This window comes from Rissa tridactyla, chromosome 8 (genome assembly GCF_028500815.1).
Source record: "Rissa tridactyla isolate bRisTri1 chromosome 8, bRisTri1.patW.cur.20221130, whole genome shotgun sequence".
Taxonomy (NCBI): Eukaryota; Metazoa; Chordata; class Aves; order Charadriiformes; family Laridae; genus Rissa; species Rissa tridactyla.
The window spans coordinates 45738585-45809080 of record NC_071473.1 but is presented as its reverse complement, the minus strand read 5'-3'; the positions used below and the strand labels follow the sequence as shown (position 1 = coordinate 45809080).

Sequence of the window (70496 nt, the reverse complement as noted above, 5' to 3'; positions counted from 1 at the left end):
TGATCAACTGGTGCAGGCCCCCATGCCAGACGCAGGGTCCAGTCGAGCATCCGTAGCCTGTATGGAGGGTCTTGGCACAGGAGGCACAGATGTGGCTGCAGCACGAGGAGGGGAAGCAGGACTCAGTGGCCCAGGGTAGTGCCCTGCGCTGCTGGGACTGCTCGTGCTTCCCTGGGCATGTGTGTGAGTGAGAGGGGTGATGTGGTGAGAAAGAGCCAGAGCCAGACCCCAGTGGTCCTCGGACCCAAAGGACCTCAGTGGGTGGTGGTTTCATGACATGGTAGGGTGAGGCGTGACATGTAGAAGTCCATCTGTGACTGCTAGCCACCACTACTGCTTGGCCATGTCTGGATGGGATGGCCACACACTGACACCTTGTGATGGACACAAAGAAGAGCAGCCCAGCTTCACCTCCCAGGAGCTGATTCTGCTGCTGGGTTCCTGTGAAAGCACAGTGGTGGGGTAGCCAAGAAGGGTACTTGTAGGTCCTGGCAGCTTGGTGATACCTTCCAGGCATCATTAGGTGCAGCATAGCTCAGCAGCTCCCATAGTTGCCAACGGCCATGAGATCTGGATGAGACCTTTAAAGGTCCCTTCCAACCCAGACAATTCTATGATTTATGCTAAATCTCTGTTCCCTGATGCGGAAGCTGCTTTTGGAGAACCCAGGACATAGCTGGAGGCGTCTCCCCTCTAATTCTCTCAGCTGCCAGCATGTCCATGAAGACTTGCTGGTAACTGATTCATAGGACAAGACGGTTTCTGGTTAACCTCAGGACAAAAGTGGTGGAAAGCCACTTGTCACCATCTGCCAGCGCTAGAGGTGGCTCATCTACAGCAGTATCTGAACCATAGATGCTGTCAGCCCTGGGAGTCTGAGATCCTTTTGATCTGCTGTTCACTGTCTGATCTTATTTCTTTCTCAGCTCCAACTGGGTTGGGGTTTGCTGCTTTCCTTCACTATCACTCTTCGCAGTTTGGCGATAAACTCTTGGTGGCTGGTCAGGTCTGATTCCTTCCTCGCTGCCTGCTTTGAGCAGAGGAGGCACTAGGCAAGTGGGACTCGTGACAAACTGGAGGCGACAAATGCATTGCTGTCTGACGGCTGAGATCCCGGCAGCGACTGCTCACCTCTGCTCCCAGGGAGACAGGCTGTTCAGAACAGGGTGTATTCCCCAGCCGGGGCCCAGCCATGTGCGCTCATCGGAAATTACTTACTGTGATGAATTTTTCTTTATTAAAAAAAAAAGTTTCTTGAATGGTTCTTCAAAGCTGGTCTGCAGGGGCCACCCTAACGGCATGTCTGAGTCCCCAGCTGGGTGATTACGGCTTTTATTTGCTCAGCAAATTCTCACTCAGCGCATAAAGCTCAAATGAAGCTGTTGATAAAGCACTGTGAACCTCCTGAGTGCAGGGAAACCTGGAGATTCTCTCTCTGATCCCTGCCCTTATCAGACTGCCAGGCAAAGAGAGATCTGCAGTCAAGGGTGCAGGGTAGAAGCAGATCTCCAGTACTGTCTCTAAGCTGCTGGCATGGGGACAACCTGGTAGTCCTTTGCCAGATGCAAGCACCTTTCCCAGAAATGGGAAAATGGGATCTGTTAGAGCTGGCAGTGAAGCAGGTCACGCTGAGGTCCCTGCTGTGGGGGCAGCCCTGTGGCTCAGCATCCTGGGGGTTATGCAGAGCAGCGGCCGTGATTCAGTCTCAAAACCACCTCTCGGTGTTCACGGAACGCTGAGCTGAGATACGTGTCCTCCTCCAAGTGGTGGCTGGGACATCCACCTGTGGCACGAGCACACGAGCTTCTGCCCTGCCCACCGCACCCACGCTGTGCACGAAGCAAAGCAAGACTGGGCTGGGCTGAAGGGGACGCTGGTTCACACCAAAGATCATTTTCTGTGACGAGTGCTGCGATACTGAACCCCGGGCATTGAAAACACAGGCTCCACGCGTGGTGTTGCGGGGACAGATCCTTCGTGTTTGCCACCCACGGAGGAGAGGGGCACGGCACCGCTGCTGGGAAACAAAACTGCCAGGAGCCTTTGGGAAAAACAGTTTAATTGCCTAGCCAGGCTGATGAGGAAGATTCAAAGATAAAACTACCATTTTTAATTTTTTTAGCAAAGAGATTTGCTGATGCTTTCCGCAGCACAAAATGTGTGAGCTAGCCATGGTTGAGTGGAGATTATCTGGAAAGATTTTTAAGAGGTTATGTGCTGCATTAGTAAGAAGCTAAGGGAGGAGGCTGGTAAACCGTTGGAAGGGATGTTTTTATTTTGTTCTTTGCAAATTTGCATTGAATTGCTCCGGGGAGAGGAAGAAGGCTCAGGAAAACAAATTCCAGTTGTTTCATTTTCCTCCTCTCAAAAAAACAAGCGTTCGGGCTTTCAAAGCCATGTTTCCTTTAGAGATTTACCCCAAGCTTGCTGACACTGACTGTATCACACCTCTGAGATTCTCAGTGTGATAGCAGCGCATTTAGACAAGGATGGAAATGTGGAGTATGAAATTGCGTCCTGGTGTGGGACAAGACTAAAAGTGTAGAGCAATGTGTGGTGCATCCCATTCTTGAACAACCTAGGAGGACATCTCAGGAGGGAGCATCTTACAGGTGCAATGAAATTACAACCTAAACATCATTAAGATGGGTAGTTTTCTTCCTGTTTTAATGAGACATTTGTCAATGAGACATTGAAAGAAGGATCAGGAAAACAGGTAGAAACCCCACCCGTTTCTGTTGATGCATCAGAAGTGATGTTTGAGGGTGTGTGGAGGAAGAAAAACAGTATGAACCATGCTTTTGATTCAGAGGACCAGGGAAGGTATTTTTTTCTGCTGGGAGGAGATTTAGTTTTGTTCATGGACCTGGGTAAATAGAATTTAACTTATGCTGTGCCTGCACAGGCTTGCAGGCAAAAGGCAGGGAGAGAGGGCAGAAGGATGCTCTGCCAGATTGCTCTGGGTAGAGCCAGATGTGGAGAGATGTGGTCTCCTCCACTGGATGAGAAATTTTCTCTCCTAGGGCAACTCCCCAAATGCTCAGACCGTGCCTGTGTGAAATTGCTCGCTGGGCAATGAAGAAGTACGTGGGGAGAGCTAGATGGCACATTGCCCTGGTGGAGCCGTCACTCTTGATATTACCCAAAGGAGTCCTTGCTCCTCATCCATGACTGCCTGTTAAGCATGACAGTGACATTTAAACGCTAGCTGGTTTTTTTTTGGAAATGGTCAAATGGCTTCCAACTTGCTTCTACTTTGCAGGTGTTCCCTTCCCCAAGCAGTTCCAGCAAGTTTGCACTAAGATCCTCACCCGCCTCTTCCGTGTCTTTGTCCATGTCTACATCCACCACTTTGACAGCATCATCAACATGGGGGCTGAGGCTCACGTCAACACCTGCTACAAGCACTTTTACTACTTCATCAGGGAGTTCAGCCTCGTTGACCATCGGGAGCTGGAGCCTTTGGTAAGGATGCCCCAGGGATGGGGAGGAAGAGGGGGTGAGAGTGGCATGGGCTGAACACAGCACGGGTAGAGTCAGGTTGGGGTTGGACTCTGAGCAGTGCAGTCACCCTCTCTGGATTCTTTCAGCCACCCTACCTCAGAAGCACACCCATGTTTTCTGTCCTGTAACCATCAGCCTTAGTGCTCTGAGCAAGAACTTCCCAGCAACACTGAGGCAACTGTTAACCCTTTGAAAACCCTCCTTAAACTTTGCCTCTGCTGCCATGTCTATGAATCACTCTTCAGTATCCTCAGGACCACCGTAACGTAGTGTCCCTCTATACTGTCTTGGTAGCTCTAATGCAATTTGCACATCAAAGTGTTTCCAGCCAGTTGTGTCCACGTGGCCTTCAGGGGTCAGATTTGAGCCCGAGTCTCCTCTCCACAGCCTTGAGTTTTCTTATTAATGGACAAAGGTCCCTGCTTGAGATCCTGGTGTGAATTACAATGAGGCTGCGGGAAGGCAAGCCCCAACAGGACACGCAGCTCCAGACAACAGCTACAGAGACTAAGCTGGAGAGGCCCCCCTGGAGCTCCAAGTTTCTCTGCAGCCTCCCTTGGGAAGCAATTAGCCAGGCAGAGAGTGAGAGTCCTTGAAAACAGCAGGACTGGTGGGAAGCAGAGGCCAGACAGCTCGGGCACATAAACTAGAAAATGCACAGAGTTAGTTTTGTAAGAGAAGCAAGTGTGTCACAGGCAAGGTTGAGTGTGGTCTGACCTAGGGAGGACACGTTGCAATGGGGGGAAGAATTAATAGGGAGCCCAGTAGTTAGCACACTGTGATAAGGGCTGGGTTACAGAAAAGGCCGTATGCAGCGGCAGAGAGCCAGGGAAGACTGAGAGGATCTAATCCCAGAGAGAGAAATAGCTGAGAAAAGTCCCAGCATGAGCTGCCTGCTTAGGAGTATCGGGGGGGAAGGATGGGGGTATATGCCCCTGCCCCTAAGTGCTAAGTTCTTTGCTCCTTCTCTGCTTTCATTTGTCTCAGTCAATTTTCTGCCTGTCTGCTCTGATAGTGATCTGGGGAGATGGAGAGATGATGATCTGATCAGGGGAGACTTGAATGACAGCAGCATCTACATTAATTATTTGGTAGAGTTTGATTGTGACCTATATTATCATAATGGCCCTCAGCTCCAGAAAATGGCAACTCAGCGTCACTCCGTCCTCTGTTAGTCTCCCTTACCACCGCTCCTCTTGACAAACTTCTTTAGCAGTGATATACAGCCCATAATGGTGTCACCTCCTTTGACTGATGCTTGCTAATGTAAATAATTAACACCTAATAGCCAAAGCAGAGGCTGACATTGCTAAATAGGCTTTCAATGCCAATGACTCACATGTAACATGGGATGATTTATGGGTCTGGATGAATCTCAGATGAACAGATTTTCCTGTGTGATGCAACCAGGGTTAAACTACAAGGAAATGAGACACATTTACCTCTAATTTCTTAGTGTGCCCATTACCCGGCATCCGAGCCCTACAGCACACGTAACCACATGTGAGACATCCTTCCCCAAGGTGATGACTTGCTGTAGGTGTGTGTGTGTGAGTGTCCTGCAACTAGAGGATGGCTGTGTCCAGGACGCAATGCTGAGCTGAGGAGGGAGGGAGAAGTTGCTGCAGCTTACGAACAACTTTCAAAAACTGAAAGTGGTCCTTCTGGCTGTGCTGTTCCCCCAGGGAGGCTGCAGCTTGGCACTGCCATCAGTCCGTAAGTCTGCATGGATCAGGATTGAGCCAGTAGCTTCCAACAGCATTTCTCTCTGCTGTAGGCACGGAAAGCAATAACGGGAAGTTTCTTCATGAGCATTCCAGGGGCTTTTCAATAAGCCCCCGGGACCTGGCGTGGCTCCAGTTCATTGTGCTGCGGAGCATATGGGGAGCCCGGTGTTCATGCTGTTCTGGCTTTGCTTCAGCAGCAGTTGTGAGGATGCACAAATAGTAACATCCAACCTCTTCAGCACTTTCCACTTGACCTCAGTCCACTTTCCTGTGGCTGATTACTGTCCCCAAACTAGGACAGAGCATCAGTGACTGGCTTTCCTCATTCCCCTTCTAACTGGGCCGCACTGTAGCTGTTTCCTGGCTCCTAAGTGTCTTTAAGTCCTGAAGGATTCATCAGCTGGGTTGACACTTAAGCAAGGACAGTGCATTGCATCTGCCTTCCTTTCAGCTAAGACTTTTTGCAAGTTCTCAAGGTTTGTGGAAAGGTAATAATCTCCCAATAGGGATGAGATGAGATGAGATGAACTGTCCTTGAGAGGTTCAGTCTCTCTTGACTGCCTCATAAGCCCAGACAACTGTCCTAACCTGGAATTTAGATGGCCAAAGTTAGTCCACATGAATCCTGTGACAGAGGAGACTCCTGCCTGCAGAGGTGCCTGTTCCATGCACGTGACTATGGAAGGCCACCAAGCATGTGGAGGGAGCACATCTGGAGCAGGGCAGCAGGTCTGAGTGCCATATTATGGTTGGAGCTTTCCAGATGTGGGTTTTCTACTTAGGATTCGAGTTTTCAGAGTGAGGAGTAGAAGAAAGAAAAAACAGCACCTCCTCAGCCAGAAAATATCCTGTTAGGCCCAAATATCTTAGAAAAATTACAGGGATTGTGGAATGAAGGAGTTCTTGGTTTCTAAGCCTGCCTTTGTCTGAATCTCCCTTTGCTGCTTTCCCTTTTGGCAAGCTTCTCTGGGACGTGATTTCTTAGCAGCAAATCTTGGGCACAGAGAACGAGATAAGTTCTTTCTACAGGCAGAACGAGCGAAAGGCAGTGATTCACTCTCTTAACAAATCAAGAAATATGGGGGCAGAGAGAAGCTGTGCACTTGCTTCCTTGACAAGGGCAGGTCATGGTGCTGGGCAGCAGCACTGGCAGAGGTCCATCTGGTTACGTACTAAACCAGAGCTGTGGGGATTTCCAGGGTGTGAAGAATGCCTTGGACATTTGGGGCCAGCCTGAGGAACTCGTGGGTGGCTTGGCAGTCCACTGGCCACCCCAACCCATCCTGTTCAAGGCTACTGTTGTGCGTGGTGCTGTGCTACGGGGGTGGGCTGGATGCTGTTGCAAGAAGATATTCACAGTCTTCTCACCCCCCCTCTTCTTTGTCCTTCCAAGATGTTTGCAAACACTTCCCGTTTGCAGTGTGATTTTGTAGCAGAGCATCGGCTTTTCATTTGACGGCAGGGTTCTGCGCTCGAGTGATTTTGCATGTTACTCCTACACAGAAGCCCTGTCTTTGCCACTCTCCCCCGATGGATTTTAAAAACAAAGCTCTCAGCACTGAGGAGCTGAGATTACAGCTTCTGTCCCCATTGATTATATCACTAAAGGGCCTTTTATAGGGTTACTCAAGAATCATACTACTTTTCTAGTTCTCCTTTTTTCAGAGTTTTGTCCTTCCTTCTCTGCAGACCAGTCCTACTTCAGATCTATTTTGGGAGTACATTGTGATGTGCAAACCTTTCTCTGGGGTGTGTGAGGGGGTCTGTGTGCACATGCAGATTCACAAGCCATGAACCTGATGAGCCAGAGGGAATCACAGAGTTTCCTCACTGCAGCAATGTATGTGATTTGCAAGCTATTAGTTGAGCTCCTCAAGGCAAGGACAAATACCATCTTCCACCAGCTGAAAGCTGGGCACCTTCCTAATGCAGCTGGCGTGACGCCATCCTGGCTAAAGAAAACATACTCTTACCCTAAACAGAGCTCGCTCTCGCAGGAGGTTTCCTGCAGCCCTCTGTTATTAGCACTCATTTGCATTGCAGTGTGACCATGGGATCCCTTGACAAAACCACAGGTCCTTTGGGTGAGCTGTTGTCACCTCCCAGAGCGAGAGCTGGGAGCAGCTCCGTGTCCCGTCTCCCTCTGCGGCTGCAAACGGAGGGTCTGAGAATGGCACTGGCTTGTCTGGCTGCTCCGTGGCTGAGTCAGCAGCATGGACCTGCATCTTTCAACATCTCAGCCAATGCTCTTTCCTTGGACTGCTCGCAAAGCTAGGGCATGGCCAAAATAACTTTGTGCCACGGAGACCAAGGAGGATGCCAGGAAGGAGCTGCTGAGGCAGAGCAGTTCCCAGGGGAGCTGGCATGGGAAACAGAGAAAGGCTTCCTGAGACTCCCACGGTTGCTTCCTTGGGTTGTTTTTGGACACTTACCAAACCTCGTGATATGTCACTCTAGTAAAACCTGTCTTTTTGCACTTACTGTTTCTTTTCTCTCCCGCTTCAATGCAGAAAGAAATGACAGAGCGAATTTGCCACTGAAGCATTTTGGCAGGCGAACTCAACTGGCTCATTCGGAGCCCGACAGGCCAAGACACCCTGTGGTGGGAGACCTCTTTCCAAGGACTTGCTCTGGGCATTTCAACTCAATGAACTATGAAGACTGCAGAAGAGCCTCTTCAGGCCAGGGCTGAATCCTAAGCTTGCCAAACATCTCTGGACAGATTTTTTTTTCAATAGATCCCAGTCTCTGTTGTGTGGCTTCTGTCTTAGAAAGCCACTGACTTACTGGAGAACGAGACAAGTTTGGTTGACTTTTGCACACTCTGGCTTCTAAGACTCAACCCCATGTCTGATAACATCCCTTCAGCTACCTTTCCTCTTGTTTTGTCCTCAGCTACACCCATCTCCAAATGTTTTATTAGTGATTCCTGCCCTGTGAGCAGGTGTGACCCTGCCTACCAAGTAATGCCTGTTACCTTTCCCACACACAGTGGGTTTGTGATAACGTCTGAGATCAACTCTGCAAAGCTGGTGACATTTGATCCCAACTGTCTCCAGGTGGTTAGTTGCCCATGTACCACTTTTAACCATGGCCTATGAATGTCTCTCCTTCTGCCCTAATTCATGCTTTACCAAAGAGACCATTTTTCCCCGCAAGGGATTTTTTTATGCTTGGCAGAGGGGACTTCATGATGTTCTAAGATGCATCCAGCATTGCTTGGACTAATGGCAAGGTGGCCTCATGAGAGAGAAGGAGAACTAGGCCACCATTTAGTGTGATCAGCACTGTCTACCTGAGAAAAAATCAGAAAGCGGTGGAAAGAAACTGTGGCCAGAAAACAACTTTTTCAACATTTCAGCATTTCCTGACATGTTGTCTTGGCTCAAGATCAGCAGATGCTGGCTGTAGAAATTGTTTTTCCATTATCCAACCCTACAGCATAGTAAATCAGGTAGAGAAGGACTTTAAGAAGCATCTAATCTACCCGTTCTTCCAAAAAGGCAAGATCAGTTCTTAAATCTTCTTGACTTTTTGAAAGCATACCATTGCTACCTGGTCTGTGACATTATTCCCCTGAAAGGTATTACATCTCAAAATTTCTTCCCCTCCTGCTTGCAATGCCTCGTAACTAGTGTTGTGTGCCCTGTGCCATTTTTCTTTTGACAAGAGCTGACGTCTTTTTTTTTTTGACTCTTTTTGGGGAGTTAAAATCAAATCGTCTGAGCCACAGCAGTGTTAGGTTTGTGTTTCCTGCCCTTTTTCTGGGAAAGTTTTGTATACCAGACACAGCTGATATTTATAATCTGGGGTTTGCCCATTTTTGGGGTAGGGAGGGGATGTGGCCAGAAAATGTAAATATTTAGGCCAACACTGAAGTGCACAAGTGAATTTTTAGTGCTTGAAGCACTTGTTTTGTTGTGAAAATCTATTTTTTTTAATCTTGTGTACCAGATGTATATTTTTACATGGAAATAAAACAGAGCAAAATGGACGCAAAACCACCTGATACATCATTCCAATATTTTCTGTGTAAATAATAGGTAGAAGTCCAAACATTTCTGTTCTGTTCCTAATTAAAGAAACGTTAATAAGCCTGGTGTACTTCATTCTTCCCTGATTCATTTGTAGTAAGACAGGCATCACGGAAAAGCACCCAGGATAACCTGAAGAGTGGATTTCCCCTGAGAGTTGTAGCACTGATGGATCTCAATGCCATGCTGAGACCTCAGCTTGCATCTTGGAAACCAGGTCTGCATCCTCCCTTTGCAGACTCTTCACCAGCATCCCACCTGAAGGTATTTGTCCAGCGATACGTGGTGGTGAGTTTTACTCACTACTTTTTGCAGACTGTATGTGGTTCCTGGGTCTTGGGATCCATGTTCCAGCCTTTTCATAGAAACCAGAACCGCAGGCACAAATTGCTGTGTGGTGCAGAGGCAGGAGATGACGACAGCTCTATTGGGAACCTTCTGCCTTCCTGAGGAGTGAGGCCTGCTTGGACTCAATACACGGGACCCTCTGGAAGCTGGTAAGGCTGGGACTTAGGGAGAAGCTGTCTCAACAGTGGGGTCTAAGGGATGAACTGATAGCAGCCTACAGCTACTTCAAGGTGAGGTACAAAGACAACAGAGTAAAACTCTTCCCAACAGTGGAAGACAGTGAGATAGTGACCAACAGCCACAATTTGCAGCTTGGGAGGTTTAAACTAGACAACAAAAAAAAACAGTCCAAGAGGGTGGTATGACCAGTGAACAGATACCCAGAGAAGCAGCACTAGCCATCCTCAGTTTAACAAGACTTGGTGTAAATAATCCCCATGCACAGAAGCCTACTTCTATTTTTGTCTTCCACGTTGTCCTGCGGCAAGGAGTTCCACCAGGTAATTATGCACTATGCATTACAAAAGGGGAGTGTGCTTTGTTTATTTTTTAACCCATCCCTGAGGATTTCAGCCCTCCTGCTTTGGGAGTGTTTCCTGTTTACCTCCTCCACACCATGGAGCTCCTATAGATTGCTGTGGAACAGAAAGCACTATTTCCAAAAGACCAACCCACAGGCTCATCTCAAGCAGCAATTTAAAAAAGCATTTCAAAGGTCTTTTTTTTTCTTCTTTTTTTTCCCCCCCTTTTCTTTTCAATCTGGTTTACCCAAGGAAACAAAGCTCATGGTAGTGCTGCAACAACTGCATCTTAAGTAACTCTGGAAGCAGTATAGGAAGGGGAGACGGGGAGGTCATTCACTGCCAGAAAGGTCTTTCTGTCTCTCTCCAAGACATGGAGCTATTCCCCTGGTCATCTTCCAGCTGAACGCCTCCCAGCCTGAAGTGTTTAATGCCGGAGCACAGCAGAGATGTTTATGAAACAGAAAGCACTAAGTATCTACGGCAACCTTCTCCTCCCTTCAGGAGGCTGAAGTGCGCCTATGAAGCTCCAACATCCCCACAGCTTCAACAAAAATCCCTGCGCAATTTGAAAGCAGGCAGGAACCCTGAGATGCATTAAATACGCACAGAGCTCTTGTTAGCCCCGGCCCCCCAAATGACTCATCTGCTGGGCTGGCTGCCAGGTGCCTGGGACTCATTCGTCTCTTTGCAAAATCCCTGGGTTCTCCCGATGAAGGGGAGATGTACTACTGCTGGCATTTTATTTTCTTTCTCTGCAGCCAGAAGAGAATTAAGAAATAGCCTTGGATGGGGAAAAAAAAGGAGCTTTGTGAAGCATAATGGCTCCTATCGCAGTGCTACAGGGATGGGATGTGGAAAGGGTTTGGGCTTTCTGCCTTCAGCCACGCATAGGCAGGGGTCAAGGCTGACCTACCCTGGCAGCAGCCCCACTGGGGGTTTGCTGGTCTGAGTGGTGGCTCCTGCATTTAAGCCTGCCCATGATAAGGCTGGATGGTCCTGGATAAATGGTCACAATAACCATGACATGATCTGGTCTGAGATATTCCTCCTCTCTTGGTGAAAGCTCGTAAGATGTAAGAGAAGACTTGGAAAAAGAGAAAAAGAAGCCAAGGAGAATCTGTTGTTCCCAAGGGTTAAAAATCTGTCCACACTGGGAAAGGATCATGAAGCCACTCTGGATCAGAAAGGGATGAGATGGGTTAATAACACTAGATCCATTCCTTGATAGCTTATTTGGAGGTGGGGTAAGATGCTGATTCTAGCAGAGTTTCACAACCAGAGGCAAGTGTGTCTCTTGAATGTGTGCAGCTTTTACTTTCTGGAGGCTGATGGCTTTGCTAGTGCAGCCCGGTCCACCAGATTCCCTCATGCAGGTCAGGGAAGGACAAATGACTCATAAATGTCAACAAAACCTCGAAGCAAGAGTGTGGCATTCAGGTCCCTGCTGAAAAGAGACCCTGAGTCAGACAGAGCTGAAATGCCAGTGGTGCGTGGGGGAATGCTGCATGTCTGCACAGATGCAGAACGGAGCAACAGCAAACGAGGTCTCTTACAGGAGAGAGACTCTTTCTGTAGAGGTGGCTGTGGGGGAAACAAAATTTCTGCTTGCAAATTTCTTGAAGATCTCGGTGGAACACAATCCATTCAGCTCTGATGAGGCACCTTACTTTGAGGTATCAGGTGATGGCATCTGCTACTGACATCCACAGGGCAGGACTCACTGCCTGTGTAGTCACGCAATGCTGGCCAAACTTTGACTGCCTCAGGGTCTCCAGTCTCTTCCAATGTCTGAGCTCACCTAACCTCATCCAAGCTGCCTCACCGCTGGGGCCAGCCAGAGGTTCCTCAGCAGCAACAAGGATAACTGGGATAGATCAGATGATACCTATTGGATCCTGAGTCCAGCAGCTCCATCACTACTGCTTCTTAAAAGTATCTGGCACTTGTTCTCCCAAATCATGTGTTTTGGTGCAAAACTTGCAGGAAGTTTGGGACTTTGCAGGAACCCTGGATTGTAAGAGTTCTCTTGCAGAACAGTTGGGTTCAGGTGCTGGCTGCCGGGATACAAGGTTGCTTCATACTCAGAAAGCGGTGGTATGCATTTAACAGCCTCCTGCTGGGAACAATAATCATGAGGGGGAGGAAGAGGATCCATATTTTCAGGATTCTTCAATTTGCATGACTCTTTAGCCTGTGTCAGAAGGAGAAGCTTCACCGACCGCCATTTGGGTAATCCTCCAGCAGCTATTTTATTATTAACTTTAATGAAGCTCTACCACCTGGGAGTTGCCATACTGGGACAGACTTCTCCTTTGTCATTTAATATTTTATATCCACTGGGCCAGTTACCAATCGCTTTGGGCTATGCCCTAATGATGGACTGAGGTAAGCATTTTGCCATCCGCTCATGTGGCTGTCAGGTGAGCATATGTAAGAGCTGGCAGTCTCGGGCCAACTTGCTGTAGGCATCCTGGGCTGGAGGCCAGGACCAGCCTGCACTCACGGTCTTCTTCCCTTGGGTCTTCCCCATCTTCCAGTTTTCCAGTAGTGCCAGGATTCTCCACCCTTACGTGCACTGGAGGCAATAAGAGCTGAGATGTACACAAGGTCTCAGTCCCAGCCTAAACTAGCAGGGTGGATGTGCTGGTTTTGGTAGCTACATATAGGTGGAGACAATGTTATGGAAGGCCTTGATTGTGGCAAAATGTTCTGCTGTTTTGGTGACTGTGCTCATTTTCTGAGGACTTGTTTTCTTTCAGTCCTTGGATTGCTTCTGTAACCCCTAACTGGCCGTGTTAGGAACTCAGCTAACATCTTTGTGCCGGAAGCAGAAACTCCAGCATCTTGTCTAAGTCCTTCTTGCTTGACTTTGCAATCTGTTCAATATTACTGCTCTTTCATGCAAAAATAAATACCAAAGTAGAACAGGACTGCGGTGAAATGAAACTGGGATGCTACATTTGAAAATGTCACCACTCAGAAGGAAGATCGTCTTTTCACTTCTGTTCCTAGCAGTTACAACAATTTCCTCCCCGAGATACCCTTTTTGTGCTATGACTTCCAAATTCATTAAAACTCACAGACATTCTTATATTACACTATCTTGTAATAAGCCGATAGCAATAGTAGGATTAAAAAAGCCCCTTCTCCTGCACAAGCACGTAACAGAAGACTCTGAGAGCTCCCTTCTTTGGTGCAGATCACTCACACAACCGCTCCTTTCATGTCTGAGGAACCGGTTGTGTAGGATGAGGATATCAACCCTTGCTTGTCAAATGGACTTCCTGAGAGCTTTGCTCATGCCTGGCCCCAAGACTTTTGTTTTACCCATGTACAAATACTGCCTAAACCTCTAGACAGTGCAGATGGATGTAGCATGCAGTGTCACAGGATGAAACTGGGGCGTCCAGAATTTTGGCCAAAGGGGCTGTTACTCATCTGGGTAATATCCTGAGCAACACAAGGGCATGAGACAGCTTAGCGCTGTTCATTTTAATGAGAATATACTATCAAAACACCATGTGTAATATCACCCCTCTTGTCCATATTGTGTCGACAATGATGGCATAGGCATCACCTAAATAATCAATACCGAGTTCTAACACTTCAGTCAGATTACTTGGACACAGCCCCATGTGTCTCCAGGGGCTGTCCAGGGCCTTAGCATTCAGGATAGCACATGGTCTGCGTTTCGTCTTGCTCTCCTAAGCAGGACACCGTAGCAAATGGACTGGAAGGAATTGTAACGGGTCCTGCTGAGTCCAGCAGAAAAGTGAGGAGCTGTTGAGGATGAAAAGCAATCTGGACTGACTCCGCCAGGCTGGGTGGAGAATGGATTGAGAACAGCCCTGAGGAGAAGGACTTGGGGGTGTTGGTGTGTGAGAAGCTCAACATGAGCTGACAATGTGCTCTCGCGGCCCAGAAAGCCAACCACATCCTGGGCTGCATCAAAAGAAGCGTGGCCAGCAGGTCGAGTAAGGTGATTCTGCCCCTCTGCTCCGCTCTGGTGAGACCCCAGCTGGAGTACTGCGTCCAGCTGTGGAGCCCCCAACATAAGAAGGACATGGACCTGATGAAGTGGGGCCAGAGGAGGGCCACAAAGATGATCAGAGGGCTGAAGGACCTCTGCTGTGAAAACAGGCTGAGAGAGTTGGGGTTGTTCAGCCTGGAGAAGAGGGAGATCTCCAGGGAGATCTTATAGCCCCTTCCAGTCCCTGAAGGGGGCTACAGGAAAGATGGGGAGGGACTCTTTATCAGGGAGTGGAGTGATAGGACGAGGGGTAATGGTTTTAAACTGAAAGAGATTTAGATTAGATATTAGGAAGAAATTCTTTACTGTGAGGGTGGTGAGACACTGGAACAGGTTGCCCAGAGAAGCTGTGGATGCCCCATCCCTGGAAGTGTTCAAGGCCAGGCTGGATGGGCCTTTGAGCAGCCTGGTCTAGTGGGAGGTGTCCCTGCCCATGGCAAGGGTGGTTGGAACTGGATGATCTTTAAGGTCCCTTCTGACTCTAACCATTCTATGATTCTATGATTCTATGAAGTCACTGTGCTGCTGCTGAACAGCTGTTTGGGGTAGATGGGTGGTTCAGGGGTATGCAGTAACAGCCTCTAATGATCAGCTTGTACAGCAGACATAAGCACTCTTCTGCTTGTTTCCAGCAGGTTTGGTTTGCTGGCCTCCAGCAGAGCACAGGTTTTCCAGGTCCCACGTTACTTGGGCTTTCCATTGAATAGAGTCAGTTCAGACTCTCTGTCCCAACAGGCAGTGGGGTGTCACTGTGGGATGACGTGAGTGCTCCTCAAGGGTCTGGCTATAGGAACAGCAGGTTTCAGCCTGGCATTCACATCCATACGGGCACTTTTAAGGTCCATTTTGAGAACTTTTCCTTGTCCCCTGCTGTGAACAGCTTTGCCAGATGGGACACTGAAACATGGTCTCTAGGGGTAGAGATATCTCACGCTACCCATAACGCTACACATGAATCATAAGGTTTCCTGAAAGAAACAGCACTTTCTCTTTTTTTTTTTTTTTTTTTTGTGGGGGGGAGGAGGTTGTGGTGGAAAAGGGACAGTCATGACAAAAGAATGACACAGAAGCTTGATCCTGGCAAATGTGATTGCATAAGCCTGCCTCTGGGTTTAATCGCCTAAATGAGAAGTATAATTTTCAGAGAAACTGAGCCTGTACAAATTCCCTGAACAGCAGAGGGAACGGTACATGCTCTGTGTCCTGAAAATCAGACTAGACTAGATTGCAGGTGCTTAAATATAGATTTAGGTGCTTGGCTGTGGGCAGATAAGGGAGGAATAATTCTAGTCAAGGCTTGAAATAATTTTAGTAGTAAAACATAGGCCAAAGTACTGTGATCCAATTGTAACACTGCTAAATCAAAACTAGCTTTGATAATTACTTCTTATTTGCCTAACGGCCAGCATAGATGGCTCCTTATCTTCTCTGCTGTGTGCTGCACTGGTAAAAAGCAGATATATACTTGAAAAGCTATTGAAAAATAAAAGGAAAAGTAATGTGAAAGAACTACTTATTTTACTGTAGTTAATAAACCAATTACACTGTTTGAGGAGGTGCTTTCTTCTTCACTTTTCACGGGACTTAGCCCTGAAATATTAGCATAGCAATTTCCTAGAAATACCATGCCTATTCTATTAAAAACAACAAAATGAAAATAAAAATACTTTCCCACGCCCCCCCCACCCCTTTTTCCCCCCCTCCTGCTTTATAACAGACTAGATTGAAACTTAAGATTCGCCCTCTGGTTAGGTGTGTTGTGCAGCCACGCTATCTTGCAAGTAAGAAATGGGGACAGAAAACCAAAAAGGCTTCAAGTATATTCATCTTGCTTTGAGAATGGACGCCTACTTTCACAGGCAGAAGATGCTGTGTTGTGTAACAGCCTTCATCACACAGCGAAGAAAGGTGTGACAAGAAGAAACGGATGCAAACTAAAAACTGTGATGAATTCAATTTGAAAACATGCTACAAAAGTTTGAGAAAAAGTTCATCTCCCCTGAACTGATACAGTCCTAGATGTTGAGAATCTGAATGTGCTTGCATGGATTTGCGCTGCTCTCGCAGACTACCCTTTACTTCTGTTCAACTGGAGGTATACATGGGAAGATGTTCAGACATAAGTCCTGAGCCCTTCAAGGATAAGAGGTTTCACTGTGTTGTGGAAATAGGTGGGCAGCCTGTGGAGAGCAAAGACTACTAACGCCCTCCCCGAGGGGAGAGGGAAAGAGGAGTGTCCTCAACCTGGATGGGCCACCAGGGATTCACATGGGGAAGAGCTGCTGGGAGTGGCTTCGCTGTGGAGAAATCTTCACCTGGGCTTGCACCTTGTTAGACATCAGAGCACTGCACCAACATACACACACGAGCGCGTCCCTAGAAAACCAGGCTTCAACGCTTCTGCTGTTTATAGGAGATGCTCTTCCATGCCAGCTTGGTGGAAAGAACAAAGCATGCTTTCATCCTGGGAGAGGATACCACAAAGATACCATTGATGTTCAGTAACCCTATCCTGCCCCAGGACCTGAGACAGGATTCAGCTGTCTCAGGCACTGCTCTGCTTCTGGGCTGTTTCCTTTGAACCCAGGTGAGGAATTGGCAGCTCTCTCCAACTGTGGTGCATCTTCCTGGCCCCTTCACAGAGAAGGCAGCAAGAGCAGGTAGCATTTGTCTTAACTTGCCTTGGATTTGTTGAGCTTGTGGCTTTGAGAGTTGTGTACCAAGGTGCATGTCCAGACTGAAACCATACAGTGCTGGGATGCTCACGGGTTAAAGCTGTAATTCCCTTACCCAGCCGAATTTGGTGTTTCTCTTAAGCCATTTTAACAATAGCCAACACTAGCAGAATTGAATAGCTTTGGGTGAAAAATACTGTTGTCAACAACAAGCTATTGACCCCATACGTGTCAGCAGAGTTGAAAGTTTTGGGCCAGTATAACTAAAAGAGGTTGCTCTCCCTCCACGGCAACTCGGAGACGGTTTCTGGTGCTCTGGGGCTGGGAAGGACTATGTCTCTTTGCCATCCACAGTCCTACAGGCTCTTTGCCATGAGGCAGTTACCATCTTCCAGTTGAAATGTGGCAACGAACTGTGTGCAAATTCCCAGATCTTGGCAAATGCAAAATAAAATGAGTTAGTACATCTGTATGGTGACTGTTAAAGTCCTGCTAACTTGATAACTTGCAATTTGCTTTGGTTTTTCCAGGCATATTCATAGTCCGCTTCAAAGGTTCCCATTGTCTCTCTGATATCTGTAGCCACACAGTGTAACAAAGCTTGCAGTCTCTAATCTCTCCCACTTCCCAGCAAAGCTAGCATCTCCACTGCCGTTTGAAATCCTTAATGGAGAAGATACTACATCACAAATGAGGTAGGGAGTAGTATCTCACAGGGGTTCTTGTTGGACTTGATTTCAATCTCCTCTTTTTTTTTTTTTAATACAGACTCTAAATTTACCAAGTTTACATCTTTCTATTTAGTTGACTCCAGTGAGTGGCAGGCTGAAATGTCACCCAAACTGAGAATGACCTTATAAAATGTCAATCCGAGTTGATATGGAAAAGAGCTATTTTTTTTTTTGCCAGGGATACTTCTCTGCAAATGAACCCACCTCCCTGCTCAGCCTTACGGTAGGAAATAGCACTGATAACTGTCTCTTCCCCAGCCTTTTTAGCAGGTGAGAAGTAGATCAGAGCTGTTCTTTGTACAACTAAAAGAAGGGATTCACATGCAAACTCCAAAGCAAGATTTCTGCTATTAGTGAGCCTTTTTTCCTCTTGGAGCTCACGTGCAGGCCTGGCACTTCCTGAATAGAGAGGCCTCTAGAAAGTTACCCTTATCACCACTCCTGTGCCCTAACCATTTTTTGAGAGACGGTAATTGTGCAGGCAGATGTGAAAGTCCTGTTGTCTTTTTTAACTCGCTAGGGTCTTTTCTGCAAAGGTATCACCTGAACAACACGCGCTGAATTTTGTTAATTACTGCGGTTTTTCCACAGGCGCTTCATGCCAACCCTGCAGAGATGGGGGGGGCCGCAATACAAGATGGCGGCTGCCTGGCTCTGGGCCTCAGGCTACCACAGAGGGTCCCCGCAGGGCCCACCCTCCCTAAGGGGCCCTGCACCCTCCTGCCGTGAAAGGGGACACAGCCAGGTGCAGACCCCCCTTCTGGGAAGGAGAAGATTCCCATTTGCCAGCCTGGCTTGGAGACCAATGCTCCCATAACCTCTGGAGCCCCCAGCACAAGGAGAACGTGGACCTGTTGGAGCGGGTCCAGCAGAGGGCCATGAAGATGCTCAGAGGGCTGGACCCCCTCTGCTATGAAGACAGGCTGAGAGAGTTGGGGTTGTTCAGCCTGGAGAAGAGAAGGCTCCAGGGAGACCTTATAGCCCCTTCCAGCCCCTTTTCCCTACAGGAAAGCTGGGGAGGGGCTGTTTGCAAGTGCATGTAGTGACAGGATGAGGGGCAATGGTTTTAAACCAGAGCAGGGCAGGTTTAGATTAGACATTAGGAAGAAGTTCTTTACAATGAGGGTGGTGAGGCACCGGAACAGGTTGCCCAGAGGTGGTGGAGGCCCCATCCCTGGAGACATTGAAGGCCAGGCTCGATGAGGCTCTGAGCAATCTGGCCTAGTTGAAGATGTCCCTGCTCACTGCAGGGGGGCTGGATTAGATGACCTTTAAAGGTCCCTTCCAACCCAACCCATTCTATGATGGTATGATAATGCCCCCTTCCCAGTCCCCTTAGAAGAGAGCTGTGACAGTGCGCTCCCCCCGCGCATGCGCGCCCGCTGCCCACGGGGGCGGTGCTGTGCGCGTGCGCGCTCCCCCCTCGCCACGGCCCGCGGGCGAGAGGGCGGGCGGCCCGGCGCCGCCCCCGCCGAGGGACGCCGGCGGCCGCCATGGAGGTGAGGGCGGCGGGGCTGAGGCGCTCCCTCAGGGCTGTGGGGTGGCGGTGGTGAGGGGGGGACGCGGCTCGCCGCTCTCCCCGCCTGGGTCAGCTGAGGGGAGCCCTGAGGGGAGCCCTGAGGGGGGAGCGGTCTGCGCCTGCGAGAACCGCTGCGAGCGCGGGTTCCCTCAGCGGGGCTTGCCTGGGCTCCTCCGGGGCGTGTGGAGGGATAAACGCTTGAAGGCTGGGAGCGGTGGCTGCCCTGTTCTGTGGGGGTGGTGCCGGGGGCTAGGGACAGCTGGAAGGCCGTACTATGCCTCCAGCCCGCCGGCCGGCAGCTTCGGGTGTCGGGGCCCTCTCCGAAGGACGTGGGAGTTGCCTGTTGCTTGGAGCTGGTTATTCCCCGAAGGCTTAAACAGCTGTCTTTCATACATAGTGCGTTCTTTAATAAGGAGTGGTAAGTCAATAAACTCGTACGACAGCTGCTTTCTGTTAAGAATATTGCTGGAGTGGAAGAAGAGTGGGCAAAGGCATATGTTCCTAGATTAGATCACAAGTAATCTTTTAGTTCTTCTTGTATTTTTCTTCTGTCGTGAAACAATGAGACCTCTGAACCCCTGGGAACACTGAAAATCTATCTAGATTTAATCCGTGCTTCACCTCTGCGGTATCTGTTGGCCTGACCAGGGTGACCTTCTGAGGCAGTTCAGAGGGAGGAGCAGCAGACACATGGGCTTCATCAGTATGTGTGATGGCCAAACATTAGTCCATTCCCCTGACACCATTGGCACTTGTTTGTAGTGTCAGATTTGTTTAGTAATAAACCACTCTTTAGATTTTTTTTTTCCCCTTTTATGAGCTTACTGCTTATAACAGTCTCTTTATCATACAAATGTATGCCCCACAATTAGCTTGACATATATTCTGATGACTTTGAAGAACTGTGGTTTGGACTATGGTTTGGCTTTTTTTTTTTTTTTTTTCCAAAACAGTGCTCCTCTTCCTTCTTTCCATGCGCTGGATGGAAGCAAGGCAAAATACACTTGCAGAGCTGAACCTCTTCCACTGCAGTTTTAAAGGTAATTGGTTTCGATACTGGCAGCCGTCCAGGTAAAGTGGGTTTGGGTGCCTTGGACACTTGAAAGTTTCTTGACATTGAGTGTTGTCCATCGTGATATTATTTCATGGTATGAATGCTGTATCAGTACTCCCTAATGCTTTCGAAAAAGCTATTTACTGCAATGAGGAATTTCCTCTCACCTTCCAGTGTCCTCTTGGTAACAAATGTCAGAACACTGGTACAAATTTTATGTGATATCAAATGTGAAAATGCAATGGAGTTTAATGACTATTAATTTTAGAGTTGAAACTACAGAGGAGGGAAAAAGGAAGAAAAAATCCATCTTGCTTCAGACTTTCAAAACACATTTAGTCAGATTAACCTTTCCAAACATGGCCGCTTGCTAATATGGGAGTATGTTGTGTAGCTTTTTTTCCAGTGACAAATGTTATTATCTGATCATTTGTGGGGTGTGGAGTAGGAGCAGGAAATGCTTATCTTGTATCTGTTTGAAATGAAATGTTGCCTTCTAAGAAGTTTTTTTCTTTGGTTAGACTTGAAAACTAGCAAGGGAGTTGAGTGGGGTTAGAGGAGCTAATTGGCGATGCAGAGACAGTCTTCTGAGAGTTGTTGATGCTATCAAACATAGAAGAGAGTAAGCAGCTTACTGTTTAGTAAGTGACCCTCAGAACTTACTTGCCTTGTATATCTCCTTAATTTAAAACTGCTCTAGGGGTTAGAAGCTTTGAGTGGTTGAGTCAAAGTACTACTGCAAGGACTTTTCTTATTTAGAATGCGAGTGATCTGGAGTTTAAAATAATTTTGCAGCTAAGTTCCTACTGCACTGTGATGGAAGCTCTTAAATATGAATTGTTTGCCAGTGGTCAGTAGCATTAAATATCTTGTTTGGCTGTACTACTGTATGTGGAAGGAGGGAAGATAGTTTTTAGTGCGATAACCAGTGTGTATGCCATGCTGTTCCCAACAAGGCTTACTATTCACATTTATTTGTTAGCCCCGTGAAATGCACCCTATTATGTCCACTCATCCATGTGGCTGCCTCAGAGGCGTGTTGTCTTACAACAAGAAATTAAAAAGAGTACTGTGTGTTTTTACGCCACCTTCAGTCTCATTTGTTATCCTTAGTTATTAACTCATAGCAGGGTCAGCACACTTGTCTTGTGTGCCTTTGTCTTTCCAGTGGGGACGATAACAGTTCTTTTGCTGTCATTCTGAGTGATAACTAATGCTTTTAAAGAAATGCATGTGCATCTATATAAATGTAGGCAGACCTCAGCAGAAGATCCCATGTCTACAGCATTTGTGCTAAAATATGCTATTTTCTCCCAACAGGAGAGGGACATGAATGCTGTGTGCTCTCCTCTCCATTAAGGTTCTCCCTGATTCTGAAGTAGTAATCACCGTGAAGTAATAAATCAGGGTGGGAGGAATCTATTTGAAATAACTTTATGTGCTGCCTGGCAAAGTGAGATACACCCATTGCTGGAGGGTTTGACTCAGAATGTCAGAAACCCTGTGCTTAGTTTGCAAGGGAGGTGGCTAGCTCAGAGTACAAAAAGTTAGACTCTGCAACTTTTGTACAAAGAAGATAAGGTGACTCTGATCTTCTAAAAGTGTGACAGAAGGGAATCACAGAGAGAAGTATAGAGGTAAAGAAAAAGGTTGCTGTAACCTTTTCTACAGAGTGAAGGATTTTAGAAGGATGGTATCAGCTGTTATGCTGTATAGGTGTTACGCAAATGCCTGCGACAAGGCAGAATTGATAATTTTTCTCAGACTTGCTCTTTCGTGAAATCAGATCACTTAGGCTTCCTGTGGACTTTGGGGTGTTCATTTTAAAATGTTAATGCTCCTGTATCTTAATGGGAAGATGCTGGAACGTTTTCAAGTTCCTCTTCCTTCGTGGATAATTCAGATGAATGAATTAAATGATACTAAAAGTCTTCTTGTAGGTGGGATGAGAAGGTAACTCTGACAGCTAAGAATTAATTATGGCAAATTACTGTGAAGATGAATGACCTGTAAGAGTACTCAATTAAAATTTTAAATTAATATTCTTAAGGCAATACAGAGAGAATATTAAAATAATCTGCCTCTGGATTTGACACAGGGTTGGCCTAAAGAATTGGACATCCTTCCTCTTCAAATTATGTTTCTCTTTATCTGTAACATTACAAGCACAATTAATCACTATGTAGTTGCTTTATAAATGTAGCTTTGATTATTCTGAGCTTTCTGCAACTAGCAGGTTTTGGCAGAATTGGCACCTGATGAGTGAGTCCTGTTTCATTATGAGCCAACTCTACAGGAATCAAAGTGTTTCTGGAGACGGAGGGGTCCAAGAATGATGTGAGCAACTGAATTGGGAGGAAAATGAGACAGAAATCTGTTTCCATTTTGGTTTTTTGTCCAAAACTCTGGATATCTGAAATGTTAAAGTGGTTTAACTTTTTTTTTTGAGTTTTGAGCACACACTTTTACATTTGAAGTCTTGAGAGTCACAGGTATGTCATGCTTGTGGAATCAAGGGACTTACTCATGCCTAACTATTTTATTGAATCTGTCGGTAGCTGTTAGAACAAGTAAACAATGGGTTTGAAAATAAGCATGAATCAACGGAGAAGTCGGATGCTGTTCAGAAGGTGCAGACTGGTCTGCCTGTTGTTTTTCAGTTAGTCAAAATATTATTTTTAAATCTCAGTTGGAGAAGCCTCTTCAGAGATTTTAGTGGGCTTTTATTCGGTCTGACTAAAAAGCCTTTGCTTTTGCAGTATCTATGGAACAGTAACATTTTTGTAATTGCAGCTGTTTTGGTACCACCTCAATGATCTGAAAACATCCTTTGCCAGCACATCAGCTTTGGGTTGCCTCCATCTATTGAATTCCAGGTTGCGGCTATCCTCTGTGAAACCACAGAAGGCTTTATTTGAGGCACCTAGTTCTTCTTTTCTTCAGATGGTGTTGTCTGAACATCACTGTTTTGTTTGCCACTTGCTAGGAGTGAATTCAGTATGTGTTCTAAGAAGATGTTCAGGTGTGGAAAATGCTTTGTCATGCTCCTGGTCTGTTGGAGTCTGTTTGGCTGCCTTCAAGATAGGCTTTAACTTGATGCTGTTATGGCTGTAGTTGTAGTGCTCCATCTTGGCAGAGTGTTAATCTAAGTTAGGAGTATGATAATTCTTGTTCGTTAAGAGTAATATTCTGTATTTTATATTTAAACTTGTTATTGTTCTCCAATGGTATAACAGCAAGAACTAATGAACACCATAAATCCCTCCATTGTTTTTGCAAGACTGTAATGAAGGGGTCTTCTCTGCAGTTGAAATGACTGTAAATAATGCTGTCTTTTGCGTTCCGTACTTAAGAGTTATAAAGTCTTTAATGCAGGGGTGTGCTCTTGCTGTGCGGTCACATCAAGCCGGGCACAACAGGTTCTTGCAATCTTTTGAGACTCTGGGCACTACCTGAATATATGTAACGATGTTTATGTGATTTCTGAATGTAAATGTGATTGTGTTCCTTTTCAGCTGCAGAACAACCTGGCTCATGCAAGACCCAGTTTTGAAGCAGGTGGTAGTAACCAGGCTGTCTGCTTAAACTGCTTTCTTCCATTGATTTCAAACGCACAAACCAGGTATGTTCTTTTTAATAGAAAAAAGCATCTGTGCTGTGTTCTCCAAGTTCTTCCTGTACATGTGTAGGCTTGTTTTCTAAATATACCTTTCCTTCTTTTGGGAAGCAGATTAGAATGAGAGGGGAGGTATGTCTGGATATTGGATTTTGGCATGTTTGCATATGGAATGTTAGGAAACAAGATGAACGGTGATTTAAGGTCTGGATTAAGTGAAACTTGTGGTAATTGTGCCTTTTCTTCACTTGGCATTGTTTGCAAGTCTTCTTTATGATAAGTGCTTTTGTTCATCCTTTTGAAGATAGTTGTAGAGTCCACAATAGCAAAAGGGAAAGGCTGTCACTGTACCCTCCTACACAGGCTCTGAATAATACATATGTTAAATATTGCCTCAGCACTGAGTTACAATGATAATAAAATACAGGACTTCACCAAGACTGAAGCTAGGACAGAAACTTGCACTCTCTTTGCTTGCAGTATGAATTTTGCTTGGTTACCTTATCCGTGAGCAATAATCCTAACCTGACTGGAAGAGAAGTACAGATCTGAGTATGAATTGTTCCCTATTTCTTCAGCTTTTGTTGGACTGCTAGTCAGACAGTAGTCTCTCAGAGAACAGTCTGACTCCCTTATGGTCAAGGGGGATGCAAGAAGTGCTCTTTATCAAAGGTTTGGCTAGTCTGCTCTGAACGCCAGGTAGTGTTCTACTCCCACCTTCCTGCACTCAGCCAGAATAGATTATAAAATGGGTGGACAAGTTGGTTTGGTGGAAGCAGGGGTTCAGCGCTTCAGGCCATGTTAAAATGACAGCAGTTAAACATTCATCTTGCACCTGACATGTCCGTGGGCCGATTCCCTCCAGAGCAGTTCATCCAGTCTCTGACCTTTCTGTCTGGGAGGGTGAGCTTCCTCAGAGCCCACAGCGTCCTTGTCACCAGAGGTAGTCCTGCAGTATGCAAAACACCTCAGCATTGCTTGGATGGTTTAGGCACACTGTCTTTCAGTGTCATCAGAAACTTTGGCATATGGTCACAGAAACACAAGCATTTCTTTGAAAGCTTGAAAAACCTCTAAAGCATTTGGCTGGGGTAAAGGCATTTTCTTGTCATACCAGCTGTTACTTAAGTACTGGTTCATTATAACAAAGTGAATAATGAGAATGAAGCTGTGATACCTCTAAAAGAAAAGCTGCGTTGACAGAAGTAAACTACACAATGTGAAATAGCAGACCCAGAAGGGTAGTAAGAACCTAATTTAGCAAACATTTCATGCCTGTCATAGCAAATTTGGTCAAGACTATAGGTTGAAAACACCACCTTTTCAGTAATTTGATTTCTGTATACATGACTAGTGAACTTCCTGGTTTCAAGGAAGCAGTCCTCTGTAATTTAGGAATTGAGTCAGACTAAAGGGAATTGAAATAATGTAGTGAGTTATTAAACACCAGAGTAAATATTATACCCAACTGGTAGAGTGCAGGAGATGGCTGTGAAGAAATATGTCAGCTGTTCTAAGATGCAGGATTCATCTACTGTTGTTTTTCTAATTTTTGGTCTGGTACAAGCTCTGAAACCATGTAATTCTTGAAATGGAATAGAACCTGTCTAGGTATGACTTGTTGACTTGCAGAAGGCCAGGTCATTAAAACGACTTGTTTGACACCTTCTGGAAATCAAGCACCTCCTTCACACAGATCAGCTCTATCTCTGAGCAGCTTCATATGTGTCATTTTGATCCCAATTCTGAATAACTTGTAATGCAGGCTGAACTAAAATAGGGGAGAGCTGGAACTTGCTGTCAAAGGCTAGCCTTCTCTTAATGTTAAAATTTGAAACTGTATGTGTGTCAGTTTGAGTTAAAAGCAAGCTGTTGCTTCAGAAGTTGGTAAAATGTATGTTTTTATATTTCTTATTGTATTTAAGAACTTGTGTATGTCATCCATTGTGATGATTTCTTAACACTTGTTTAAAACTTGAAAATGAGGAATTACTATTGTCTTGAGGCTTTGAGTGATACATTTTTAAGTGTTTCAGCAAGTTGTTAAAGAGAAAGGGCTTTCAAAATAGCACACCTTAAATTTTCAGACAACGTATGAGTTCTAAGTGACACTCATAATAGCTCTTACTGACAGATATTGAACAAGAAAAATACAATGAAGCAAAGAAAAAGTATTTCATGTATCGGTAGATTGTTGTGTAATATTTTCCGCTTTGGAGCATCTCCTGTGTTTTAAGAGTACTTTAGAAACAGTGATAGGCAGAAAAACAGCTATTCACAAAGGATCTCTGTTAAAGGAGAATTGACAGAATATTTTTGTCATCCTTGTTTTTAGGGCTTGCTCTTCTTTCATTACCAGCGTCTGCATAATTATGCTATTTCTAGTGATTTAGTTTTTTCTGTAGTACAAGATCTTTAATTGTGAATTTACTTAGAAATCCTCCTCGCTGTAAAATGTCTTAGCAGTGCTTTGCTATTGCCTTAAAGACTTTGAGGCATGATTTTTTAACTGTTAGGGCCAACTTGTCAGGATGTGACTGATGTTGTGCTTGTGTGAGTATAGTGTGGAATCATTTAACCTTTTTGGAGATAGGTCAGCTGTATGAAGCACCCTCTGGCAGAGAAAGTGTATCGCAATGTTTTTATTTAGGCCTTCCATAAGAATATGGAGGAGTTTTTTCTTTTTCTGCCATATTATCTTGCATCAGTGAATTGTTATCTCTGACTAAGCTCTTGTAATATCTGTAGCTAGTAATGCGGGAAAAAATACCTAAATGCCATAAACACTGCTTGTTTTGGAGCATAAGTTATCCACGGATCTGTTGTTTAGAAAGGCACATCATGGTTCTGTGAAAAATGTTTTTACTAGCCTTTTGGCAGCATAAACGGACCTAGATTGCTCCTTTGACCTGTTAACTCCTGTGGTTGCTTTGTTTCACTGGGTTGTTTGAAATTTCCACACACTTTCCTCCTGTTTTGGAAGCTCATGTTCTTAAGATGACTTGGAAAAAAAAAAATCTACTTATAAAACAGTAGAATGTCTCAAAGAATAATTCCCTTTGTGAGGGGTGTAAATCCTGCCTTGCATCAGGGTATGTGTTATGTTGTGGGTAGCTCATGATGGTTGTTGGCAATATTAGTCCCGTGCTTTGCCTTACTGCGCTGTGAGAGGAGGATTCAGTTTTTTACATTTGTCTATCAAACCTCCCCAGAGCTGTTAATTAGCACCCAAATTGTCTTTTTAGGTTTCCTCTGGTATTTGGGGGAGAGATGGCTGACTACGGAGAGACAGCAGCCTGTGATGAAGAGAAGAGGAGAAACAAGAGCATGTTCATTTTCTCCTAAAGTAAAGTAATTGATTGTGTGTTAAAGGCACTTTTATGTTCTGCCACACAGAGATGGTCAGCAGTCAGCCTCTCCCCATAGCAGACAGTGGGAAAAGGAAAAAGAAAAAAAGAACCAGAGCCACAGATCATGTCCCTGGCAAGTTTGAAGGTTGGTGGCAACTTCTAAGCTTTTAATTGTAATAGTCTGTTTTCCCTCTGCTGTTCTCAGTTCTCTTAGCTAAAAATAGCTTTTTGGCAAAGGTTTTAAGTTAACATTTCTGTTTATCACCCATGTTTCAGTCTTCAGTCTCTTTTTCTTCTCTTAATGTTGAAATCTGAATCCTATTCATAATTTAATGGCGTGTTTTGGTTTGGTGGGGGTTTTTTGTTTGTTCTGTTTCTTTGTAAAAACAGTGCTGATGTCAAAATGTTTTGATTGAATAGATGTAAGCACAAATACTGTGAAGCTTTGTAGGTAAAATACAGTTCAGTGTGACAAAGCTGACCAGTATAGAACTTATTAGTGGGTGAGTAGCATTGTAAGGTGCATTGCAAGTCAAGATGGCAGCAGTCTTCTAGGTTTAAACCTTGAAGTCTTCTAGGTTTAAGCACTCAAATTTCAATTATACTTAAACCACTGTCTGTGCAAGTAGATTTTTGTATAGTAGACATTTTCTGATCAAAAAGTGAAATGTTTTCCATCTGAAAAAATTGGTTCTGAGTTTTACATGAGGGCAGGGAAGGTGGATGATGTCCTGGCAATTGCTGAGATATAAAACGTTCCTTGTATGAACAAACTTGTAATTTTGATGCTGGAATGAAGTCTACTTTAAATTTTCCTGGAACTTAAAGGGGGGAAGTGAAAAATGAGGCATAATTACGGCTGGCACATCTACTTTGGTACTGCATAAATCTATTTGCTGTCTTCATTACCGAGGGAATTTTTTTAGTTGCTGTCATATGAGGCATGCTCATCAGATAAATAGCTTGTCTTGATATTATTCACTGAAATGCTTTGGCTAATGTGTCCTTTCTGTTGGATTTCTTTGGCAGACTTGTACAAGCTGACTGCTGAGCTGCTTGGTGAGGGAGCATATGCCAAAGTTCAGGGTGCCGTCAGCCTCCAAACTGGGAAAGAATATGCAGTAAAAGTAAGTATAGAATACAAGCAGCATCTCTTCTGTCTGTAACATGTCTTCTCCCTCCTAGTATCTCAGCGAAACCTGTAATAAAGCGGGCAATAGCAAAAGCTTTTAGAAAACTTTTGGTGCTTGAAACGAGCCTGCTTTATAATGGTTGAGATATCTGTCATCTTAAGTATTATGCATCTGGAGTGAACTGGTGTATTGGCAGCAGATAGAATTCACAAACAGTAAATGACTGTGTGATGGTTAAATCTCAGGGCAGGCTCTTGTCTTACGGCCCGATTTTGTTGTAGTCCTACCGGATTTTATCTCGTCTTATGAAAGAAGAGGCTGAGTCATGATCTATCATGGTGTACCAAATATACAAGCTTTTGAGAATGCTGTTCAGAGTTCAGAAAGCATCAGTTACTGCCATTAGTTCATGTAAAGCTGTCTCTTTTTTTTTTTTTTTTTTGGTAGAGGTGAATCTTCTGTAATACCATTATATTGAGTGTTAGGGCCCATTTACAGATTTGTGGTTGTCTGGAGTCCCCCATTTAATTACAAACACAAATAATAGTAATAGGAAAGCTTTATGCTTGAATCTTTTGCAAAAACCATAGGCATAAAATTTTAAGCCCCCTTAAAAATCTAGTCCTATAGATGCTGTAATTGTGTGCGTACTTTTTAGAATTGTTGAAGCTGAAAGCCTGGAATAAACAAACTGCTACATTATGAAGATGAAATTTAGGCGTCATCAGATACCAAGTTCCATGTAGTAGTGATGAATGGTTGCCCATTGTACTGGAGAACTCTGGCTGTAAAAATGAGAAACAGATACTGGATATAGATGGAGGTAGTAGTTGCGGTAATGTCATGAGCTTTCAGTTCACGTAGCAATCATTCAGTGTCTGTGGAAAGCCCTTGTCCTCTTACAGTCTGAAGAGTGTGTGAAGGAAGGTAACTTCTGGTGGCAGTACAAAAGGGCTCTGAGATTGAATGTATGTTTTCTTTAATGTGTTAGGTCCTATTATTGGGTCTCCATGAAATTCGCACTATGAACCAAACTCTCATTTTGTGGTGAATTTAGTACTTTTTACTTGAATGCCTATAATGACAAATCTCTGCTTTTTGGCTGTTCAGTGTGTGATATGACTCAAATCTATTTTTGTTAGCACTCGAAAGGATATCCTTTTCTGCATATTGCAGAGTTAAAATGATGCAAGAAGCAGCTTGTGGTAACTGGTCAGTGACTGTGTAACATGTGGATTTAGTTCCTTTCTTCTCTTCCTGTCCTCATTTCTTTTGTCCTTTGAATGCCTTCCAGAGCTCTGCTGACTGTAAATAAATGACAAAACAAACTAAACAAACAAACAAACAAAAGTGGAGTGTTTCTCTCTGGTGGGCATGCCTGAGATTCAATCTTTAGATCAGTGGTCTAATTCCAGAGCCAAATGCACAGCTCTTGCAGTAATTTTTCAAATATGAGCTCTAACTCTTTCCACAGATCATTGAAAAAAATGCTGGGCATAGTCGGAGTCGGGTTTTTCGTGAAATAGAAACGCTGTACCAGTGTCAGGGTAACAAGTAAGTAGGGAATCTTATGTGTATGTGTTTGTTTATTTATAGTATCTTGAATATTTTTCTCAAGTTTTTAAGCCTCTTATGTGTGACTGTGTTAGGAGCTTTGCAGTAGTCTCCTTAAAACCAGTTGAAATTTTGACTTGACCTATTCAAAATAAGAATTTCCCCTTCTTTTAGCTGTGAAATTTAGGGAAATATTTACAAATTAAAAATCCCATAACTGAATTAGCAACCAGATCAGTGTAGCCTGAATGTGATGCATGGATTTTGTCCAAATGAGGAATTAACATTTTAACACTCTCGCCTGTGATTTCACCATCAGCAAAAGCTGACCTGATACCAGCTGCTGTTGAACAGAGCAGTCTTGCCATTCCTTTCCTTCATGTGGATTTGTCCTCCTCTTTGTGTCAGCCTTCCTGCTTTTGCGCTGGAACTCTTAGATCAACCAAAAGCTAATTTAGTTTTCATTTGGATGTGTGCTGACTTCACATAGCCACAGGATGAAGCAACTTTAAAGCCGCTACTCATGTTTGAAAAGGAAGGAAGTGCTCCGCAGACAGTGGCAGCACGCTCTGTGATGAGTTTAAGCCAATTCTGAAACTACTCCTTTAGATATCTGTTAATCTGGAATGTATACAACAGCTGTTAGCTATGCTACAGTTGTGCAACTTATATCAAGCCTTTTTTACAAATTTCTAGTACAAGACTTAAAGATAATTTAAAAACAAACTTGTTTCCCAAACTCATGCGCTTAAGTTGTGCTATGGAGGAGCAGATGATATCTTTGTTCTGTGTGTGGTTAAGAGCATGCAGTCATCCAGTACATAACTGATGAAAAACTCAAGCTCTCATGATCACATGCAGGATGTGAATTTTATGTGCACTAGAAATATAGAAAAATATGAACTTGTGCATTTGATGTTCTCAAGGCATCATGGGGTGTTTATGCTGCAAAGACTGTACACTAGAAGTGAGTTAGCCTAAAAATGGTAACTAAGGCGCTGGATTTATTGTCATGGTGACAGATGCCTGTCTCCTTCGAGCCCTGTGTGTTCTGCCTTGTGATTTCCAGAAAGAAAGAATGCCAATTTAACTTTTTTTTGTTGTTGTTCTTGCCTTCAGCACAAATGCAATATTCTAAATTATTAAATGCAACCTATTACCAGTTATCTTCCTGTCAGTTGAGCAGTAGCAGAACTCTTCCACGATCCTGTCTGATTTTGGTGTTTGGCCTGTTTCCCCTGCTTAAATTTCAGTGTGAGATGGAAATGTGGTTTTAATGCCATAGGCAACCAAAGCAACTTGTTTAATTAGAACTTTTATTTTTGGTTTCTTCTGGCACTTCTTAATTGTCTGTGCTGAAGCTCTTCATAGCTCTGTGTATACTCTGTGTCTGTTTTTTCTATTTCACTTTTTTCTTTTTCTTTTTTTTAAAGGAACATTTTGGAGTTAATAGAATTTTTTGAAGATGACACAAGATACTACCTTGTCTTTGAGAAGCTGCGAGGAGGTACTGTGCAGTAGCTGTGCCTTTCTTCATTGAATCATTTTGGTCCTGTTTGTTTCAGTGTTTTAAAGTAGAAAATGAAGAGCTTGTTTTTTTAAATGCTTGAAAATTTTAAGACAAAGAAGTAAATACTGTACAAAGCTTGAAGTATGGTTATTCTTGGATATTGATGGGTTTGGTCGTACATTTGCAATCCTTTTCTTGTAGTTAAGCGATGGAAATGTCAGCTCTATTAAAACGGAAGCTTTGGAATATAGTTAGTAGGTCAGAGTACCTTCAGGCAAGAAGAGACACACAGTATGTCAGGTGTTATTCATGATCTTAGTACAGCATCTATGTACTCTGGTAGCATTTTCCTTTGATGGAGGATTGACTTTTTTCCTGACATTCACGATGTACTGTTGAAAAAAACATCTTGCTTCTCCCAGGTTGCTGTAATTGTGAAGCAGTCTGCTTGTGGCTGTGTGAGGGCCATTCAAGTGAGCCTGTGTGGTCACTGGTCTCCAGCATTTAACACTCACCTGGGGAATGAGAAGGCTACATGAAGCACTTGGTGGACCTTCTCATGTTTGCCCGCATTGAGCGTAATTACAGTATCCATTAATTGTATGGCTGTGCAAAACCAGGAGTTAGAAGTATGTCCCACCCTTCAAAGAAAAACCAGGTTTCTGAAGGAGTATGCTTCTGTCCATAGAACATCATCTGTTGTCACTGGTCAAGAAAGTTTTCAGTAGCAAACCACATGTGCAAGAAATGCAAATTCTTTCAGTATAGATGCAGAACTTTTTAAAAAGAGGAGGACGTGTTGGTTGTGTTTTTTGGTTTTTGTTTTTTTTTTTTGTCTTGAGCGAAAGCTTTTGTTTACCTTCCCTTCAAATTACTGCATCATTTCATTCTGATTTCCTTTAACACTGTTCCTGTTAATGCACAGACTACTTTGACAGATTAGCTATAATAGGGCTCAATTGGGATGAATCTGCATTTGTCTATTTTCCCATCTCCACATTCTTCCATTAGTTAACCCTCCTCTTTGGCTGTGAGACTATGGTTGTCAGTCTACCTGCACAGCTGCTGAGAGGCTGAGGCTAGGTTTTTCCTTGAAGAATTTCAGCATTTTTAGTGGGTTTGAAGGAAGAAATAATGGGAATTAGGGGTCAGACCAGCTTCTGATGCATTACAGATTCTGATGTAAGCAGTACTTTAGTAACTCCAGTCTGAGACTGATGTTACTTACAATGCTGGGTCTTCCCATTTTCTGCTTTGCCTTCCAGTAGCTGTGGTAACTGAAGGAGCTCTGCTCCCATTTTAGCTGTGTTCAGTTCACCATGATATGCAGAAGATGTTTAATATCATTGTCTGACAGCATTTTGTAATTGAAAGCATTAAAATCCAGTTTATTATACTGAACTTGCGTGATTTAAGAGTCCTTTCCTCCTTTTTTTATTTCTCCACCTCCCCGCCCCCCGAAATGCATTTTGGGAGGTGCTATTTGATCCCTTCTCCCTGATGAATGCTGAAGAGATGCAGGCAACTGTGGCAGGAATGTCCTGCTAGTCTCTCTGCTTGTGGGATTCCTCTACGTGGGCTGAATATAAAGCCTGTAGAGTATGTTTTTGTTGATATTGATATAATTCTTATCTGGGAGAGTTTGGAACATCAGCTCTGTTTGGAAGGGTAATCTGAAATAAACCTGCTGAGTGAAATGAGCACCTCAAGTGGCTCTGTATTGTTTCCTGCAAAGTCTGGGGTCTTTTCCATAGGGATGGAAACATTCAAGAACTCTTATTACTTTCTAAAGCTTTAAAGAACAGCTGTACCAGGGAAACCCCTTGAACTCTGTGCCTTTAAGAAATCTGTGGCAAACTAGAGAGTTGTTTTCAGCAAGGGAAACCTTCTGTATTTGAAATCTGATTACCTGTTCCAAGGTGGCCTTCCTCCACCCATTTGACACAGCATATCTGGAGTCTCTTATCATATCAAAGCATACCCAAAGAGTCTTTTGTCCACCTTTCTTCTTTTTGACTGACTTTCCTGTTTCCTTTCTGAATCCTCGTTGTGGAGGAGTAGCAGCAGCATTGATGGTATAACAATAAGAGCTACTGCAGTAGAGAACGGGAGGTTTCTTTCTCCATCTAGAACTGAAGAATAAAAATGAAATCACCTGAGGTATAAAATGTTTACTGTATTGGGGGCTAATAACCAATGGCAGTTACTTCTCAAATTTCTCTGCCTGATTGCTTTTGTAAATATACGTCTCTGAGTAAGAAAATGAAAGACAGTACTAAGGCTATTTGGTGGGCTTGGATCGCTGTGAACTACATTTCATTATTTTTTTTAAAGGCGCTTTTAATCTTTTGAGAAGATTGATGGAATTCACTTAAAGAAGATAAGGAATTAGACTTTCCTTTATCCTTTGTTAAAGGGATACTGGTGGAGCTCTGCCTGTAAGCTACCAGTCTTTCAGTATGTTCATATTTGGGAGGTCTTTTGTCAGATTTCATGTCCCTTTGCAAATGTATGAGCCTTACTTTGATGTCAGTGGGAATTTTAGTGTGTATTTAAAGGTAGAATTTTTTTTTTATTTTGCTGGTGTTGAGGCAAAAGTGCGTATGCTTGACTTTCAGTGCAGGGTTTCAATTGTCATATTACACAAAATAAGGAAGAGTTGGTTCAAGCATGGCCACCTGTGACCTGGGGAAATGTGGTTTTTGTTGAAGTGCCATGTACATCCTTAGCTGACGTTTGAGTTTTACTAGTACTATTAGCAAGTCTTTACTGTTCACAGTGTGGAAAACAGACCAGTCCTGCTGGGGCAGCGAAAAGTGATTGCCTCTCATGCTGTGCTTAAACTGGGCTGCGGTGTTTGAAAATTATGTTCGAGCATGCTTAAGTGTTGAAGCTGCTCAGTTGTACCTTTTTCTTAGTCAGTCCTCTGTTAAGTCCACAGAAGTTGCCTGCTGTGAAATGCTGTTATAAAATATGAGAAATGAGGTTATAGATTCATGATACTTGGTACTAGTTCAAAATTATTTTCTAAGGCTATTTTCATATAAAAACGTGGGATTGTGACACTTCTGTTTCTGCCATGTAAACATATTAGGACAGAGTGGTAGTTGCAAATAACTTCTCTAAGCTACTTCTGGCCCTCTTTACACTGAGTTCTCCCTTTATGGCAGACTAGTTGTGGCTATTGTTTTATCCTTGTATTGACAAAGCCATTTCTCAGCCCAGGCTGCATTCATACTAAGGCTTTCCCTTTCACCTGTTACTCTGACAGGTTCAATCCTAGCCCATATACAAAAGCGGAAGCATTTCAACGAACGAGAAGCTAGCAAAGTGGTGAGAGATATTGCCTCTGCTCTGGACTTTCTTCATACAAAAGGTAAGAGAAGAAGGCTGTCTCCATCTTTACTAGTTGCTACTGTATACTTACACTATGGAGCACATTTTATCTGTAAGTAGTCAGCCTTTCCTAGCATTTCTATTTACAGCAATGCCAGATGACTTACGCTGTTTTCCTCTATAATCTTATTTTCATAATGTGGTAGTTTAAGTAATCAGCTGTGTTAAGATGGTACAGCCTTTTGAAGAAGAAAAGTTAAATCGGCATCCAGGGAGAATTAACATTAGGGTTGAATCTCTTTGGTTGTTCTTGTTGCCTAAGGCACCATGTAAAGGTTATTCAAAAGGGAGCTAATATTCTTTTTAATTTTCTCCTCTTTCGGGTCTGCAGAGATGCTCTTCTGCATTTATCCAGAATTTCTGCTGGTTACAAGACCTTTTTGTTTGTAGTAGCTTTTGATCTCCACATTTAGGCCCCCACTGTTGGGTTGAGAGACCTAAAAGTGAACCATAGTCCTTGTTTGAAAGTGTCCTTATTTCAGTACATGTTTGCTCAGATTTAAAGGCAGCTCTGTTTGTAGAGAGTTCTTTTATGTTAAAATGTTTTCCTGCTGCTTTTTCTACTTGGGAGTGCTTTTCTTTCATTTTGAAATACCTGTGTGTATTATGGTCATCTGAGAGTACGTGTTCGTGTTGAATATGATACGAAAGATTTTAAAGCTGTGTCATGATTATGTGGTCTTGCATAGATTAAACAGCTTCAGTTAATGCTTGCTTTCATTTGATTACAGTGACTACCTCTGAATAGAATGGCATGTAATCGGAGGCTATGTTTATTGGTTATTTGTTCTGATAAACTTTTCTCTCCATTTGTTTTGCCGTTATGATTAGCCAGGTTTTACAGATGCTCAGCAGATCTACATTTGCTGTGTAAGTTGTTTATTACTGTCCCAAGTTCAATAAATGTTTAATTACTTTAAGTCACAGGATGGTTTGTGTGCTTGAGTTGGAATCACAACATTGCTACCTCAACAGGTTGAACCCATCTAAAGAGAGAAGTGTAGCAATGCATAAGGAATGAAGTCAGTGCTAAACTTGAGGAATATGGATCTTGTCACATGTTGTGACTATGTGTTGTGCGAAAAGGGGCAAAGTGGTTTTGGCAGAAAATAACCCGCCTTGCTTTCTAACACCCCTCACCGAGGTGGGAGGCTAGGTGCGGCTAGGTTTAAATTCTGAGTGATGCCCAATTCACCACTGTCAGTCCAGTTGCGTTTAATATGTATTAAACTATTACGATTTGGATGCACTAATAGTGGACTGCACCTTCAGTCTAGTCATACTCATGAACTAGCATGGCCACTCTTGAGTCTTTGGTCGTGTTCAGTGAGAAACTGAAATGACTAGCTACTTAAATAGTGCAGTTTATTTTAACAACAGATATATAGGTTCTTATGATTGCCGGTGATAAATACACTGTCTGCAAAGCACGTGCAAATAAAGATATTGTTAAATATACAAAGTGCCCAACAAAGTTATAAACAATACAGCCTGGCTATAAATGTAGGAGAAAGATTCTCTAGAGAGGTTTCTAAGTTCCCCGAGGAAACACTTGGTAAGTCTTACCCAAAGGCATCCCTATGGGGGGGAAGAAAGCCTCAGCCCATTGACTGGTCCCAGAAGTCTGTGATGGAGTTCTCCTCGACTTGTTCGCGATGGTGTCTTCCCTGATATCCCCTCTCTCTCGGGCTATTTTTATACTATTTTTTATCTTCAGAGTGGAGTTTGAGTGACTTTAGTCATAAATACTTCTATTATGAGTGGTCGCACCTTGGAGGTGGGTAGCCTCCGGGATGGAGGTGTGTTTTAGTACATTATGATGAGCAAAGTTTGCACAAAGGACAGCATTTCATCAAAATTTGACGAAATGTTGGCTCAGGGTAGCAAGTAGGCAGCTTATCGGTTCCATAGTACCATCTCGTTCCCATATCTGCTATTTGTCACAAGGCAAGGCCACGGAATGATAACATTTCGTTCCATTCCTCGTGTAACTTCGCAAGCAACCTTGTACAGGGAACCGCAAATGTTGCATCCTTCGCATGCCAGCTCCGGCTGTTTTCTGCCTCCGAAGCCTCTTGATTTTATACTTTTACTTAATGTGTGAACAATGCTGTACTTTTGTATTCTTGGCCAAGTTAGTAATTATTCCACACTATGTTATCAGGAGTTAATTTGAATGTGGAAACAAACTTAGTTTGACTTAAGATTCTTGGTGATCTTCATAGCCTGTCTATGCGATAACTCTAAACCTGCAGAGATTTTGAAGACTTTGAGATATGGGGCAAATAAAGAACAGGAAATTTAGGCTGAACACGTGGAGAAATACGTATTTGATGTATTCCGGCTATAGTAGGTTGCTTAACAGCTGAACACTGTTCAAGGAAGTTTAACATCGACTCAGCTAATACCTTTCTGTAGTTCTCTCTCAGCTTTTAGTTTTAATTCCCCTTTCCCCAAACAAGATGGGAGTGATTCATTAAAATGGCTTTAGAGCAGCAATTCACTTTCTTGTTGTTTGCTGTGAATTGATACAGTGGGGACCTGGCTTGCGGAATCAGCTACAACACCATCCCCTTTCATTTTATTGTTCTCTTTATGATTCTTCCGTGTGACGTTAAAATAATTAGTAAGTAGCATACAGAACATTAAAGTAAACAGGAAATGAAAGCAGTTTTATTGCACAGCTTAACAGTGAAGTGCTATAGCTAGATGCTCTAAAAAAATTTGAATGAGGACAACTAATTTTTTTGCCAGGAGTAGTTTAAAACTCAGCTGGATCATAATACCGCCTTACACCCACTTGGGATATGTGTGCTTTATTGCTAATAATCCACTGGAGGAGTGTTTAAAGGCAGTTGTTTTCTTTTCTCAGCGCTGTGTGCAACTGCAAAATAAAACGTTATATAATCAGACATTTGAATTCAAACTGTAATCCAAAAAAGTGCTGTTGGGTTTCACGTTGCAAGCCAAGCCAACTGTTGGGAGGTTTGTTAGCCTTGCTGTAAATGTCAGCATGGGCCATCTTCATTTGTCATGTTTTCTATCTTCCATGCATAAGCAATGTGAACTTGCATCATTATGAAGGCTCCGATTCCTTTAGATAGGTGCTATGCGAGGCTATTAATGTTATGTTTTAAGTCATGTCTTGTGGAGTGTGCTGAAGAAAAGACATTAGAAACTCCCTTACCTAGAATTTGGTGGCATTTTTTTTTTCCTGATACTCTGAAGTAGTATCAGAAGTGCTTGGAGTGTAATTTTTTTAAGCAAAGCTAAAGTGCAATCAAATTGCAGCCAACCTGCTCATTTTGGTTCTCATTTTCTGCCTTCCCATTAAGTTTGATCATATTAAATGGAGAGCTTCCAGAAATTGTGTGTTTAGGCGTTTGAAAAACTGCTTTGACAGCACAGAAGCACCTTTGCGTGTAAATTCGACAGGTAGATAACTTTGTGTTTCCCTGTTGGGTTTGCCTGTTCCGATAGCAGTTGAATGAATGTAGAAGCCCTTTGGTTGTTCTCCTTAGGCCTTTTCTTCTACATCTCCAACCATACCCTTTAATTTTTATTTTACTTCAGGAGTAAGTATGTACCTCACTGTTAAAGGGATGGTATTTTCTGGGGAGAGTGTCTCAAGTATTGTTTGGGCTGGTGGGAGTTCAGCAAACCACCAATTGATCCCTCCGGAAAGAAGAACCTTACTGTAGAAGGCACAAAAATCTTTTTGACTAAACTGTTTACACAAGTAAACTTTCCTACAGGTCAGTCATTTTAATAAGCTGGTTTTAATTAACATAATTAATTTGGGCTAAGCCAAAACGTTCCAGTGTTAGCAGGTTCTTATTTGCTTGACTGACTGTCTTGTATGTTTAAGGATGATAAAGGCATAGCAGGATGCAACAGTGACTTTTAACAAATACACTTTGAAATCAGTTATTTGCAGTATCATTAAGCCGGGGGAGTGTGTACCAAACTCAGTCCTACAATATATTCCAGGCCACCTTCTAATAAAGAGAGGTAATGAGAAATAAAACAGGAGAGCATCTTCTCTAATAAACGTTTGTACTCTTACTTAGGTATTGCTCACAGGGACCTGAAGCCTGAAAACATCTTGTGCGAATCTCCAGACAAGGTGCTACTGTGGTCTCTTAACCTTCTGAAATGTATTTTTTAACTTGGTTTCCAAAGACATCCCTCATGTTGAATTCATTAGTAATCTTCAACGAAATTTACTAGAACTGAAGCCCAAAAGAGACTGAATTCTTCTATGAGCTGTAAAAATGTGTGCATCTGGCTGGGAGATAAAAAGCCAGCTGTTCTTAGAGAGGGCATGGCAATTACAACTTAGCATCTCATCTGTTCTGAGGCAGTACCCAGATGGACAAGCAACATTTACAGGCTGGCGGGTCATCTTACGGATAGTTCCCAAACTGCCCCAATGTGTACTGGCACTTGCCTAGCCAAATAAAAACTTAATGTAATAGGGCCAGATGCTGGGGATGCGGGAGTAATTGGAACGGAGGAGGCAAATGCCAGGACTGGAATATACCTGTAAGAGACTTTGTCCTGGGGTTTTCCATGTGGCACTGTATTCATGCATATTGCATTAGCCCTAGCCTTATGGACCTCTTACTGGTTTGTCCTTGTTTTTAGGTATCACCAGTAAAAATATGTGACTTTGATCTCGGTAGTGGGGTGAAGCTGAACAGTGCATGTACTCCAATAACTACTCCCGAATTAACAACACCGGTAAGAAACCTACTGTGGCTTTGTGCTTTTTCTCTTCTACCATAGAACAATTTTTCTTGTCTTCAGTGGAGAACTGCCAAAGGGCTTACTGCAACTACACCCAGTGGTGGATAATTCATTTAAAATGGGTGTATGTGTGGTAAATACTGTCTTGGTTTCCCAGGCATAGAACAAATACACAAAAGCACAGGAGCTCATTGTGTTAATTCTCTTGTTGGTCAGAAAGTAACACCTCGATCCTGTTTGTCTCTTACCCCATCAAATGAGGAAACTTTTTGTGGAGGTGTTTTGTGTGCTTATGGACTAAGTTTGAACCTTAGCTTTGTGTTCATTTCCCCATATTTGGGTTCTGTAGCTAAGACCCATGAGCTAAGTGCAGTGCAAGCTCTGTAATCAGTGTGTGTCTTTATGATACGCATTAGTTTGAAAAACTACTGTGTTCAGCTTTTTGCATTACTGTGAAAGAAAAATCTGACAGTTTTGTGAGAGTCTATTATAGAAATCGCCTCCCGTGACATACTTGTTTACTTTCTGAAAAGCCTGATAACTAATTGATAAGATTTAAAAACCTGAAATACGTAAATTAATGTTTTGACCCTCTATAAAGGATCATAGATTCACATGGAACAGCTTATGATTCTGCTAAAGAACATTATGAACTCTTTTGCCTTCTATTAAGTCTCTGTAGTGCTTATAACTGAAACATGTTAATTTTTTCCTGTGCAGTATGCTTACAAAATGTTTCAAAGCTCTTGGCAATTCCGTTTAACCTTTGAGGGATGCAGCAGTGTGATTTGGCTTAACAAAATGAGACCTGCAGTGAAAGCCAGCAGTAAACTTCAGTAGTTCCTGATGCCTAATACTGCTTTTAGACCAAGCTGGCTACAATAAAGAGAATGATAAACCTGGGTCTTGTTTTGATTTGACCTTCCCTTTGAAACTTGCTTTTCTTGGTTTCCTAGTGTGGTTCTGCAGAATACATGGCACCTGAAGTGGTTGAAGTCTTCACAGAGGAGGCCACGTTTTATGATAAGCGGTGTGATCTTTGGAGCCTGGGAGTGATTCTGTACATCATGCTCAGTGGTTACCCCCCTTTTGTGGGCAACTGTGGCACGGACTGTGGCTGGGACAGAGGAGAAGTCTGCAGAGTTTGCCAGGTGAATGCTCATGGTCTGGGCATATGTGCAAGAGTGTAGTTTGCCCCATGAGCGTAAGACTTGCCATAATGCCAGCCCTGAAGAGCTGTGTCTGTAACCCAGACAGTTATCTGGGAGGATAAGCTGTCACTGAGAAGTGAGGATGTTAATATAAAAGTTGAGTGATGCTATCTCTTTCTAAAATAAGGTTTGCAACGGCCTCTTTCTCCTCCTGATGTGAGATCTCAGAGCTTCTCTTTGTCCTCTTCCCCCACCGCACAATCCTCCTGTATTCTGTAATTCTTGATCTAGTTTGTGGTGTTCACCACAATTCCTCAGGTGGAAGATGAGCTCCAGGAGAGTCTCCATGCAGGGCCTGAATTTATTCTTTCTAAAAGCTGAGTACATTGGGTGCACTGTTGCAGGGCGGGGGGGTGGGGAAGGTGTTTTCAGCACACAATTTATTATGTGCATCTTAGGATGTGCTGAATCACTCTGTAGAGGTGCCTGTCACTCTCCATGGACTCCATAAGGAGACTGGATGGTTTCAGTTGTCACCCACCCCATTAGGTGGATAAAATTGAGTGAGAGGAATCCCACCTGAGAAATCTTCTGGTAGCACTCTAGTTGCTATTTAAATTAAATAAATTTTTCCTTTACTAGAACAAACTTTTTGAGAGCATTCAGGAAGGCAAGTATGAATTTCCTGACAAGGACTGGTCGCATATATCCTCTGAGGCCAAAGATCTCATCTCAAAGTTGCTGGTTCGTGATGCCAAAGAACGACTTAGTGCTGCTCAAGTTTTGCAACATTCATGGGTTCAAGGAGTATGTATCTGTCTTTCTATTTTTTAAAAGGGTTATTCTTCCACCATCACAAACAAGCTGTTCCCTATCTCTGAATATTTGATAGTCACTGTGTGTTTTAGTGCTCTTATCTTGATTAATTAAACGATAAACAGTGGCTTTATTCTTTCTGGAGCTCTATGTGGGAAATATTTGTATGAATCTGTCAAGCTTTAAGTTTGTTTGTTTTTTTTTTTAATTATTGCTTTATGTATTTTAAATGGCTTTCTCGTGAACACCAAGCACTGCAGTACAACAATTACTGTGTTACTCTTTAATATGGTAATACAGAATGCTGGTAGATACAGATTTAAAATAACAGCAGTATCCTGTTTTGCTTTAGTTTCCCAGGGCAGGAAAGAAGGGAATAGACCCTCCAGAGAGCTTCTAAAGCTTTAGTCTTATACGTGCAAACTGTGGCATCTTCTTGTGAAGGGAGATGGATTTTGAAACGTGATTTGTAAACCCACAGTGAATGGATATGCAGTATCCATTAGTTATAAAGATTTGTGGGAGTTGCCTGTTTTTTATCACTCTGTCTTGGGGAAGCTGCTACTATGTAACTAACTTTTCTTAACTGCTTCTTCTAGCAGGCTCCTGAAAGAGGATTACCTACCCCTCAAGTTCTTCAAAGGTAATATTTTTTTTAAACGTCTGTAAACTTGGCCAAGAATTATTACTGAAAGAATGGGGAGAGATAGGGTGTGACAAATCACGGGGTAAGATCTCTGTTTGAGAGTGTAACTTCATAAATGCGCAGCACTAATTTTGTTAAGAACGTCAGAAATATGAAAGCTCTGATTTTTTCTTTATGATCTAATCTTGCGTGTTTGTGGGAAAGGCATTGGAGAGGATTCCTGCCGTGCACTGCTAATCTTAGACAGGAAATAATGATGGTTTTGGCAGTCTGCTGCCCAGGAGGGGGAAAAAAGACATAAATGCATGTGTTATCCAAAGAGACTACATTCTGATGGGTGACTAATCATCATATACACAGACTCGAATCTGACTTCCATTGTAGTTGCTGGTAATCACAGTATCAATTTAACTGTGAGCAGGGCAAGCCTCATCTAAAGTGATTTGATGGCAGGTTCTATATGCCAGAGAGCCTGAGTCACACATCTCTGTTTCTATTTCCATATCTACCACTGGCGATTCCAGGTGGTTCTTTCCATCAGAAGTGCGTTTCCTTAAGCCAGAAGTGCAACTATAGTGGGATTGCAATTTTTTGACGAAAGACAAGAGTATTGCCCCATATGCCCATCCTTTTTAATGTGGAGAAATTAAGCATGGCATCTCAAGTGGTTTCCTGGGTTTACATGAGGAGCCCTTGGCAGAATGAGGACTAGAACTGCAGCTGTTTCCAAAATCCCAGAGGTTTTTTGTTACGTATTGCTGGTCCTCACAATGAGGAGAGGTGCAAATATTAACCTGTCATTTTCCCTGCTGTGTCAATATTTTGACTGGAGAAATAAAACTGTCTGGAAATAGATATTCTGCTGTGAGGGTAACCAGGTGAAGTGACTCTTTGCATGTGTTGTAACCGCTTTCTCCTTTTCCCTTGAAAGGAACAGTAGCACAAAAGACCTGACGCTTTTTGCTGCTGAGGCTATAGCCCTTAACCGCCAGTTGTCTCAGCACGAGAATGAACTCAGCGCAGAGCAGGAGAACGTTGCCCATGCTGTTTGCTCCATGAAGCTTTCTCCTCCGTCCAAGTCCCGCCTTGCCAAGCGCAGAGCGATGACGCATGCCACCAAAAACAGTGACTTTCAGCCAGTTCCCCATAAAGCCTTTTAAACTTCTTTCCTGCTATGGATTGGCAAGATCAGTCTGTGTTCTTATTTGGATTTTCAGCGCTGATAAAAGCTTCTCTGCTTCTGACTCTTTGATTAGAAGCTTGCCCTTGTGATGTGACTTGTAACTTTAAGGGGACAGCTTTTTATGGGAATGTTTTTTGCCTGTCAGATTTTGTGCATTAAGATAATTTAACTGATCTTTTTAAACTAGAGAAGATGGGTTTGCTGCTGTATTATCTGAGGTGATAAATCACTAAGCTTTCCTTATTTTCTTCTTGCTTTAAAATGTGAACTTGCAAACATCAGGAAAAAAAACCCACTTTCTTGCTTTGCCTGGCAGAGCATCAGCTCTCTCCCTACCTGTGGCTGCTCTCCTTGATCTGGCAAGGTGATGCTGCTAGTGTCAGCGGCGGGGACTGTGTTCAGCCAGCAATGCCCTTTTCTCTTTCTGTGGACTCAGGAAACGAAGACGATGTCTGGGTGGATCTCTGTCTCCATTGCCTTCGTTGGGCCTAAATTGTATGAGGATGATACTTTAGAGGTGCAAGAATTGCTCAGGCTTGTGGAGATGAAGAGGACTGAGTTGTTTTTTTTATTCTGTTGATAGTTTGTGTGTCAGCACGTGGGATGAAAGCTGGGGGTGTGTTATTTCGTTATCTGACATCTTTTTGTTCTTAACTAAAATGTACTCCGTATCTTTTTTTTTTTGGGTGTGTGTCCAGTGTGGCAGTTAAAATTTTAAGTCTGATAACAACAGTATAACAGACTATTTAGGTAACAGTTTATCCTTAGTATCTGTTGGGTTTTTTTTTATATATTAATGCTTTCCTCAGTTATACCTTCTTTTCTGCAAACTCATATTTCTCCAAGTCCTTTTGTATGTGCTGCCTGGAGCTATTAATGTGAGTGGACAGGCTTCGGTGAATTTTGATGTGTGAATAATTTAGGATTATCAAATGCAGAGGTACATCTGTGCAAAAACGGTGCTGCAGCTGTTGCATTCTGCCTCCTGCAGTGATCTCAGGCTGAGTGTCTAGATTTTTTGCTTCCAGTTTTAGTACTGTGGTGCACCAGGGGTCAGGAGTAATTTGGAAGGGTGCTGGCTGAAAAGCTGAAGATTCTGAGTGACCAAGGCTGAGGTGTCTGTGGAAAAGGACACGGATGTCGAGCACTTTTCTCAGAAGTAAGCTGTGAAAATTGGGCCGTGAAGATGCCCGACCTGATGCACCTTAAACTTGTCAGCCATTTCTGAAACCCTTTGCCAGGGCATTGTGTGCAGGGTGGGGAGGGGGAGGAGGAGGCCCCCAAGTGCCACCACAAAACCCTCCCAAGCAGAAGGAATAACACAGCAGATCCAGCAAGTGCTTGGGAATTGAAAGGTCAAAGCTGAATGTCTTTGCATGGCCTATTCAGAGCGGTTTTACATGATCTTTTAGCAGTGTGCATACAGCTATTTTTATACAACGTGCTGTATTTTGTGACTAATATTAAAGTTGTTATTTAAAAGTTTTTATACATTGTGCCAGTGGACAGATTATGAAATGTATTTTGCTTTGTTTTTATTAAAATGTTTTAAGTTATGGATTTAACACATTTGGCAGTTCTGTGTGGGTTTTTTCCTCCTTGATTTTTGGTGACATAGGAAAATAGAGAATTACTTACTTCCTTACTTCTGTGTGACGTTGGATTTAAGACAACTTAAGTCTCTGAAAACTAAGCATACCTACCTCTTCTACGGCTGTATTGCTTGATCAATCTCTGGAGTCTCCTGTAATCTTGGCTTTCTTGAGGTAAAATGAAGATATGACTGCATGGAGAGGGCTGGAGGGGATCCTGTGATCCTTTTGACCTTCATAAGAGATCAGATAATGGGATCAGTGAGTTTGGGATCTTAGCTGTGCTGTTACATTTCATGTTCTTCCCTTTGATTTTTTTTGTGTGAAGCAAAAAACCTGAATTTTGTCCAGGAGTGGTGGTGTGATGTGTCCTCTTGAGTGGAGCCCTGAAGCTTTTCAGAGTCCAGAAGTCCAAGCAACCGCATTAGCATGGAAGTGTGAAAAGGAGACATTAATGGTGCTGGTTGCCCAGAGAACATGGACCACGGCATCTGGTAGGTGTGTTCAGGCACAGTGTTCAGTTCATTGGTAAGTGGTCCTTTGCAGGCTGGTCCAGAGGTCCTCTGCACCTGCTGCATGCAGTTCACCGGTGGTAGAGGTAGCCCCAGAAGGGCAAGTTAGTGGAGCAAAGACTGGAGCTGCTCTCCCTGTGTTCTTGGGTGACCTATTGATCATAGTATCTTCATGGTTGGAAAGGACCTTTGAGATCATCGAGTCCAACCATACACACACAAAAAAAAACCCCTACAATCTCTGTCACTAGAGCGTGCCCTGAAGTGCCAAATCTACACGTTTCTTAAATACCTCTAGGGATGGTGACTCCACCACCTCCCTGGGCAGGCTGTTCCGGTGCCTGACCACTCTTTCACTGGTGACTGGCCACCACCTCTCTCCAACCTCCTTTCAGGTAGTTGTAGAGGGCAATGAGGTCTCCCCGCAGCCTCCTCTTCTCCAAGCTAAACATGCCCAGCTCCCTCAGCCTCTCCTCATATGACCTGGTCTCCAGACCCCTCACCAGCCTGGTAGCTCTCCTCTGGACACGCTCCAGCACCTCAATGTCCCTCTTGTACAGAGGGGCCCAGAACTGAACACACTACTTGAGGTGAGGTCTCACCAGTGCCGAGTACAGAGGCACGATCGCTTCCCTACTCCTGCTGGCCACGCTGTTCCTGATACAAGCCAGAATGCTGTTGGCCTTCTTGGCCATCTGGGCACACTGCTGGCTCATGTCAAGCTGACCATCCACCAGCACCCCCAGGTCCTTTTCTGCTGGGCAGCTTTCCAGCCACTCTTCCCCAAGCCTGTAGCATTGCTTGGGGGTGTGACTGAAATGCAGGACCTGGTACTTGGCCTTCTTAAACCTCATACAATTGGCCTTGGCCCATCGATCCAGCCTGTCCAGGTCCCTCTGTAGAGCCTTCCTTTCCTCAAGCAGATCAACACTCCCACCTAGTTTGGTGTCATCAGCAAACTTACTGAGGGTGCACTCAATCCCCTCATCCAGATCATCGATAAAGATATTAAACAAAACTGGCCCCAAAACTGAGCCCTGAGGTACACCACCGGTGACTGGCCACCAAGAGGATTTCACCCCACTAATCACAACTCTCTGGGCACGGCCATCCAGCCAGTTTTTTACCCAGTGAAGAGTACACTTGTCTATGCCATGATTCGCCAGCTTCTCCGGGAGAATGCCGTGGGGGACGGTGTCAAAGGCCTTACCAAAGTTCAGATAGACAAAGTCCACAGCCTTCCCCACATCCAGAAGGTGGGTCACATGGTCATAGAAAGAGATCAGGTTGGTTAAGCAGGACCTCTCTTTCCTAAACCCATGCTGGCTGGCCCTGATCCCTTGGCTGCCCTGCACTTGCCGTGAGAGCTCACTTAAGATGATCCTCTCCATGATCTTTCCTGGTACTGAGGTCAGGCTGACAGGCCCGTAGTTCCCCGGATCCTCCTTCCGACCCTTCTTGTAGATGGGCGTCACATTAGCCACCCTCCAGTCATCTGGTACCTCCCCTGTTGACCAAGATTGTTGATAAATGATGGAGAGAGGCTTGGTGAGCTCTCCCGCCAGCTCCCTGCGTACTCTTGGGTGAATTCCATCTGGCCCCATAGGCTTATGTGTGTCTAGGTGCAGAAGCAGATCATTGACTACTTCCTGGACAGTCTGCTTCCTGACTACTTCCTGATCTGGACAGTCAGCCCTTGTCTGTCTGTCTGTCTCTCTCCAAAACCCAGCATGGAAAGTGAATCCAATGCATGTGTCTTCTGCACAGCGAGGAACAAGCTGGCTTCCTCACCGGGTTTGCTTTCGCTTTACAAAAGACAGCTTGGGAGGAGAGAGTGAAACATCCAAAGAAAACCTTAGTTCAGGGATGTTCCTGCCATTGCCTTTGGCTAGTCAAATTGCCATCTAGGTGAGCAAGTACTCCTCTGGGCTTGAAGGCTCCTCCTGTGTGAGGAGAACACTTCAGCTGTTGGATGTGTGCAGTGCGTAGGATTTTAAGCGCTGGTGTGTGAAACATCGGAAGTGCCTAGCAGGACTTGCATTAAATGGTTAAACTTTGCCTGATGGTTGTGACAAGCCCTTCAGTGGATGGCTCAAGGCCCCATCTGGCTCTTGTGGTGCTCTCAGCTGCCTTGCTGATGCTGCCAGCAGCCGCCTCCACCTGTGACCTGCGTTACAGCATCCTTGCTCCCCGCTGGTACATACTTGCAAACTCATCTGTTCAGGATTTGAAGCTACGAAGCTTCAAGTTTTTCACTGAAGAGCTAAAATCTGGACATGCTTTTCCTTCTTTCTGCAAGGCAATGACCTCTGGCAGAAGAAGACAAGCAGCAGGTAGCAGTAGATGCCAGAGCTGCCAGAACTGAGAAAACCTCCACAAACAGGGAGGAGGCGTTGCTTTAAGCCAATTGTTCTGCTCTCTGGCGTAGTCTAGTTTTGACTGCCTCCTGTGGAGTAATTTTTAAGTTTCTTTGGAGGACTGTGGCTAAGAGTTTATATGGAGTTTGGGTGGGGATGGTTGTTTTGCCGGAGAAGTGGGATGCAGCACTCCCCGGTGCCCTGTGAGGCTCACGCCTGGCATCATCACGTCGGTCCATCTGTGACAAACAGAGGTTTTAGCTCCTTTTCCAGGGAAGTCTGAATGGAGCAAGGATCCCAAACCCTGCGCTGGCAGGCCCTTTGTACTCACCTTTCTTCCAAAGGAAATCTGCCATATTCACACCAAATGCTTTTGTTTGAACTGTGCTTTAAAACCATCTGCTTCTTATTCCCTCTTCCTCCTGGGTAGGAGGTAGCAGAGAGCAGAGGAGACCTTGTAGTGTTGGTACAAGAGCGATGTTTCAGTGATCCAGGTCTTAGATCTTTCTTTGCTTCAAAACGAGGAGTCAGATTCAGCCCACGGTCCGACTGTCTCTCATCACTGGTGCTTCTTTCCCCTTCTATGGGAGTTCAGCTTTCTTTAGGTGTTTTATCCCCAGAAGGCCTAATTTGGTAGGCCTTCATGATGCTTTTTTCATGTCAGTGGGGGAGAGGCCCCTGTTCCTAGGTGGAAGTGACAGATCTGGAGGTTCAGTGAGTAGTGAAGTAGCGCTGGGCTGTCACCTCAGTGTCTCGTGTTCGGGCAGCCTGTGGGACATGACTCCTTTTCATCGCTGAATCCCACCATCTCCCCTTTGGAAAGGGCTGAATCTCTTGCCGCGCTTTTGCAGTTACTGGTGATAAAATAGAGCAGATACCTTATGGGGGCTCCCTGGCTTCTGAAAAATGAAAGAGGCTGGAGAAAATGTCTTGGTTTTTTTTTTTTTTTGGTGGGGTGGGTAAGGAAAAAGGCGACTTTCAGGAATTCAAAACTATGTTCTGACCAGCAAGGAGAGCAGCAAAGCACCTAAGCTGATCTTTACCGTTGACTAAGGCAAATTTTCCCCCAGGAAAACTCTCCTTCCTCTCCCCAAGCTTTTCCTGGGAGGTGGGCGAGCAAACCAAGGGAGAGGCATCAGCGTGATTAAGGGGACGGGGTGGTGGGGGGAGATAATTTCGAACAAATGACAACCAAACAGCACTAGTCTCAAAGTGCTGCCCCCCTTCTGTCCCCTCAGGAGCTGATGGCACAGGTTGCTCTGTAGGATTTTGCTGACCTTTATGTGCAATGTTTCATAAAACGTATTCAGCCTTGTGCTTACCAGTGCGGTCTCTGCATTGTTGGCTGCATAAAAGGAAGCTCCTGTTTTTCATTGTGCGGTATTTTCTTCTGCTCTCTTTTCCTTCCCCACGTGTTTATTGAATCCTTTATCAGGGATGGAAAGATGCTGCTGTTTGGGTTTGGTTTTTTTTTTTTTTTTTTTTTTTGAGGGCTGTGGGTGGGCTGGCTTTCAAGGTAGAGAGCGGCTTGGTTAATTTTCAAAACTAATAATTTTCTTTGGGCCACTCCAGTGGCAGCAACAGGCCTCAAATTTGGCTTCCATGGAAACATACTGCCATGGTAACTGAAAGGCCTGACAATCCTGAAGAAATATTTGCTTGTACGCGTCCTTCCCTCCCTCGTTCTGTTTCCCGTGCAATGTGTGCGCTTGGTTCAGATTCGATCAGTGCACTTAAGCTCCAAGCACAGAAATGCACTTACTCTGGGAAGAAAGCAAAAGTTATGAAAGGGGATGGTGGCATTTCACTGGCATTATTTGCAAAAAAGCTGTTGCAGGTCTGGAGTGAGATGTCACTGAACCACAAACTCCCTTCCCATGGGGAAAAAAAAAATGACAAGAAATGCCTCGTCCTTAGATTATTTTGTGGGGACTGGCTGGCATGGGCTGGTTCAGGGAATCAGACCCTGCACCCAGTCCAACATCTGTAATATTGAGGATGGTGAGAATTGACTCATCCAGTGGTTACGACCCAGTTTTGCTGGGTCCCTTCCAGCTGATTAATTTGATGCTGGGTGTTTTGTCGCTGCCTGTCACAGCCGCTTTCGCACCAAGATGGGTTAGCGGAGTTTGGCAGGCTGACAAGCGGCCCCAGTTCAGCAACTTTGCTCTGATTCAGGCTGGAGTGGGAGGGAAGGGGGAATGGAGCCTCCCGAGATGTTTTGCTAAGCGAGAAGCAGGGCAAGGACTCTGCGTGGCAGAGCGTGCAGAGGAGCTCAGAGTCTGATGCTTTCTGTTTGACCCAGAGCAAAGCTCCTGCCCTAACCTGGCACTACATCACATCAACATCCTCTGTGTGTGTGTGTGTTGGGGGGTGGGGGTGGGGGATCTTGTGGTCCTGTCTCCCCCACTGTTCCTTACCCTAAATCGTCACTCTCTGGACTTCAAAGACTTTTTCTGGTTAGCTGTGAGAATCATACAGCCTGCACCCAGCTCCAGGCTGCTCACGGGGAAAGCAGAGTTGCCTTATTTATTTCCTGCTCCTTTTTTTAATTCCCCAGTTTCACCCTGTTCTTCATCCAGGTGTTGCCCTTGCAGCAGCTTTAGACCCGCGTGCTTAGCCAGAGGGTGCTCCTGTGGACTGACGGGGCCTCTGCAGACTGTTGTGGAAGGAAATGGAGAAACAGCTCCTGGAGCTGCACGTAGGAGGAGAGTAGACACCGGCTGTGAGGCAGGTTGGTGAGTTGGGAACACGGGAAGGGTCAAGTCCGGTTCTCTTCTGTTGGAGAGCTGCGTTATAGGAACAATCCCAATATAAATTGTTCCAGCTTTAAAAGAGTTACTGGGGGCAATTAAAGGTGGACCTATGTCACTCTGTAGTGATGTTTAGCATGCCTTAATTGCAGCCGACTTGACCAGTACACTGAGATGTTTTATGGCTGCTGTGCCTGCCATTTTCTATTAGAAATTAGAATTGCGTTTGGGAGTACTACCTGCAGCTTTGGGGACACAAAAGCTGCAATGTCCCTATTGTTATGAGCAGAAATAGCTGTTTGCTGGAGACCCGTGCAGGTCTTGCTCGTCACCGAGCTTTTCTAGGGGCTTTTGTTGGTGACACCAACAACCCGGTTGCTTCTGGTGATGGTGGATGAAGCAGGTTGGCTTTTCTCCTCTAGCAGAGGGAAGCTGAACGAAAGCGAGACGTTGCGTTGCGCTGAGACAAGAAGTGATGCTGGAGAGGGACGGGCAGCAACCGACGCGGTCAGCGCTGTCAGGCTGTGAGGAGGCCCCAGGGGATGATCCAGGGATTGGGCTCCTGTTGATAAGTCGCAAGTGAGTATTGCGTGGCCAGCAGGTGGAGGGAGGTGATTCTGCCCCTCTACGCAGTTCTGGTGACACCCCACCTGCAGCGCGTACAGTCCCAGCTCTCCCTGCCGGGAGCAGAAAGCAGCCCACATTGCCTCTCCCTCACCCTAGAAACTCAGGCGTATTCCTGGGACTGACTGTCTCTGAATTGCAGGGCTGGCAATTGCTATGGCATTGTAAAATTAATTATTCATTAATACAACAGCCTGCAACTTTGGGGAAAAACGAATGGCGTAACTAAGAGTGGGAAAAAAGAGAGGAAAAGGAATATGAAGTTGTTTGCAAGCATCCCATACCCAGAAGGGGAGAGATGTCACTGAAATTCCCCTTTTTTTTTTTTTCTTTTTTTTTTTCTCTCCTTGGGTTTTTCCCCCTGCCCCTCTGTTTTTAAATGACTGCTGTTTTCCTCTTGCTGCCTTCGGCAGGTTTAATTTCTTTAGTGTTTCCCTCCTCTCCTGCGCTGTTTTTCTTTCTCGACTTGTGGAACCGAGTGTTTGGGGGAGGGATTGAAGGACTTTGCCGAGTGCTTTGTTTTATAACCAGCTTTGCTTCTGTCCTGCTCTGCCCCAGACACCTGTGAGTCTTTCAGAACTGCGAACCTTTCTGGCATATAAATAAGGTCTGTCGCAGTCGTGGGCTGCGATTATGAATTTATAAGGGAAGTGATCAGATTAATTGAGCAGCGGTGGGAGTGTTCAGTTACACCGGCTTCTGATGAATTACCCTTTGTCAGACCGTGTTGGCACACTTCCCAATGCCAAAAGCATTGCCTGAGGTCTGTGGAGCAGCAAGGCCGTTGCTTTAACCGGTGGCAAAGCCAATCGCGCCTCAAAACTAATAGTTTCTCCCCTGCCTTCTTAATTTCATGGAGAAATTTGCCAAAGTCTCAACCAAGAATTTGAAGCCATTTTGGCCAATTTGCCGTTGATTCTAAAAAACTGGGGTGATCAGAGGGATTTTTAGGAAATCAGATGGCAGATGGACTTGTCCTCTCGACGTGGATATACCAGCTGTCCTCAGTGTAGCATCGCAAACATACACCAAACACTGTCATCTGAAAGTGATCCTGTTGGTATTTTAGTTTTGTGTTTTCTCTCCACACACATTATCCCAAAGGATGATGAATCTCGGGGGTCTCTGGGGAAGACACTAAGCTGGCGCTGGAGCTGCTCCAAGAAGAGTTGCTCCATCTGTTCAGCCTGTGTCTCATGGCTTCCCTGGGGCTCTTGGTGGGGCTGGAGTTGATGTAAGCCCTCTAGCTCAATTTGCCTGCTGGGGGTCAGGGCTACTTGCCTTTCCCACCTTCAGAGCCATGTACAGATGCCATGAGAGGTCTGGGCTGTTGTGAAGGCTGATGGAGAGCCTGAAGGGACCATCTGAACACATCTGTAGCCACTCCGTACCCCTTACTTCATGCAGTAACCTCATCTTCCAAGGTAAATATCTCTACTTTTCTGAACATTATTCCTTGTACTTGCATTCCTTCTCAGGAATTCCTTCTGACTGAGCCCTTTGGGTGGGAAAAGCCCCCTGTGCTGACCCCATCTGTGTGCACTAAAGCATGTCACTGTCTTACACGCTAGCACTGATGCTTCCCTGTTCCCCAGAAATCTCTCACCTGATTATATTAAGATTTCTCTGGTGTCTTGGTATTTGCAGCCACTAACTTGCTTCTTCTGCATACCCAGTCCTTTCCTCTCCTCTGGGAACAATAGACTGGAGGTTGAGTCTTCGCTCTTACAGCAAAAATACTAATTGCTCCCTAATGGCTTTGCTGTCTGTTGTTGAATTTCAGCCCCGTTACATTACTGAGGTGCTCAGCATCGTGCTTGTGATATTCTGGTCCTCTTCTAAGTGATGGCTCAGTGTCATCAGCAGATCTCACTGTGCCTGACTTCTCTTTCTGTCTGGGTCATCAACTAAAATGATTTAATTGCTTGATGAATTCCACTGGTGCTGCTTTCTCCTCATTTGTTAGATCCTCTCCTGTCAGCACAACTGTGGCATAAAAAAATCTGGCTTCTGTGCAGATTCCTGTCGGGGGCTAACATCACCGAAGTTACTTTTTTAGACATGCGATGTAGGTATAACCAATCTCTTCACAAAATTATACCAAATCTACTTGTACAGTGTTTCTGGGTGAAAGAGAGAACCTGTCTGGGAACGTGTGAGTGGGTGGTAGCCTGCTGCATAAGCCCTGCAGTAGCTAGAGGATGTGCTTCCCAGATCTCCAGGTTCAGGTTTTATCAGCCTTAATGCCACACGACAATTAAAATAAGCAAATCCCTATAGTTTATGAAGTTTCAGAAAACCCAGGAAATATACAGCTGTAAGAAAAAGTAGAGATCTCATGTGTGGGTTTTTTTCTGTTTTCTTCCCCATTTTTGAGTCCGAGTCTGACAAGTCACAATTTCTTCTGCTTTTGATTACCGGTTGTTATCAGAATCACACAGTCCCTGTTTCTGAACCCTTCAGATAACACCCTTCTCCTCCCCTGCCATGGATTACGTCTGGATTACGGACTGTTGTCTATGCTCTCCTCCGCAGTCCAGTCTGCATACTGACTTCTCCACTGGAGGGCTTCGCTCCGTTATCTTGAGGCATCTCCAAGATATCCAAGATACCTGTTATACCTCTCAGGTGTATGAAATATCTCACCGGAGGCTGTGTCCTAGTCACCTCCGTTGGGAGTTAAGATTGAGATCCTGGTCTTGCCCACTCACATGCAGTTCCCCAGCAATATGAGGATCCTCAAGGTCTTGACCGCCCTGCTTAATTTTGTGTCTGAATCACTGTGCACTTTCCCTTTTCAGGTTACAGGAAAATGGAAGCGAGACAATCCTGACTTTCCCATCAGAATTTTTGGTTCAGTTCCTAGTTGTAAGGGCACAGGCTGCCACGTGTCAACTCCTCTTGCCATTGTCACATGCGAGGCAACACACTCCTCTCTCCTGGGTGGTTAAGCTCTTCTGAATTACACAGTATTTATTACACAATAAGAACACACGCAAAGTATTACTGTGGATCCTCATGGTGAGTTGTTTCAATGCTTAAGCCTGTGGCTGGGTATGGAAGTTCTCCAACACCACCAGTTACTCACAAACTTACGTTATGGTTTTGGAAATATTGCCCCCTTGGGCTTCTTCATTATCGGTTCAGGACAGCACCAACACAGTCTAGTATCAGAGTGATGAATGCCAGCTTCCGTCTGCTTCCGTGCAGCCATTCAGCCTCGCCTGAGTTCCTTAGATTGGAGTAATCCCACAACTGAGCTTCGAGGAATGCTGCCAGACTTTTCCAACAGCACCTAAGTCAAAAGCTTCCCTTCCCTCCCCGCTCTCGTTGTAGCTTTTTTTTTATATATATATATATATATATTTTTTATTTGTCATGTATTTTTTCTTCTGTTGAATAATTCAGCTAATAGGCTGGCACTCGAGCGCTTGAGAGCTGTGTTCCCTAATGAGGGAAGCAGCTTGCCAACTTTTTATCTTTCCAGTCTTTAACTGCAAACCCAACATCGTTAACAAATCACCATGGAATAGCCGTGGAAATACAGAACAAAATGTTGTTGGATTAACTTAAGCGGGCAAGGAAGAAAAAAATAAACAGAACGAGAGTAACCCAAGCCCTGCGTGGGAAAACAAAGTACGAAAATGGAGTGTGCACAGAAGGAAATGAAGATAATAGAAATCTCTTTGCAACTTCATTTTGTCTCAATATCTGCAAGCAGGAAAGCTGTATGGGAGAAAGGATGTTAACTTGCCGAAGAGACGTAGTTGCACTAATTCATGGGTGTAGGTGTGTCTGTTGGCAGCTCTGCTTCTTTCCATGTTTACATGAATAAGGGTTTATATAGAGAGCAGATTTTTTTTTCTTTACCAACTGTGTTATTTTTTTAAAATCTGAATGTGTTACGGTCTGTGTGACGCAGATGGGATTTAAAAAAATAAATATATTCACGTGATACCTTTTTGCACATTGCTTAGTCACCTTTAAAACAGCATTTTAGATCTTACGGCTTGAGTTTGTTCAGATCAAGATTCATACTGACGTATTTCAGATGAATGTTTAGTCCTTGGCCTTCCTTGCATTTGTTCTTTCCTGGATCCCCACCTCTGCTTACCAGAGCAGGGCTCAGCAGCTCTGGCTGCTTGAAGAGTCCCACTTGACCTCCAAGCAGGTGAGGACATTTGCAAGGTCCCTCATCTTCTTTGCAACACAATAACTGCCATAACTTGGGAATCAGGCAGAAATAAGCTTGATGAGAAGCAGGAACCTGGATAAAGTAATGTGTCCCTGCGTACGCAAGGTGAGGATGGTCAGCTCATGTTCTGGGCCCACTTCATGTTAGCCTAAATGATGCTCTGGGAGCAGGTCCCTAAACTCGGTATGAATCTCATTTTGGTGGTAGGTGCTAAATATGTAGCCAAAGAATAGTACCTGAACATCATGTCAGTAGCAAATGCTCTTTGGTTTTGTGTTAGAGTGGTGCTGAAAGCTTTTATCACCCTAGGCAGAAGTGGAAGCGTTAGCGTTGTGTCCTGTTGCAATAGAACAAGGGAGCTGGCAAAGCATGAACAGAAACAGGGGCTTGGAAATAGGCTGTGATCTCCCACCAAAGACACACATCTACCAAGATGCTGGGCAGGATGTCCGACAGGCAAATCCCCTAAGGATTTGATGGTGAATCCCTTTGAGAAGTGGCTGGATATCTAATAATGGTCTTGTTCTCAACGTATGTGCTTAAGGAATAGCTATTTCCTTGCTAAGTCACAGTTCAGTGGTAGGGAAGGGGCAAATAATGTCAACGCTAGTTTTTGAAGCAAAAATTTGTGTTCATGAAGGCAGGGCCAAGAGACGAGAAAATGTAATAAATAAAGCTTTTCATCCAGAGATATCAATGTCATTCACGTTTCAGGGATGAGGAAACAGAGACTCGAGAACCTGATGTGGCTCAGATGATCCTCCCGCGAGCCAGCAGCTTGCCCGAGACCAGAACTCTCATCTTGAATCCCTGCCCAGTGAAATTCTGCAGATGAACTAAAATTATACCGAGTGCTGCATCGAGTTCAACGTTGTTATCTTAACTGTGCGATGATGTTTTCTGCAATGCAGGGAAGATACTCATCTTAGGTCTCGGGGCTAAATTCTCAGCAGTGGGTGTGGGATGATATGCTTAATGCGATAGAGACTCTTATCTCAAATATTGACTTAAAAAATGTATATCTAAAAAACTCACATATGGCAAAGGTCCCTGTTATGCCAGGTATTGTACAAACATGGCTCCAAGAGATTGTCCTGATCCCAGGAAGTGTGTTTTCTAATTTCTTTTCTGGTGTGTTGCCAGCATTTACACAAAATGCAGAACACTGAGCTGAATGGCAGAGCTGGGCAAAATTTGGCACTTCTGAATTGAGCTAAGCTGGCTAAATTGGAAATTAAAATCCCACTCATCTGTCCTGTAATTGCTCTTAAAGGGTCCTTTGAAGACACAAGGCTGAATTAAATCCACCTTGCTATATGGACACCCAGGGAACTGCACCAAATTAGAGCAATTAAAGATCTGACTTATGTTTGTTTGCACCCAAAGGCTGGAGAAGGGAAATTGAGATGAACAAAAACAATGATAGTAGAAAAACAAAGGAAAACAGACAAAATGAATGACAGAGATCTCATGGAGCTGTGCTCAAAATGGGTCCTCAGGGAATGCAAACTCACAATTGTTGCTTCTGGAAAGTGGCTCCCTTTTCTCTTGCATGGATATATCGCTGAGCACCCTCCTCTCTGCCTCTTCCTTCTTTATAATCTATCTTCTCTTTTGTATCAGTCTTGCTTGTTTCTTAGTGCGTCCTTCAGCTATTGGTGGCAGGAGATAAAATACCCTTTTGCTTTGCATTGCAGGGATGTACGTGGTATGAAGCCAGATGGCTGCCAAGATGAGCAATTGAGAGTGTCTGCACGTTATTAATTGCAGCTGCTGTTTTTGCAGTCGGAGGTGATGGGAGGGTTCCCAGTAACAGCCAGACCAAGAGGGATATGTTTTGGTGGTGAGTGATTAAAATCCACTGGAATGGGGTGTGCTCAGCCCCGCTCTGTCAGAGAGCGGGATCATAGGAGTGGATTTATTCTAACCTGCCCGTAAAGGTGATGGCCAGGAGCTTACTTTGAAGCACAGGTGTGATTCTGTTGTATTTGGTTGAAGCCGAACTGATTTTTGTTGTTTCTTGCTCTTCCTTCTTTGTTTTCCTCTTACTGCTGCATTACATTACTAAAAATACCTAAAACCATATCATTTACTGAGCTGCTTCCTCTGCTTGTTCTTGTTCCAGGCACAAACATCCATCTCTCTCTAAACGCCTATCTCATCTGCCCAAATTAAGTCACTGCTTCAAAGCAGAGCTTCACCTTTATTCTGTAATCTTGGCTTGTCTCCTCCGGCGCTAACGAGAGATCCAGCACTCAAGGTAGGGGTCTAGTTTGGTAATACCTGAAGGGAAGGTCTTATAATCCCATCATCCTCTAAATTGGAGCTTGGAACATCTTGGCTTCTTGCTGAGAGTTAGAAGGGCTGCTTTTGGGTCAAGCTAAATCCTGTCTAACTCTGCATGCTGTTTCTGTCAGTGGCCAGGAGGAGATGCTGAAGGAAGATGTGTAATTAGAATAACCCCCAGCCTTTGGCAATCAGCAGCGTGAGGACTTCATGAACTGGAAGCATGCTGTGCAGTCAGCAAAAGGCAGAGACGTTTGTCATCTTTCTGAAGCTTAAAGACTTGCTATTCCGTGTTTCCTTCCTGTCTGATTCACGCGTGACACAACACTCCTACAGCCTCCTGGCTCAGCAGACAGGCTGAATTTTAGCTGAAGTTATTCTTCTTGATTCAGGATGTTTCAGGGTGGGTCCTGTAGGTGATGAGTTTTGCTGTGTGCTGGCTCTGTAAGCTGTAAGTTTGCAAGCTGTCTTCTGGATTTGCATTGACAGCAGCAGTGTCAGAGGCTGGTGTCCTGGCTACGACCTCTTCACGGAAATGCTGCTCTTCAGGTAAAAGAAAACAAGAAAAACCCCAACCCCAAAAAAGAGTCCTTGGTGACAGGACCCTTTGAAGAAACAAAGTTGACATGTTCCAGTTTGGCTTTGATGATGTCATGAGAACTATCCCATTTCAGAGCAGGAGGAGATCTGTCTTGTCATATTTGGAAGACTCTGATGGTGACTGGTGACCACCCAGCTACCTGAATCCCTGGGACCGTGCTTAAGGTTTTTCTTCTGTCTGTTGGCATTAAGGAATGTCTGACACACCGCTCTATCTGTGAGGGATTTTGTGCCTCAGGCACTGCACACTTCCCTGCTCGGAGCTTCAAGCATTTTGACACCTAGAATTTGAGGGTTTTCAAACTTGGAATTCCTGATTTTGGCCTGTTTGCATTTTCTGTCTGGGTCCCTGCCCTGAGGATGGGCAGCAATGGTTGCCAGCCATGTGGTGAGTCAAGAAGGGAAGATCTTGAGCGTTTCCCTTCCTGAGATGCGTGACTTCGGGATGGCAATGTTACTGTGTTGAGAGCATGTTGTTGCCTGGTTGTTGGTTTTGGGCTGATATCAGGGCTTTTGTTCTGGGACATGGCGGAGCGGTCCCTATGTTTCTTTTCCAGAAGAAGCCTTCGTGGGAGGGAGAATGAGCTGACAGGCAGTTTGGATGGGATAAGGTACTTCTCCAAATGCAAGGCATAGAAGTTGTACACTGTCCTTTCCCGTAGGACGGTGATAGGCTCAGTTACACTCAACATGGTGGCTGTGCATAGAGCTACCTCTGTTCCGTGTGTCTCTGAGATCAAGTCCAATTTGGTTCTACGCCCTTAAAAGCGTATTCCCCATATAAAAACATTTTTTTTTACATTTAGTTACAGCCACGTATGCAATTACGTGTGTTTTCTGTGCATGTGTTCTCACATACAATTGCTCTAATTCTGAGCATGGTTATTTCCTATCTGTTGTGATCTGACTACAACAAAAATTAAAATAAAGATTAGATTAGTTGCCGCGGTAACAGCTACCCCTGCCTCATATGACGCACAGATTCTGTGAAGCGAAGGAGCACATATCAATTTACACTCTTAATTTTTGGGGCACTCAGGGTTCGGCTCTTCCCAGGAGGTCCTCTGATGACAGCAAGTGATATCTCCCCGTTTCCACTCAGCAGGCTTATCCTCTTCGACTTTTTGCAATTCATAAGAGCTTCAGAGGTGCTGCCACCATCTCTCGGTAGCAACAATCTCATCTTCATTGCAGTTTCTTTCTTAAGACAACAAAAAGAGCGGGAGGATGATGAAAGAAGTTTGGTCTGGGGGATAGTGAGGCTGAGAGAGGTGTATTTGCTCCCTTGGGAAAGGAGAGAGCCAGGGTCTCGCAGGGCATCAGTGCAGAGGCCGTGGGTGGACCGGAGTTATATGGCTAATCAGTAATTGCTAACGAGGGGGAGAATTGTCACAGAACATCGGCAGTCATGAGCAAGCAAAGTAGTACGCAGAAGAGGGTAACTGTCAGATTTGCTAGGCTCTCGGTTCATTTGTTCTCATGCCTGTACGTCAAGGTTTTAGATGTTTCTGCTTTGTATGGGAGAAAAATAAACCGCCTTGAGTAGATGTAGTCAGACTAATGATGTCTTGTGGTGTGAGATGTCACTTGTTACATCGCCCAGCTCTCGGATCTTTTAAGGTGTAGGATGAGACGAATTACCGGGTCCACAGGAGAAGAGCCCATGAAAAGATAATATACTTGACTGCAGTTAATGATCGCTGCTGTACGTCTGGGTACTTTACAGGGATAATAGGTCTTTTTGATTCTTGCCCATCGGGCGCATATCCACGTTGTCTTTCAGTCTGCATCCTTGGTCCCTTCTCAGAATGTGTGCCAGAGCTATCACCAGTCCCAAAGTTACATCTTGCAACGCAAGGGGCACAGTTGTGAGCCTGCTGTTAAGGAAGGGATGAGAAAGGAAGATCCTGAGGAATGCCTCTCCCGCTGCTATTCCCACGTCATTTCTTATCCATTGTTCCCTGCCACTTTTTGTCTCCATCTCCCAAACAAACGGAAACAGCGTGGGGCGTCTCAGCAGCATGGTCAGGACTGGATCTAACTAAACAGTTTCTGAAGTTGGGATGGTGAACCATAGGCTCTTGTGAAACATCAAATCATCCGTCGTTCTGAGTTTCTCATGGAAAACCCATTAGGAAAAACTTTCTTTGTGGCGGTGGCTTAATGTGCTGAAAGAGGACAGAATGTCCCAGCAACACTGGAGAGGCAAACAGTATAGTTCGAGGCATCTGTGTTGTCACAGCTGTAAGAACAGAAATATATTATGAGTGCTAATTATATTAATTAAAATTGTGCTGCTGTTTGTGTGAACATTTCCAGAGAGGAATACAGATTTTTTTTTTTTCCATTGTTTTATTTCCAGACAGAAGCTGAAGGCCTGACAGGGGGCAAGCCTGCGCAGCGCAAGAACATACGTGCTGTGATTCCTGCAATAACATATATCATCACTACCCGTTGTATTTTAACAGTGCAGTCACTGAAAGCAATATTCCTCTTCTTCAGACTGATTCCCTAGAGATATTGATGGATGAAACACATGTTCCCTTTCTCTAGCATCCCTGACTTGAGCCATGCACACAGACACCTACCCTGGGAACTGCCTCCGTTTACCTACAGCTTCAAGAAAGAAAATGGGATAATTAATTTTCCTCTGTCTCCTTGTCTTATGTGGGACATCCAGTCTTCAGGACCTCAGCCTGTGTCTTCACATAGCCTAATGCTACGGCACTGTCGCTTTTTCACTCTGATTGTAAAAAAGCGATGTGAGTACTAAAGTTGTGCTCCTCTATATGGTCTGGGAGGAGTCTTGGATTGTGGAGAACCCCTCTGGCTTCAGGGATGAGCTGGGCTGTTTATTGAGCCACCTGTTTCTCCTCCCTGCAGGCCCGGCTGCTCAGCTCAAACCCCGGATGCAATTCCTGGGGAGCATTGCCGTAGGTTTCCTGGTGCTTTGCTTTCTGGTCCCTTCATAAAGCTCTCGCTGCTGCTTTGTTCTCTTTTCCTCCCTTCCAGTCGCCGGGGCCTCACCACTAAAAGCTAAAATAAGGCACCATCTCTGAAGGGGCAAGGTTCTTTATTCCGCAGTGCTCTTGCTGTGGCTGGGAGAGGGCAGCTGCTGGCAGCGTAAGTGGGAGGAATGGGCTATCTCCTAACACAAGTGCGCTATTTTTATGGGCTGTTAAGGACGCCGGCCATAATGCAGAGTTCCGGATGTCTCCTCCTTATGAGGGCTGCGGAAAGCATTGTCTCTTCTGCTTACGGCTTGTTACCAAAGCAAGCTATCGTGGGGCCGAGACTGTAGGAAAGGCGGGGGTACCTGGGCAAGCTTGTGTCTTGATGCAATTGCCTCGGCTACCTTAGCACTGAGCATTTGCAGCGCAGCTTCAGTCTGCCCTGGCCCAGACCTTCTCATTTTCTAGCTAGATTCACCTGACAGTAGCTAAGTGTTGCCCTTCCTTCAGCAAGAGCATTTCTCCCTCAGCAGCCTACTTTCTTAAAAACTTGTGAAAACTTCCCAATTTGGCGGGGAGGCTTATAAGCTCTTACAGAACTGCATCCCCTTCTGCGCTGAGCGTCATCAAACTTAATGCAAAAAGGGTGGAACAAGTGAAGGGGCCAGTTCTAATAAAATACGAAATAAAATCTCTCTTTAGTAAAATGTCATTTGTAAAACCAGCGAAAGTTGGTGCAGGAAGGAAGGTATGTGTGCTGCGTGCAGGTCAGCAGTGCTCCTGTTCGCCTGCTGTCTCCAACGTCTGACCTTGGTATCGCTGCTGCGTCTTTGTCTCGCTGGATTAAGAAAACCTGTCCACCTGCATCCCAGCTTGCGCCTTAAGGAAGAAGAGGGGAAATCATAGTTTTGGGAACTGGAGAGGGCTTTGAAAATACTGTCCTGCTGCCCCAAGGTGGGCTTGCTACATTAATAGGATCAGTACCTATATTTCTGTGCATTGTTAGATGCAATAACTGCTGTGTATCTTTGCAAGCTGCAGATTCAGATAGATCTGTGCTCAGTGGAATACGATTTATTACAGAGAGAGAAAATGAAGACGAAGGCTTTATCGGCATGATATGGCTGAGGGAGAGCGGTTGGAAAAAGAGCAGCTTTAGTCCTCAGCCCTGCCAAAACCTTGTGGTGTGATCCAGTGCACACCACTTCATCTCAACATGTTTAAGACCCCTTCTGCAAAAAAAAAAAAAAAAGGGCCAGAAGGATTTCCTTTGTTGGTCCATCTGAGTTGCCTGTCAGCATCTCTCGTATGGGCTCGATCCTGTCCTGAAGAGCTGGTGCAGTTGCAGTGACCGGAGCGGGACCCCCGTTGTGCCAACCCCAGTGGGCTTGCAAGACCTGAATGTAGGACGCAGATGCTGGCTTTGTTCATCAGAAGCAAGAGAGCAAGGTAGCAAGATATTTTTATTACCCTACATGTTATCCAACACCGCTGCAGCCCCTTGCTTCCCCCCTCGCAGGAGCACCGTTTCAGCAGCGTCTCTCTTGGTGCAGCCACACTGCCTCTCTGCCTGATCTTCCCCATTTTGAATGACATTCAGCTTTCTCTTTGTTTTGCTGCTGTTCAGTGGCCCAAAGATTTGAGTCTTTCCATCTTTCAGCCTGATACTTTTCCGAGCGAATGTAATCTAATGCTTACAGAGGGCTTTCTCGGGCACAGTGTGTTGTGCTTCCCAGTACAAGCTGTTTCTGTTGGCTCTAAACTGCAATAACAACTATCTTTAATCATCTTTCTTGTTTGGCTTGTAATAGGCAGCTTAACCACAGAAGATGAACTTGAGAATTTTCCTAGCCCACATCTGGTATGATCCCAGGCTGGTTTCTATTTTCTACCCCTTTGTAATAATGAGTTGGTGGTGAAACCTGAGTGGAAGTTGTCTGGCCTTAGAGAGCTGATGTTCGCTTCCTCTGGCGGATGGAAACAGGAGAAGAGTGGGTGAAAAACACTGGGTCATGCTGCTCTCACAAGACCTACCGAGAGAAACAGCAGCTCATCTTCATCCTGAAATAATCTCTTGCAAAGTCAGAGCTTTCTGGGTGGGATGTGTCAGCTGTGATCTTGGGAAGAGTTCCTGCTTTCTGAATCAGTGACCAAACGGTCCAGCACAGCAGGTGATGAATATCCATTTCCATCTTCTGCTTTCTAGTGCCAGATCTTCACCAAAACCAAGACACAAAGTCTTCCTCGCCCTAATGGCGTGTTTCCCCAGGCAGCCTTGCTCTGCTCTTGCAGCCCCAGAGGCCCAGGATGGTGGTGACTACACGTGAAGGGGAGGAAGGAGACCTGGGCTGGGTTAAATGAGGCTGTAAGGTGGGGAAGTAAGGAAGAAATCACATTAGGATAAAAGGGTGATGAGCCTCTGAGAGCACTCAGGTCTGGCGGGATGGGATGGGATGGGATGCTGTTCCAGGGTGAGTGGTCTTGTTTAATGCCAGAACTGCCTGTGCCCACCCACCCTGCCCATACCTGCAATCCAAGGGGTTGCTCTGTCTGGAGCTGATAGAAACTGCTGGTCACAGAATTGTCCTGCTTCGTTGAAAATCAGGGAGAAGATGTAGACAAACAGTGTTTCTCACACATCCATAGGGTGACAGGCTCCGGGGAATGCACCTGGCAGTAGCTGGGCTATGGGGGACATTACAGGAGCCTGGACTGGGTAAAGGGCTTGCAGATGGACCACACGTTGCCTTTACTCCTATGTTGTCTGTGGGTTCACCCGTGGGTGAACTGAACAGTGTGTTGTTTGACAGAAATTGCTTCTGACGTACTAGAATCCGTATTTGTCCTCGGCTGGACCTAGAAGACCTGTGTAAGTGCCTCATGCAGTAGGACCGGGGACATTAACCAGGTGGGGGGTTGGAGCCTGCAGTGCTGGAGCTGCGGGGCTCCACTCCAAAAAGTGTCAAAAGTAGCTAGAGAGACTGTTTTGAGAGGGGTCTAAAATACAGCTTGCCTGGCAGTGGTGCTGCCTGCCCAAGGGGATTTTACAGAAAGCAAAAGACCACAGGGCAAAGTGGGAGATTGGGATCTTTTTGCCAACTGGCCTGAAGTCAGTCTGTGTCGTCCACTCCCGAGGGAATTGCCCTCAGGCACTGGGTGTTGAACCCGTAACGTTTGCTGGGTGTCCACAGGCACCCAGCGGCGCAAATAAGGCTTTAGCAGGTGTCAGAAGCCGATACCTTACTGTGGATTCCTTTTCCAGATGAACTGAAGGCTGTGCTGGTCTAAGCCATGCCACTTTCCTCCTGCCACAAAACATCTAAGCCAGATAGCTTTCATTATTTATGATTGGGGTATTTTAGTTGTCCTTGAGTGTGAGCAGGCTGAAAAATAATTTTTTTCTGCAGAATAGAAGACTTTGGTTTAGAGTAATGTTTTTGTGTGAGCCAGTTGCTCTCAGGCCCGGTGACTGCTTGGGGATGTTGGTGGGTTTTGCACCGACTCCAGTTTCCTTTTAGTAACTGCAGGAGGCTTTGGGGATCGGTGGCTCTGGCCCAGCACACTGCCATGGGCCCCAGGCTCTGTGGGATCTCTGTAGCCACCTCAAGGCTCCAAGGTCTCTGCTGCAAAGCTGGGAGCTCAGCCCTGCTTAATCCATGTGTTGACAGGCTGTGGGACCTGGTGCCAGTCCCTGGTCAGTCTGGGAGGAAAGCAGGCATCCAGACTTTGAGAGAAAATCAGCTTAGTTTCATGGAACCTGAGATGTTTTGGGTGAAACCTTGGGTGAAACCAAGATGTTTTCTTGGTGAAACAAGGGTTTGGAAGACGTCTGACCAGCTCTGCCTAGTTCTGCTACTCACGTCTCCGCTCAAGGAACCGTGTATCCGGTGCTGCACTGCAAACACAGCAGAGAGACTGCTCCCTGCCTCAAAAAATTAGCGCTCTCTGATGTGAGTTGGTCCTTCCGTATTCCTAAGTGGATCCCCTGTGTGATCTATGTCCCCGCATTATTCCTGCCGTGTTTCATCTTTGGTCTGTGTAATGTCCTGATTGCATTGTGATTTTTAATGCCGCTGTCGCAAGGAGCTCAAAGTGTTGCAGGACAGAAGCAGGACACGATTTATGCTTAGTATTTTCTCAGTGAAATCAGCAGCTTCCCTGGCTTGATGTTGACAGGTTTCTCTCTGCTCCAGGCTAAAAGCAGCACCTGCATAATAGTCAATTCTGAGATGATACCTACTGGGCAGCCTGTTTAACAAATTGAGCAAATGAAAAGCAAACGGAAAAGGAATGATAACAAGTGGAAGAGGTGTTCGCTGGCATTTTCTTGGAGACATCAGTGTATTTTAATTCTTGGCTGGCTCCGTAAGAGGCTGCTATTTTTCTCCATCCCTTACACTGCCTGCCTTCCCTTCCTTCCCTTCCCTCCGCCTTGCTGCAGAGCGATCTCCGCTGGGTGCCTGGCAGGGCTGGATGCAGCTGGGCTGTGGGCAGGCACCTGCGTGACCACTGCTCACCCCGCAGCGAGGAGGAGGCTTGGGAGCATCACCTCTCCCGCTCCTCATCCCCAGCACAGTAAAGCTGACCCTGCCTTCATTGTTTTTTTGGCCAGGTTTCCTTCAGAAGCCAGGCTGACACGGTGCTGCTCATGTGTGCGTCTCCCTGCTTTGCTCCTGTTTCTCTATCTGTTCATCTCCTACCTGTGCTGAGATGTGTCCTGCTCTTGCCCTTCCTCCCTCCTGCTCTCGCAAGGACTGAGGGTACAGCTGGGATGGCTAAAAGCAAATTTCTGTTTGGCTTCTGCTCTGGCAAATGAATCAAAACCTGAAATCAGTGGCCATGGAGTCTCTGCATCAACATGTGGGGCAATTCCCTCTGCCTTGGAGGGACCAGCAGCCAATTCAGATACTCTGATGCCTCCCTGGCATAACGCTAAGTCCCACAGAGAGTCCTCCCACCCCAAAAGATGCTTCTTTCCCCCCAGTTTTCTCCTCCTGCCTCTTTTGGAGAGCAGGGAGAGCTTCCAGCCCACCCCAGAGTCTCTCTTCTGGAACTGAGCCTCAGTACTGGGAGCATAAAACTTTGCAGCAAGCCCATGAATCCCTGTGTAATGTTTCCTATGAATCCTCCTGGATTATACTGCAGGTTTCATTAATGCTTTCTAACAAACATGTCACTTGTGATGTAACTAGCCAGTCAAGTGCTGTCTGGGGAAATTTTATTGCATTAAATTATTTTCATTTCTCCTGCAGTCAAGTCTCCTACTCCCTTCCTACACGGACACTTCTGCCACTCAAGAGTATTATAGTCAGCTCTATGTTGTCTATAAAACCAGGTCATTGTCAGCTCAGCCCCTCTGCTGCTATTTCTATCTCTCTGGGCATTCAGGTGGCCAGAGACATGGAGCACGGTGCAGAGCAGGAGAGCTTATGGCTAAACAGATGAGCCAGGGAGAATGAGATGCACAATAGTTAACCGTGTTTTGCAGAAGGGGTGGGCAAGGCGCAGAGAGGCTGTATCATACCGTGGATCATCACACGTGGGAGTCGGGGCAGAGGTAAGAAGAAAAGGGCACACCTCCTCATTTCCAAAGTCACAACAACCTTTTGTCAGCGCCTGTCTGGTGCAGGAATCCCTGTCCTGTGTCGTGGGTGGTTTGGTAATCACCAAGAGCTGAGCAAAACCTCCTGGTCAGGCAAAAACAACCAAAACACTGTTGCGTGGTGAACGCAGGGAGGGCTCGAGTTTGCAAACTGCCTGTTGTCCTCTGGGCTGCTCCAGGAGCCTCTCGCCTGTTTGCCTGTAGGGAAATATGGACCTCGGGGACGCTGGTCCTTGGCTCCCTGTTGAGAGAGGGATAAGGCTGTACAGGAGCAGCTACAAAGGAACGACAGGGCTAAGTTTGATGAGAAAATCATCTCTCCAAATACTGTACTTGTGCATCCCCGGACCTGCTGGATGATCCCTGGAGGGAACAAACGAGTAAACTGGACACAAAATGCCAGAAAACGGCACTCTGGCTGAGCCGAGGGGTGAACGGTTTCCTTAGCGGCGAGGACGTTGCTGTGTTACAGGGGATAAATAGTTACACCTGAAATAATACACAGATTTCCAGGCATTGATCCAGTGCAGCTTGCAGGTCTCAGACCTGGGAAATATGCTTGAATGGTTAAAAGGTATAAATTACTTTAAATTAATCATTGATTTAATCCATCTCTCCAGAAGCTGGGATCACCGTGTTATTGAATCAGGAAGAAGCTGCAGTTGCACACAGCGTATGAGTATATGAGAAACACACATACTCAGTACTTCGGCTTCTTGCTCTTTCTGCGAAGCATACACCATTTCCCACTGAGATGAGTAGGTGTTGTACGGGCCCCAGCAGCGAGCAGAAAATCTCACAGGGAAGTACAAACGCACTTTCAATCCGCCCAGCGTCAAATTGTGCCCATTCGAACACGCGGAGGAGCCGACAGAAGATTTCTCCCGGGTGAGATAGGGATGGGTGGAGCGGTTCCTTCCAGTTTTATAAAATGGGGTTAAACGTGACAAGCACCCAGCTGAGCCTGTGATCCTTCCGTGCCTGGGGACGCCGTGAGCAGTGCGTGGCGTAGGCAAGGGATCAGCTTCCTGGCGGGCGAGTTGGTGGTAAAAGCCTGGAGACAGAGAAGATGTGGTGCCCTTGGTAAGGTGGAGCTCGTCAGGAGGATGGAGGCCCTGGAGAAGGTGCTGGAGACAGGCCGATGAGTTGCTTCCCTGCTAAAGCGGGCACTTACGAGAAGTACCCCCAATAATTTAATTGGAGGAAAGATGACAGCAAGGTGATGGCTAGAAAACTCGCTAAGGGAGCAGCAAGTAGCAATAAGGGTCACGCTTAATTATTTAGAGACCATCAGATATGGCAAGTCATTGAGTTACTGCACTTAATGAATTGGCGGTTTTAAGCGGGCTCCTTTTGGCGGTCAATGTGGGTGCTCCAGGCCCATCTTGAGTGCAAAGGCAAACACGTCAGCTGAAAGCTCTCCCCGAGGTACTTAATGAGGTGCTCCTTGTTAGCTGAGTCTCTAGAGCTGTCTCTGTGCACGCTCCCAGCCTGCTCCGGTCGCACGGTAAAATTACTCTCTGGTGCTGCTAACACAGTTTGGTTCATAATTGGAAGGGGATGGGGGGGTGTGTAGTCAGCAGCTGCAGACGAGCTGATGGCTGGTGAGAGGTTACACCATGGGCTCGTCATTTGTGAGCGTCTTTCCCAGATCCTGAGAAGAGCTGAGAAAACCAAATCCGCAGGGAATCCAGCGACAGTCGCTAAAGAGTGGGTTTCTCTGATGGAGTTAAACTCTGCGCTGGCTGGGCAGGGGCTGCACGGCTGGGGAGCGTAATTAGCAGCAGGTCAGAATTGCAATTGAATGCTAAGCAGAAGCTCTGGTCCCCATCCCTTTCTCTGAGGAGGTAGGGAAAGTTCAGTCCTCGTCTGACCATAAAGCTGGGGGAATGCCTCCGTACCCTCTGGTAACTGCCTCGCCTGTTTTAGAGAAATTAATGATCAATTAAAGAGCACGGGTGAAAGATGAGGAGGAACCTTGTGTTCAAAGACGACCATTTTACTCCTTTTAAACAGTCACAGAAACACTCATCCAAGATCCTCCCATTTTTGGGGGCTTTACTTATTTTTCTGTCTCTTCCCTTAATCATGTTTGCAGCATGCCCGGCTTTTCAGAAAACAGCTGGTGAACTCATCCTGTATCCAAACACATTGCGCAGTATTTTTGGGGCAGTCTCTCACTTGCTGGGCATGAGAAAATGGTTGCAAATCAGCCCTGGCTTCATTAGGTCCTGCAGCTCTTTCCCCAGCAGTTTGCCGTTGCGCTAACCACCTCCCCCAGTCAAACCAGCGCCGTTCGGGCTTTCTCTCCCCGACTCTATTCCTTACCCTCAGCCTGAGCTGCTGCTGTGTTTATTGCACAGTTTGATCTTCAGGACGTTGGATACACGAACTGTTTTTTTTTCCTATTTGCTTAAAATAGTGGTGAATAATTCGAAGCGTCGCTTCTATCGCCTAAGGAATAGGCAAACAGTGACTCCTCACACGGGCAGGTTTCATGTCCTTACTGTCTTTTTACAAATGATTCAGTGAGGAAAAAACCAGTGAAACCCTTATTTTCTGCAGACCCTAGAGAGACTGAGCGCTCAGCTGATGGCTGCCGGTCCCCTGGGCAGCGTGGTGGGATGTTCACAGCATCTTTGCAGTTGTGCGTTGGCTCTGGGGGATGCACAAACCCTGGGAAGCCTCTCCCCATCGTCTCCCACGCTGGTCTGGACCGTGGTCTTGAGATGGGCCTTACCTTGACGTAGTCTCTGTGCCTCAGTTTCCCACTCTGCCAAATCATAGAATCATAGAACGTTATGTGTTACCATTCCCCCGTCCTCTTTTAGACAGAAATCCCTTACATCCACGTGTTTATGTGGCACCTGGCACCTTTGGTCCCTGATGGTCTCTGTGGAAGGGGTGAAATGTGAGTGAGTCTTACAAAAAAGCATATTGAAAGGTGCTGAGGGAAGGGGCGTCCAGCTTTGACCACATCTGTGGTACTGGAAAAGAGCTCCTGTAAACCAACATCTGCTTCTAATGACACTGAATGATTCCTCAGCTCTGCGAGCCTTGCTAAAGAGGATGTGAGCTTCATTCGGAACGTCACATCATCCTGGTAGCGATGATAGCTGAGAGCCCCGTGCTTAATTCTCGCCTGGTCTTAATCAGTCTGCTGGGTGGAGGAGTTAGCAGGGTCTCACCGATGGTGGAGGCAGCTTTTCCCTGTACCTGCGCTGTCTGCCTGTGGGATGGGGGAAGGGAAATGGTGCAATTTCAGTGACTTCTAAAACTAAGTATCGCTAAAACCTGCCTACAGAAAGATGCCTCTCTGTAGCTCCGTCCTGCCCCATCAGTTGAACGCCCAGCTGTAGGAGGTGAGTAACGCTTTCTCCTACCTGCTGGCAGAGTTACAGGCTGGTGGTGCTCCTCTAGACCCTACTGCTCTCAACTCACCCACCCCAACACCTGCTGGCCTGTTTCCAAAATGGTGTGTGCTGCAGAGGAGAGGCACGTTTCCTAATTTACTGGTTTATGGATCCCATCGGTCTGTGAATGGTGTGGTGAAATAGCAAGCTCTGTTCTGTGTCAGTTGCCTAAAAGAAAAGATTGGGTTGTCTTGAGGGCAAACACTGGTGACTGCTCTTGGCAGGAGGTGAAACTTGTTTGACTTGGGGTTCTTCTCCTCTATCTTCAACTACTGTAAATAAAACCCTGCAAAGGTTATATGACCATGCTACTGCTTCCTTCTGAAGATCTTATTCCAAAGCCTGCTGAATTAATTGTGTA

General features: G+C 45.2%; 2 protein-coding genes across 10 annotated transcripts in view; both read left to right on the top strand.

The window, feature by feature from the left end:
* MOB3C (MOB kinase activator 3C) overlaps positions 1 to 9325 on the top strand; it is a 25388-nt gene extending 16063 nt beyond the window's left edge. For 2 of the 3 annotated variants that reach the window (XM_054212641.1, XM_054212639.1), the window contains 2 exons: positions 3263 to 3465; positions 7742 to 7913. In XM_054212641.1, coding sequence (XP_054068616.1) covers positions 3263 to 3465; positions 7742 to 7771 — 233 coding nt within the window. In that variant the 3' untranslated portion in view covers positions 7772 to 7913. Of the gene's footprint in view, positions 1 to 3262; positions 3466 to 7741 lie in introns of all 3 variants that reach the window. The other variant, XM_054212642.1, reaches the window with a different exon arrangement.
* Positions 9326 to 18974: 9649 nt separating this feature from the next.
* MKNK1 (MAPK interacting serine/threonine kinase 1) lies at positions 18975 to 44819 on the top strand. Of its 7 annotated transcripts, none has more exons than XM_054212316.1 (15): positions 18975 to 19072; positions 20046 to 20132; positions 23662 to 23768; positions 27159 to 27257; positions 28142 to 28239; positions 29720 to 29799; positions 31233 to 31306; positions 34581 to 34685; positions 35537 to 35575; positions 38776 to 38831; positions 39353 to 39448; positions 40411 to 40605; positions 41248 to 41412; positions 42021 to 42064; positions 42999 to 44819. In XM_054212316.1, exons 4-15 carry the CDS (start codon positions 27161 to 27163, stop codon positions 43225 to 43227), a joined length of 1278 nt encoding a protein of 425 aa, XP_054068291.1. In that variant the 5' UTR covers positions 18975 to 19072; positions 20046 to 20132; positions 23662 to 23768; positions 27159 to 27160; the 3' UTR covers positions 43228 to 44819. The 7 variants fall into 7 exon arrangements, with proteins under 7 accessions (XP_054068291.1, XP_054068290.1, XP_054068286.1 ...); XM_054212315.1 differs by having other exon boundaries at positions 27008 to 27257; positions 42024 to 42064; XM_054212311.1 differs by having other exon boundaries at positions 27008 to 27257.
* Positions 44820 to 70496: the final 25677 nt, after the last annotated feature.

Bases quoted from the DNA above. Each gene is read 5' to 3' on its own strand.
- MKNK1 (XM_054212311.1), top strand. From the start codon at position 27,143: ATGTTCTGCCACACAGAGATGGTCAGCAGTCAGCCTCTCCCCATAGCA. The intron at 28,240-29,719 runs GTAAGTATAGAA...CTCTTTCCACAG, and splicing joins GGAAAGAATATGCAGTAAAA to ATCATTGAAAAAAATGCTGG. The intron at 31,307-34,580 runs GTACTGTGCAGT...TTACTCTGACAG, and splicing joins CTTTGAGAAGCTGCGAGGAG to GTTCAATCCTAGCCCATATA.